The sequence below is a fragment of the Lygodium microphyllum genome, chromosome 5 (genome assembly GCF_053477565.2).
Source record: "Lygodium microphyllum isolate KBCC chromosome 5, Lygodium_microphyllum_v1.1.10, whole genome shotgun sequence".
Lineage (NCBI taxonomy): Eukaryota > Viridiplantae > Streptophyta > Polypodiopsida > Schizaeales > Lygodiaceae > Lygodium > Lygodium microphyllum.
This window is the reverse complement of record NC_141139.1, coordinates 83,734,517-83,806,605: the sequence shown is the minus strand read 5'-3', so window position 1 is coordinate 83,806,605 and position 72,089 is coordinate 83,734,517.

Below are 72,089 nucleotides of genomic sequence, written 5' to 3'. Positions count from 1 at the left end.
CCCCTACCAACTAATCTTATCAGCCTGATGTTGGTTCTCCACACTCTCCATCACCGCCTTCAGCCTTTGAAATGGCTGCCCGGATGAGGAGGTGCAAAACCAATCTTTCTCTCTCCTCCCTCTCTCTCCCCTTAAGGGGTAGTTCATGCCCATGAAGAAGAACGGAGTCCGATTGAAGGATGCTTGAACCGGATTGCTCCAAGATCAAGAGGAGGCTGAGGAAAGGTGTTCAACACTGAAGAAAAAAAAATTACTTCTTGTTGATGTTTGATGGTTGAAATGGATAGAACAAAAAATTGTTTGGATCTTGTTTTTATTAAATTTGAGGGTTGTGCATTAAAAATTTTACAGACTCGTAATGATAAATAGTTGTAATAATTAAATTATGGCTTGAAAAGCGCCTTTTTAGTGTAAAAATGAAGGTTTTATTGGTTTCCGGTGGGAAAAAGAGATGCTCATGGGATAAAATTATGAGACAAAACATCTTTCAGCTATCATAATCAGTCACTTATCATAAATAAGAAAATAATCTATTTTTATGCACAAATAAATAGAGAAAATAGCTAAAAATGAAAAAAAATAGAATTTTCAGGTTTAAAAAATCTAAAAAATTATGATTCATGGTTGTGGTTGTATAACAAAGCTGAGGCATGAAGTTCGGCTTCAGTTTGGCTTTTTTAATGCAACATAACCCAAACGTTAGAGGAAAAGGGTGAGGTTAAGAGATTAAAAAGACTGGGAGGGTTTGAATTTTTTGAAACATTTGATTGTGCATTCCATTTAGAATTGTGATATTCCAGTTTAAGGGGCTAGTAGCATGAGAAATAGGTGCTATTCTCCATACATCGAAGCATACGTTTAGTGAAAATCATGAAAGGGTTGTTTTGTCCACATCACAAAATGTTGATTTTTTTAATATTATTTGTGCACTAGGATCATATGCACTATGCATGACGCATGATATGGTATTAGTCATGGATTGCATAGCAATTGTCTTCCTAGGACATGACTTACACGTTGAATGGAAAGGAGCCTTTGCTGTAGGTTAGTTGTATGCTTTCCTTGGGATTTTTTGGTGAGGATTTATATATTCCTGGATCGTGCAAAACAATAAAAGAGTGGACTTTGAGCATTATGTCTTATATGTTGGAGTGACGCATCTTGGGGCCAATCCCGGAGGTGTAGAAGAGTCGCAGTGGAGCCGCAGCAATCAGCCGAGAGGTGCTTCCTGATGTTTGTGTGATGAGGCACTATGCCTACTTGTTATGGGATCTCCCTCTGAGGAGAAGGGAAGGTAAACTTTGGACTACATATCACCTACAAACACATAGTTAAGTCTATCTAGTGTACATCAGTGTATTACAGATGCTCTTGGCCCACGAGGCCGTGTGGTGGGGTTGTTTGTTTTGTGCATGAGGTCCAGTTAGTGCCATAGCTAGTGCCAGCCCATTTTGAATCCCATCAAAATATGTTTTATGTCTGTGCATATATGGCATGGCTCTAGCATGAGGGATAAGTGTCAGTTCACTTGTGTCTTCATATTAAAGTTTATTTTTTCTTCTTTTTACAAGAAAATCCCACTCTTTACACCTATCAACAATGCACAATCTAAATGGTAGGGGGAAGAGGGGATTTGATATTGATTAGTTGTTAAGAACATTGAAAATTTTGATCTAGTGTTTGTGCATACCATATAGGACATTTATAAGTTAAGTTGAAAGGGGTTAAGCACCATGGGGATGCTTGGGCTGACCCTTAGCAAAGCAACATGACGTATAGGTTGAAATCATTAAAAGAAATGTTTGTTGCACTTCAGAATGCTGATTTATGAACTATAAATTATTTGAGAACCATGGCATTCACAGTTGCATTGAGCATATTACATGATAACTCTTGAATGCATTGCAAGTGGTTTCCTATAATTATGACCCACACTAAGTTGTGAGAAACCTAAGCTATAGGTCTAGACATTAGGGTTCCTTGGGAAATTGTTAAGCGAGGACATATCTTATCTCCTAGATTGTTTTAAAATAAGAGTGGAGTTTGTGACGCTTGTGTTCTTTGTGTTAGCAATGTGCTGTTGGGCCCAAAGAAAGAGGTCGAGGATTCAACACGGATAACAAAAATCAAATGACATGTCATTATTGTGGTAAGACTGGACATATAGCCAGTGAATGTTTCCACCATAAAAGAGCACAATAGATGCAGAATGGTAACCACCAAAATCAATTCATGAATGAAAGAAAAGAAGAAGAAGACTCTTTCGCTAATCAACAACTCTAATAGACTATTTTGAAGAAAATATCTTTCCCATAGTGGATCTTATGTTTTTTCCTTAGTGGATTTGCTTTGTAAAATAAAACCCTTACCAAATATGTAAAGTTTCAAGCTTAAACTTGACTAGGCTGCCTATGAGCTAGTCTCCTAGGCCAAGTTATCATGTAGGGGGAGCAAAAGCCAACAAGTGTAGGAAATCATTTGAGGGGGGTGTTTAGAAATGATAAATGATGTATGCTCTAGGAAGAGATGTCCTGAATCCCATAAGCATAGTGGTGCAGAATGCTACCTACCCAGGTACTATAAAGCATTGTACTTGACTATCACTTTCACATGGAATGAATACAATACGATGATTATTTGTACTTTCAATTAGTGTCTTTGTCATTTTCAGTCTAATACACAAGATTGTCTTTATGATTCCAAGCTTTCATCTTGGAACCTAATTCACTTGTGTAATAATTGGTCTTTCTTTGTCTATGTCAACATGAGTCTTGTTTTCATCTTCCATCCTCCATAGCTCCTACGATGCTCTAGATCCACACTTTTCACAATGCATTTTCCAAGAGCCGCTAATAAGTGGTGGTTTTTGAATCTTGGTCAATTGGGACCAATTCATTAGTGTATGCCAAAAATCAATAAGATAGACTCACAAGACCATCCAAGCTGAGCTTCAACAACAATAAAGAGCTAAATGAGCTAAACGGCAGGCTAAAATAAATAGAAGATATTCTCTGAAAAGGAGTGGCCCAATATCCTTACAAGGATAGGGTCTTGGTAACCCTATCTGAATGCATAGTCCATTAGGGGGGAAAACCCTAGTACTTCCCCCCTTTCAATCAGTCTGTCCACTTCCAATGGAGTGATAGTTCTGATTGTGCAAACTCCTTTAGTAAATCCGGTCATTACCATGGCGGTGTAACCCATTGCAATTCCTATTGGAATAGTGGATTTGTCAATCCTAGGGTTTCCTCTACCCATTTTTAATGGGTTAGAAAAGGAAGATGCAAAACTTCACATCAATGAATTCCAAAAGTTAATGTTTAACTGTCAAATTCAAGATGAGGGACACTTGATGATGTTATTCAACATGACTCTAAAAGGACAAGCTGCAGTGTAGTATCACAACCTAGAGGCTGGAACCATAACTACGATCAATTTATTCTTTGTGACCTTCCAAAGAGAGATTTCCCCTGAAAGGGGAGGTCAGTATTGGCTACATGTCCTTAATGTTACATGTCAAGAACCTCATGAGAATGTTCGTGGGTATGGTAAGAAACTGAAGAAGGTTGAAATTGCAAACCTATTTTCCTATTCCAACTGCTGCTCAATTGCAATACTTTTTGAATGGGCTAGAGATTAACATTCAAGTTTAGTTGAGCAGTGTTGCTCTTGTTGACATTGATATGGCTATTATACGAGCAGAAGAGGTAGAATCATAATTATAAGCGGCTTATGCCTCTAACTCAAACTAGAATCCAAGTTTAGGATTTGGAAATACTTTAGCACTGATGAACAGAGGTCGAGGGATGCCCATGAGCCCTCCTAATGGGAGAGGAAGCATAATTCCAAATCTTCCCATGTTTCCAGCTCCTCCTAGTGTGACCATGTCTATGGCTAGTCAAATGGCTCCACCGGTTGTTGGAAGCCCAATGATAAATCCTACCGTTGTTCCAAGGAATCAAGATCCAATCCCTAATCAAGTGGTTAGGCCAATGGAACGACAAGCAGATGATTGCCGCTATGAGTCAAATGTGTCGAATGTCCTTGATTGACGAAGTTAAGGATTGAAAGGTGAGAAGGATTAAACTTGCTTGGAAGAGCTATGGCAGGAGAGCAAGAGCAAGAAAGAGAGGGATACCAAATGGGAACTCCAATAGTCACAATGTGTGACGATGACTTCCTTTATTCAAACTATCACTAAAAGAATAAAGAATAAAGTGAAAGTGACAGGTGCTTGCTACCTACAATGTGTAGTGGCGGGTACTATTAGTGTAGTAATACTCGAGCGGCTAAGCAGAGACACCTTTACCCCCCAACAACCTCCCACTTAAAGGAAAATCTGCCCCAGTGAGGAGCGAAAATAAAAAGAAAAGACAGTACAATGTATACATGTACAACAGGATGAGGAAACATTTCATCTCGTCCAATGCCCATCAATCTCCGGAGGAAGGCAAAGCACTTAGTAGTGAGGCTTTTGTTTACTGCTACAAATGCTCAGGGATTATGTGACAAGGTGGAAATGAGTTCTGAGTCATATTGTATACTCTATCAACAATTGGATATAGGTTTTAAGCAAGTCTTTAAAATGAAGTGAGTAATGCCTCTGCCAAAACCATTTCATGTGAAGAAGACTTGAAAACAACTAAATGAGAAATTTTTAGAACTAATTAGTGAGCATCTAGAAAATACACGCATATTGAAGTATGGTTCCAAAGAAGTTGTATTTATATTGAATGCATCGAACAACTTTGTATTGGATATATGTAGGGTTCAAATTGCTATGGTCAAGTTCTATAATATGTCTATGGAAGAATGTAGAGGCAAGCTTGTCCTCAAACTTGATGAAAGTGAGATTATTAAGCAGCAAAAACTTGAACATATGAGTATAACACTTATGAATCAAGAATTGGATCCCAACATTGATGAAAATCATCCTTTATACTTTAATGTACAATCAGAGAATGAAATATGGTGGCTTGCAGCATTTGAAGTACCAAAGGAGGACCATGAAGTACTTAAAGGTGTTTTTAACCTCACTAATATACCCACTATTATTCAACAGCAAAATAATGGAGCAATTTTACACATCGAGGGGTTTGGGGACTATCCAGTTGAATGGCATCTTGCAGGTGATTTAAGAACATTGAAGTGTATGTTTGGTTTATCAAATACAGTGAATGAAAAATTTTTCTGCATATGCTGCATACAAACTAAGAAGAAAGGGAAAGATGGAAAGAAAGAACGGCTTGCCAAGGTAGGACAACAAGGTGCTCCAACACGTGATAAAAAAGTCATGAGAAATGGAATGCTAGTTCCAATGGATCCAAACTAGCACCCTATTTTGGAAATACCACTAACAAGGGTTTAGTTTCGTACATTGCATTATTTGGTTAGAATAATTGAGAAGCTAGTATATGAATATATATGCTTTGCATACAAGATGTAGCCTGTGTCAGAAGCTGATGCTACATGCAAGAAGGTCAAATAAGTCCTCTCTGAAGTTGGATTGCAGGGGGGCCAAGTAGAAATAAAAAAGGCGAGAAAAATTTGGGAAAGAGTGGAAATATCCCTTGTAGACCATGCTTTGGCGGACCCAAGGCTAGGAAGTTTATATCTCCACCTCAAGATGAGGAAGGCAATATACTTGTAAAACAACCAGAGAGGTATGAAGCATGGAAAAAGTTGCACCTTGCTGTTCTCCGGATTGGAGCAATGGGGGACGAACGAGGATTGCAAAAGCAGAAGTGTGGATACACCTAGATAGATTAGCAGCTCTCTTACAAAAGTTGAGGTTTAGGGATGGTGATGCCAATACATTTAAAGAGACAGTTGTTGAATTTCATAAGTCCATGGTGGAGGCATATACTACAAATAGCATAAGTCCATGGTGGAGGCATGGACTACAAATAGCATAACACACTACATGGTCAATATTGCTAGCATTACCAAAAAATATCATCATGTCAAATTAGTTTGTGTTTCTAATATCTCTTCTTGTGCAGCATATACTTGAAGCACATGGTTCATACTTTGCAGATCAAGGAAGTTTGGTAGTATGGTCAACTCAAGCCATGGAACGATTTCATTGGCAAGTTCGTTGTGCTTTTCAAGAGGCAACTGATCATGGAGGTGGCATCAATGATTCAAATTCTATGAGGCAATTATTACAATGGTGGTATAGGAGATTAGAGATACAATAAGAGGAAAAAGAAAAGAAGTCCAAAACCTCTGAAGCAAAATTTATAAGCAGGGCAATATATGAAGTGAGAAAAGCAAGATATGAAAACAACACAGTTAGACAATGCCAGGCAGAATGGTTAGCAACCCAAGAGAGTGTAATGAAGCATTCTACCAAGAAAAGAAATCTAACTATAAATTGAAACAAACATATAATAACAAGAGAAATATTGCACCAAGACATCTTGCCATGTATTAATGATGAGAGTTCCAAAAATACATGACAGCCATGGCTGATGCTTCATCTAGCAAGAAGGAAGCTAACATCAAGAAGGAAGCTAACATCAAGAAAGTAAAACAACAAAACTTAGTGAATGAGCCAAAATATCCCTTCTCCTAGCCTATTGCCTTCTTTATCGTAACCCCTCATTTCCAAAGTTAAGGGCACATTTACATAGGCAAGGGCTGAATTTACAAGGCTAGAAATTACTAGGTATGGAATTAGCATGATTCCAAAGTACAAAAGTATCGAAGTATTTTTCCTGTATGACAAACTATCCCGTCCTAAGATGGTTTTGTCCTCAAAACCAAGGATAAATGGACCAAATCCATGCTAAGGATGATAGTAATCATGCCCATGTAGCTCCGATATGATAGGAAAGCACTTTCCATGAAAGAGAGACCTTTATGTATACTAAACTATGAGTATACTGGCTGCTGTCCAAACAGGGCTGATTAACAAAAACTGTCATAACTTTTGATAGAGTGGTCCAAATGACACATATGCAGTATAAATACAATCCCTAGTATCACCCCATAACATCAAAATCAATTTTTTATAAATTCAAGACAGTTTTATTGTCGACAGTAAAATCTCACAGCAAGTTGTCCCTGCACAGTCCATGCACAGTCTATCATGTATCATCCTGTAATAACCAAGGAAAATCATTCACGTAAGTGGATGGTTGCCAAGAAGATTCTTCTATAGGTAGACTCTTCCACTTAATGAGGTACTTAGTAAGAGTACATTTTCTTAGAACTTTTTCTCTCTTTCCAATAATGGTTTTAGGTTCATGTATGACAAGTCCTGCTTCATCCATTGGTGGCAACTCTTCCAATACCTACACATCATGTCCAACATACTTCTTAAGCTGTGAAACATGAAATACATCACGTATTCTAGTGGAGAAAGGTAGTTGGAGCCTATAAGCAATCTCTCCAAAATTTTCCACTATCAAATATGGTCCATAAAATCTATGAGCAAGCTTAGTGTTCCCACCCTTCAATGAAGCATACTGTGTCTTGGGTACTTTAAGAAACACCCAATCTCCAACTTTGAAATCCAAATGTCTTCTCTTCTCATTGGCATAATCTTTAATTACTTCTTGTGCTTTCCTTATGATGTCCTTGCATTGTCTCATGAGCATCTCCATCCTTTCCAACTCTTCCTTTGTTTGGGGGTTAATATCTTCATGAAACAAAATTGATGGAATTTGAACTTTGTACCCATAAAGTGCTTCAAAAGGAGACATACTTATGCTCATGTGATACATTTTGTTAGCAAAATTCAGCAAGGTGGATCCAACGATCCCATAAAGCTTGTATATCATGACAATAATGCCTAAGGTACACTTCCACGAAATGATTGACTCTCTCCATTTGCCCATCGGTTTGGGGGTGATAGGTTGTACTAGGAGTGAGAAAAGTACCCATAGAAGAGAATAGACTTTTCTAAAAATTTCTCATGAATTTTGTATCTCTATCCGATAATATTCTCATTGGCATACCATGTAGCTTGAACACACATTCCATAAATTGCTTAGCCACTTGCCTTGCTGAATATTGTATTTTGGTTGGAATAAAGTGGGCTGATTTAGTCAATCTATCAACAGCCACATAGATACTATTCCATCCATGACTAGTAGTAGGTAATCTCGTTATAGAGTCCATGGAAATGTTGGTCCATTTGCCCATAGGAATAGGTAAAGGCTGAAGGAGTCCGACTAGTAATAAGGTGGAATCCTTATTTTGTTGGCACTCTAAACACTTAGATACATGCTCCTTGACGTCCTTCCATAAACCCTTCTAATTAAAACTTTTATGGACCTTGTCAAAGGTCTTGAAAGGACCCAAATGGCCAATCATTGGTGATGTGTGCATCTCATGGAGCACTTTCAGCTTGAATTTACTATTAGGAACCAAGTACACTTTTCCTTAAACCATAAGAGTCCATTATGCACTTTGAAATTTGGAAATTCTTCATCATGTCCTTACTGTAATTTCTATAAAATCTGGACAGCATGCTCATCCAGCACATATTCTTCTTGGATGTCGTTTATCCAATCCTCATAAATTGTAGACACTATAGATAAACTACATGCCCACATTCTAGACAACACATTAGCCACAATGTTATCCTTTCCAACCATGTATGCTATTTCAAAATCATATGACTGCAAGGTAGCCAACCATCTCTTTTTCTTGGGAGAAAGGTTGGGATATGAGAGAAAATACCTCAACACCCTATGATCACTTTTGACTTTAAAATGTGTTCCATAGAGATAATGATGCCGTTTCTTGATCGCATGTAGAATAGCAAGCATCTTTTGCTCGTACACATGCATTTCCGTCTCTTTATCATCGAATTTTCTGCTCTCAAATGCAATGACACCATGCTCCTGAACCAAAACAACTCCTAAACCTCTACCACTAGCATCCGTGTGGATGGTAAAAGTCTTGGAAAAATCAGGGCAAACTAGAAGGCCTCTTTTTTCAGCCGATCGATAAGAGGAGCTGCAACATGAGCATAATTCTTCATAAACCTATGGTAAAAAGATGATAACCCAAAAAAACCTCTTTAAAAAGTGGCATTAGTTGGAATAGGCCATTCTTTGATGCATTGCACCTTCTTAGGATCCACTTTGATTCCATATTCTCCCACTATATGACCCAAGTATTCAACTTCCTTTGTCATGAATGAACACTTAATTGCCTTGACAAATAGTTTGTCCTTCCCCAATATATTGAAGACCTCTTTTACATGATGTAAATGGTCCTCTTTGTTCTTGCTATAGATCAAAATGTCATCAAAGAACACCAAAACTATCCAAAATAGCAAAGGCTGAAGTATCTTATTCATAAGAGATTGGAATGTGGCTGGAGCATTGGATAAACCAAAAGGTATAACCATGAATTGATAGAGGCCTCTTTCCTTCCTAAAGGTTGTTTTAAACTCATCCCCTTCCTTCATGCATATTTGATGATACCCTAATCTCAAGTCAATCTTAGAAAACACCTTAGCTTCCTTCAATTCATCTAGGAGGTCATCTATTCTAGGTGTTGGATACCTATTCTTGATAGTGACCTTGTTAAGATCGCGGTAGTCAATACACATGCGAAAAGAGCCATATTTCTTCTTTACAAGAAGGACCAGAGAGGCAAAAAGCGATTGGCTTGCCTTGATGAGACCCATTTCTAATAGCTCTTTCACTTGGCACTCTACCTCTTCCCTTTCCACTTTGGAGAGGCGATATGGTGGTTTGTTAATAGGCTTGGTGTTGGGCAACAAGTCTATAGGATGATCCACTTCTCTTTTGGGAGGAAGGAAGTAGGTGGTTGAAAAATATCATCATAATCCTTCAACAACTTGCAAAGACATGGATCTATATCATTGGTAGGAGGAGAGGGCTGATCCTCATCAATCTTTGAAAGAAGAACAGTGAACATGCATGCCTTTGCATTTATCTCTTTTTTTATCTTCTTTGGGGTGATCACCTCCATTTTCTTCTTCTCAACACCATGTAGAGTTACTTGATGTCCACACCATTGAAATTCCATTTTCAACTTGTTAAGATCCATAGTAAATCTACCCAAAGATTTCAGCCAATTGCAACCAAGTATAATGTCAATGGGACCCATTTCTAATGCAATCAAACTCACTGATGTAGTACACAATGGAGATAGAGTAATAGGAACATTTGGGTAGCATTGATTGCTATTTTCAAAGTCTCCATTTGCCACTTGGATTTTGAGGGAAGATGGCATATCATGTGTACTCAATTTCAATCCATTGAGTGATTTGGAATTGATGAAGCTATGTGAGCTTCTCGTATCAATGAGTATGTGAGCGGTCCTTCCCTTGATTTGGCCTTTGAGGTGTAGGGTATTGTCCCCTCTTGAACCACTCCATGCATCATTTGATATGGAACATAGCGAAGGATGTAAATGAATCCAAGAATCGTCCATGTAATGACCGCCCGGATCAAAAGGAAAGCATCCATAGGGTCATAAAACTCATCATGGATACTCTCTTCATTTTCATGCATCTCTTCTCTTGAGTAGTAGAGCCTTCAAGCTGTGCAAGACTCCCCTCAATAGGTTTAGCATGAGAATCATCTTCATAAATCATGCTAACCTTCAAATTCTTAGCCTTGCACTTGGACTTATGGTTGGGTGACCATTTCTCCCCGCACTTGAATCATAGTCCTTTGGCATACATTTCTTTGAGCTTGTCATTAGACACATGCTTGCCTTAGATAGGGGCTAAAATTTTGGCACTAATATCAATCATTTTTCCATCAAACTTATTTTCAGTATTAGATCTAAAATTTCTGCCTTGCTTTGGTCCATAAATAGTGGGGAAAGTTGGTATCTTGTATAGGTATTGCTATGAACTTTTAGTGGCTTCCCACCATGCTGAAAATCAGTCCTTACATGCCCATAATGGCCTGATGTCTTTGGGGACTGTGTAGGCTGAAATAAATGCCCTGTTTTGGCTGGAAACTCTTGTATTTCTGTCCATAATGCTCAACCAATTGAATGGCAGCTTTCAAAGATGTAGGTTTCATGGCTCCAACTTTGGATGATAAGGTAGACTCCAAACCAAATATATACTTGTTCAATTTGGCACTATCTGAGACTCCATGAGCACACATTGAGAGGTTTTAAAGTCGATTTGAATACTCTCTAACCAAGAGACCACATTGCTCGAGGGCATACCATTTATTTTCCAAGCGCTCTTTTTCAATGGGAGAGACGAAAACTTCAATCATAGCATTCTTTAGTGCTTCCCAAGATAAGAAGTCATGCTCGATTCTTGTCATATATCTCCAACAAGTATGTGCGTAGCCTTCTAAATGAAGGGTTGCAAACTTCACTTTGGCATTTTTGGACCTTGGATAAAGGGAAAACTACATCTCCAATTTGTCAAACCACTCCTCCAACTCCGTGGGTGAAGGATTCTCTCCTTTGAAATTTGAAATGACAATTTTCTCTTCATACTCTCTCTCATATTGAGGTGGCTGCCCATTGTAGTGCTGCTGTCCATTATGTGTTGCTGTCCAAAAGAGTTACCAATTGAACCTTGCCTAGGGAATTCATTATTCCAAGTTCCTTGTGCATATGGGGTTTACTTTCCATACTGCATACCATAACCTTGTGGCTAAAAATAATGTCCTTGAGGCTAAAAATAAGTGTTGCCCATATTGGAAGGTTGTCCATGGTACCCTTGATGTTGTCCATGCATAGGAATATTAAATGGTGGTTGCTACCCACTGTTTTGTTGAGGCCAACCATGATTGGATAAGGGACTTGGTCTATTAGGCTGAACTTGAGTATGAGAATTGTGTTGTTGCTATCCATATGAGTTTGGGGCTGAATTCACATACCCTTGTTCATGCCCACCAATATTTTGTTGAGGATAGAATTTTTTATAAAATGGATTGCAACTGTGGATTTCCTCTTCATGCCTAGAGCTTGCTTGAACCCTATCATGTGGATCTTGCCCATGTGGGTGAGAATATGCCCTGGATTGATAGGGCTGAGGCTGAAATGAAGTGGGCTGAATAAAATCTTTAGCCTTTGATGATTCCCCAATCTCAAATTGTCCTACCACCTTTGGAGTAGAGGGTTTGGGTTGCTCTTCAGCCAAAGGAGGATTTGGAACATTAGGACCAGTTGTAGGCAACATCTTTTCACTAAAGATAGCCACTAACTTGTCAATACCTATCCTCATACCATCAAGGCTTGATTTTATGTCTTTAATATCATTTGAGAGTTATTGTAGACTATTAGAGTTCATGGAAGCATGGGACATCTCAACTCCCTTCGTTGGTTGATTCACAGGTGTAACATGTCCACCTATTCCCTTTCAGGACACGTATTAGCAGTCCATCAGAAAGAGAGTCTAGAAAGCTCCACCAGGCACTCCCATGGAATGTTACGGGGTTTGCAATCTAGGACTTCCCGCGCCTGCCACGTAGTGGAAGTATTCCAGCCGTTCCCACTTAGGACTGACCTAAATCAGGGTTTTCCCTAAGGGTCATTTTCCTAAACGACAGCTAGGGTCGAACCCCAAGCAAACTAATTTACGTAGAAACGCCAGGGACGAAGCGGATTCATGCTGCACTTGGTTCAAGGAGAATGGGAAACGAGAGGGATGCAAAACTTGATCTCTCTACCCATAGGGCATAGTCCCATTCCATTACCCTAAAACAGTATAAATCGGGATTATAGTAACCTAAACTCTAGGTCAGCGCCCTTGCTGTTCATTTCTTTTTAGAAGAGCTCCTTGCTGTCCATTTTGATTGAGAAAAGTTCCCGGCCAACCGGGACCACCCATCTGTAAGATGGACCCATGGCCACATCCACCGCACTTTCCTCAGGGTTTCTTTAGTTGTGTAATTACCTACCACATTTAGTTGGGCATGCATCAAGTAGATTCCTTAATTAGCCCGATAGACATTGGTTCCTTCATGTAATCTTAGCACTTGACATTTAAAAAAACTATCTCAAACAAGTTCCTTTTCAACAGGTTATCATATTAATCTTTGGAATACATCCATAAAGTCCAGCCATAATCTACCCAAAGGCTATCGATAATCCATAGGGATTACTAATCCAAGATTCCACCTGTAGACTAGTATGAATCTACCAACCTCTTTCCAAGGAATGGCAAAAATCCTTTCTAATCAAACCACAAGACCATGTGATGTTGCAACTTGTTGCACAAGTGTCGCGTCTATTCCAAGGGATCATTTCACCCATTGAACAATGTTTTCTGGTCAAGGAATTATGATTAGAAAAGAAGCAAGGTTTAGGGTGTCTTCTTACCCAACCTAATCCTAATTGCACTAGGCCGACGGTCCTAGGGATTCCAAACTCAAGCCGAGTTTTAACATTTTGAACGGATGATCCTTAGGGTAGAAACCCTAGATCATTACTTGCATGAGCATCCAATTGACCCAACATTCCACGAATGTGGATAGGACTTTTTGGGTTTGAGGGTTTCGACTTGGCAACCAGTGCAAAACTAGGCCAAATCCTTAACGAGCTAAACCCTAGCTAGCGCTTGGGGTATTTATTGTATCGATTGAACCATTCCTATACGAATCCCTTACGGGTTAGGTGATTTAGAAAATTCAATCTACTTGTCTTGCGACAAGGACGAACCATTCCTAGAGATGTTAACTTGATCTAAAAGGAGAAAGCTAGTTGCAACATGTCACAATTCACGTAAACACGCGATTCATTGCTTCTACATACCACTAAATTCGCAATAACCCTAACTTTTCTTGTTAAAATCAAATCGCATGATAAATTTCAGAATAACTTCCATTAAACCTACTAGGACTTACATTCAAGAATCATGCCCACAATTCTTTTTCTAAGCTTTTAAGATTTCATGCTTTAATAAACCATGCAGCCTTTCCCTAAATACAACTCTTGATGAATGAAAGTTTTTTGCGTACAATGAATGTGCAACATGCAATCCTTTCCTAACTACAATGTAGTGAAATTCATGCCAAATAAAGCTAGAGTTAACCTATTCCAATTTACAAGCACATGCCACACACAAGTTCATAGAATCATTTCCGCGCTCTGCTATTTCCTACGGGGGTTAACGACTTTCCCTAATGAATCATTACAATGAAGATTTGTCTCAAAATGTGACATGCACTTAATCTTTCCATGTCTAGTCAAAGGTGCACTTAATAATTTCAACCTTATAATAATAGGCAACAGGTGTTCTAAGCTCGTCACTTTGAAATGCACGAAAAGGCAACTTACTGATAAGATCGTAAGATGCATAGACAACTTACGTTTTTCGTTCATCATATTGAAAATACCAATGACCAATTTCATATCATGAACTAATTCTAGTAATTGCTCAAATATCAATTTATTTCCAATTGCATTTAGCTAGGTGGATTTGACATGCATAGGTGCTTCCCAGTCCATGAAATTATCGTGCATAATGCATTACTTTTGCGTGGAATCAAAATTAGTAAAAACCTGGACTTGTGGGCTCGAGGAGATGTCCACGTGAATGTTAGGAGATGACCCTCCTACAGGCGCACCTTGTGACTTTTTAGGGGCCATCGTAGGTGTAATTACGGACTTCCGGTTTGCCTTTACCCTTATGCAATCGGTGAAACTCCTCAGCCTTCGTAAGTAGCCTCAAGATCTTGCCCTTGTCCCTTGTACACCGGAGATCCCTTTCGAAGTGCGAATCCTTGAGAATACCGGTCTTGCGGGATTCGGGCTTATGGGAGGCCTTGTGGGATTGGAGCTTGGTTTGTGGAAATGGGACTCTTACGAATGGGGCTTGCAGGAATGGAGGCTTTATGAGCTTCGTTTAAAAAACCCGGGGTGGCTAGGAATGGACTTATGTATGGATGGCTTGTGGGATTTGAAGCTTATTTACAGAAAAGGGCTCTTACGAATGGAGCTGTGGGAAATAAGCTTATGGGAAATGGGCTTTAAGGGAAGGTTTTTAACCCCTGGGATGGAACCTATGTGCACAAGGTCTTAAGCCTTGTTTTTTTTTTATTTAAAATAAGAAACTTTGATAGCATTAGGAAGCTTCTGCTTCCCCAAGAAGCACGTGGATCAACGAGATGATTGAGGGGAGAAGAATATGATGACAGGCGATGGCGGCTTCAGCCCGTGAGGTGGCAGTGGATTCAGTAGGCCACGGCAGCAGTGGTGATCTTGGCACCCTCCATGACGGCGATGGCCCCCACAACAGCACGGCAACTCTTCTTGCATGGCGGCCTCCTGCAGCCTTTTCTCCCCCACGCAGTCTTTTCCCTCCTTTCCCTCCCCCCAAGGCTAAGGGGGGGTTTATATAGGGCTTAAGGGGGTGGGGAGAGAAGCTCCCCACGTGGCCTCTGCATGGCTTCCCCCCCTCCTCATGTATCCCACAACTCCACCAAGCCCATCCCTCCCCACACTCCCTCTCCTCCAACCATGCATCGGCTGGGGGAAAGGGATAAACATAAAAAAATTGCATTATTATTATTCATTTTGCCCCTCCCAAGAGGGTGTTTCCTTGTGGTTATGCGGATTTGAACCCTAGAATCGATTTGCCAATGCGGAGGTCTCGATTTCACACGTGCGGGTTACGCATTAAACTGCCGGCAATTTCCATATGGAAGATAACCTTGCACAGGATTTACGCAGTGTGCGGGAAGTCAACTTGGGTAATATTTTCAAGCGGGAATATTACAACAGGAGAATGAGTGGAGCTTATATCAACCTCTTCATTCTCATAATGCATGTGGTATATAGCTTCTTGAGGGGTTTCATGTTCATGCTCGTGTTGGTATTCTCTCAGCTCTTCATTGATGGTCTCCAAAATAGGATCCCTTTTCTTATTTCTTGCCATGAGTAACTTCTTGTCCTGTATATATAGCAGAAGAAAAACTAAAATATCTTGAGTTCTAGTGCTATGAATAACAAACTCTTTGGCTCTTTTTGAAGCTTGAGAAGTCCCCTTTCTAACGAGCTATCAAGTGTTGAAAGTAGTTGAATACAGTAAATTCTGTAAACAGTTTACTGTAGTTGTCTGGAAATTCTTGCAACATCTGCCAATACTGAAAATAACCCCCAATTAACAAATGCCAACAATAACATTCATAATGCTCAGTAGCATAACTCTATCCACAATTGCCAGTTGCATTGCATTATGTTTCCATACATTTTCTTTTGCATCATGTAATCCCATGCCAAATATACCATGGTGAAGCCTGAATTCTTGTTCCCTTGAGTGGTACCTGCACCTAAACTTAAATGAGTGGGATCCAAGACTTAAGGGGTGTGCAAATTTCCCTCTCAAGCCAGTTTTTTCTCCCCTTTACAGTCCTTGTCAGTAGGGGAGGGTCACCTCTCTTTTGTCCTACCAACTCGCCCGGCATGCACTTTTCCTCATGGGTATATACATGGTAGTTCAATGCTAGGCTCTAAAAATCAGCATGAAATGCATGGAATGAAAAGATTTTGATTGCCATTTTATTATATGTAAGAACTCGAATGAAATGGGCTGAAATTTAAATGGGGATAGGTAAGGGATAACCTCAGTAGTGACTCATTGCTTAACAATTCTTATTCCACTTACCATTGGGTTAAATTTCACTCATGACAATGAAACAAATAGGCAAACAATTCAATATCAGGGTTAGGTAAATGAAATGAGAATTTGAGGCACTTGGAAGTGATTATTTCAGTGAATGAGAGTGATTATGTAATAATCAATCACTAAGATAGCTCTATGGATTTCCCATGAAATGCATTTGATAGAATGGATGGGATTCTTTATCATTTTAATCCCTCTTTTATCAATTGGACTTAGCTCAACAAGAGGATTTAAAGAGATATTAAAAGATGATTAGAGTACCTCTTAAGCTTGTAGGAGAAGAGTGTTGTTGTTGATGAAGGAATCTCCCACAAATAGGACTTGGCTTCAGCAATTAGAGCTTGACTTCAACTTCTATTAATCCAAGAAATCCCCATTTAGCTTTCCAATGCTAATATCTAGCTTTTTTATCAAAATTATTCATAAGGAGTGCTCCCATGAATCATTGGATCCAAAAAATTGATGAAGAAGGCTTCAATAGAGATGCCACTTGAGTTGAGGATGTTGATTAATCTTCATTGTATAAAGTAGGCTTCAAAATTTTGAAAGAAAATCCAATAATTCCCTTCCTTCAAATGACATTGACTGCCCCTTCCATGAATCCTTCAAGAATCCACTCCATTCTTCCACTTCTTCCACAATGATGGGAAATCCATGCAATGTTTGTACTATCCTTTGTGTAGAGGCTTCAGGAAGTGAAATTGATCAAAAGCCCCATGATCTTGATAAGAAATTTGTGAAAATAAACTTGTTGTCCAAAACTATCATACCTAGGGTTTCATGAGAGAGGTGGAAGCTCAAAATGGAGGAGATCTTGTAGAGGCTTGAAACACATGCTAATCATAGTAGTGACCATTGCCATGCTTCAAAGGGCATCATACTTTAGAATCTTCACCATGATGGGGGAGTATGTCAACAGGTGCAAAAGGCATTGATACATACTGGTATACAGCAAAGCCAATAATTAGAAAAGATAGTCATAAGACTACTCTATAAGAGGCTTATGAGGTCAAGAAGCAAGCTATGGTGTCCATTTGCATGATATGAGTCAAGGAGAGAAGATCAAATCAATCTTGGCCATGGATTCATGAGGATAGCTTGAAAGGAGAGAGAGAAAACCCTTGTTTCTTGAAAAGTAACTCCAACTTACCCTTCACTAAGTCTTGTAACCCTCAGTTTGTCCAAGTTACTCCAATTTTTGGTCCAAAACTTGGTCACGACCTGCCAAATTGGTTGGAGCCCACCATTTTCTACAACGTATTGCCAAGAACCTCCATCTTTGAGATCTATTTGTAGTAGATCTTCAAATGTAACCCGGTTTATGAAGAAACTAAGTCCTGTCACTCAAATCTAACTGCAGTTTCCACTCTCTAGTCTATGTAACTTGATCAAGTACAAGAAAATGACTACTGACAAAAGGATCTAACTAGGGCTCTGACACCAATGTAATGAAGCATTCTACCAAGAAAATAAATCTAACTATAAACTTAAACAGACATAAAATAATAAGAGAAATATTGCACCAAGACATCTTGCCATGTATTAATGATGAGAGTTCCAAAAATACATGACAGCCATTGGGCTGATGCTTCATCTTGCAAGAAGGAAGCTAACATCAAGAAAGTAAAACAACAAAACTTAGTGAATGAGCCAAAAGATCCCTTCTCCTAGCCTCTTGCCTTCTTTATCCTAACCCCTTATTTCCAAAGTTAAGGGCACATTTACATAGGCAAGGGCTAAATTTACAAGGCTAGAAATTACTAGGTATGGAATTAGCATGATTCCAAAGTACAAAAATATCAAAGTATTTTTCCTTCATGATAGAGAGAGATTGCAAGAAATGGAGACCTAGATAAAGATAATACTTTTGATGCATTTAGAGTCCATGAGAGAGAATAGGTACTAAGGATATGATGCATCAATACTCCTATAGTTAACATGAGAAGTCTTCTAAATTTTGTTTCAAATTTTGAAGGCTTGTCACTATGTTTTTCAAAGTCGATTTCGAACTATGTTTTTTAATTATGAAAAGCCGATTTCAAAATCTTAATACAAAGATATGAAAATTCCAAACCTTGAAACATTCACTGGCCTAGACAAAGAGGGGCATGAGGGGGGTGGTAGGAGAGAGAGAGGGGCAGGGATGGGGTGGGGTGGAGAAATGAAATGAAATTAAGTTTCATATTAAGTCAAGTCTCTCCTTTCATTTTTTCCCATTACTCTTCACTCTACCCTCTCCCTTTCTATCCTTCATCATCACAACCCTGGCACGTTCCAAGATTCCTATCAAGAAGGCGCCTGCAAGAGCAAGAGCTTAACACTCTTCCAAATCTAGTGAGCATACTGAGTGAAAAAGATCCCCCGGTGCTTGACAACGGTGGCCCCTAATACAACCAATAATTGTTGAGAATAGCAAACGATGCTTAACATGAATGCATGTAGAGGTTGGATGTGTGCCCAAAATAGACTTGCCCCCATGCTCTGGGAAGAGATGTCTAAAATCCCATAAGCATAGAGAGAAAAAGTGGTACTACCCAAAAGCTATATAAGCATGTACTTGACACTCATTTCAATGTAATGGTACAATCATTTTGAGTCACTCAAGATTGTGTTTATGAGTCCAAGCTAATCTATCTTGGAACCTAATTCACTTGAGTTAAAATTTCTCATTCTAATCATGTATAGTTTCATTAGGGCCAAAAAACACTTCCAAAAATGCACTTTTGTTAAACACGGGATTAAGAAATAGGCCAAAGAGAGTTTGCCACGTGTGCAAGAATATGATATTCTTGTCTCCTCTTTTTTAGAGATAGTGGAGTCCATTTCGTGATTCTCTCTTCTTTTTTAGCCAAAATCCCTAAAGTCTAACATGTTTTGGAGTCCCAAAGACGTGATTTACTCATAAATCTGACAAAATACATGACAGAGATGTGATAAAATTAATAATGAGTTTTTTGAAAGTCGGGAGATCTTTCAATATTCTAAACAGCAAATTTACAAAGAACGAAGGTATCCTGCCTAAGTAGAAACTTTTCGGAAGAGGATTTGGACAACACTATAGGGATGCTTTGGAAATCTAGAGAGTGCGACCATAAGGGTGATATCTTGAGGTGCGGTGCATGCCCTCAATCCTTGGATTTGGCTTACAGTATCCCTCACCAAACTCTTGCTTTGAGCTTTGATTACAGGTGATACAAACTAAGATTGGGTATTTGGGTTCCCTTGGATTCCGAAACAGATTGCACACCATATAAACTTGCGGTGCACGTTTTGCCGCATGAAGAAGTAAAGAAGGCGAATGTTACTTCCAATTGGAGTCTGAAATATGCGAGGGATACTTTGGAATTGCTAGACAATACATCCCCTAGATATAAGTTCAAAGTGAATGGCGTAACAATTGGTAAAAGAGCCGAGCGCTCTTTCTCTTGTATGAGTTGTTTATCTCCCACAATTGTGAGTTTTGAGCTTTGAGAATGAAAAATTTGCAGGAATTTATCTTAATTGACTGTCCTTAAGATATTTCTTAGTGGGAACTCATAAGCTATCATGAAGCAAGTTGCCTTTCGAATGTATAGAAATAAATGTACATTACATTCGATTTATAAGTGAAAAAGTTCATTGCATCATGAGGTACAAAAATGTCATATAAATGTACAAAGCCAAAATAATAAGGCTTGTGTATGCTTATGTTTGCTTTTTTGATTCTTTATCTGCTGCCTTCTCCTTTGTTGGCTTTGTGGCTTCTTTAAAGATCTCTTCAAAGATGTTTTTTCTCACAGGTCCTTTTTTTAATTGTTGAAAGAATTTCACCTTTATAGGTACTCTCTTTTCTTGGGGTTTAAGAGGGGATGGATCAAATTTCAGAGGAGAAAGCATTGGCATTCCTTTTCTTTTAGACTCTGCGCATCAGTGGTCTTTGTGGCTGACTTACCATTGCCATTGCCATTGCCATTGCCATTGCCATTGCCATTGCCATTGCCATTGCCATTGCCATTGCCCTTGCCCTTGCCCTTGCCCTTGCCATTGCCCTTACCATTGCCTTTACCCTTTCCCTTGCCCTTTCCCTTGCTTGTGCCCTTGGCCATTGAAGTTTTGGGAGGAAGAGGGGAGTTAGGATCATATGGTGTGATTGCCTTGTCCAAAATCAGCTCAATGCATCTCTCCCTTATCCACCAAACATACGAATCAGGATAGTCTCTACATTGTAAGAATAAATGTTATAAGTTAGTGAAAAGACATCATGATAAGGGTTACACAAAAATCAAATGAAATTAACTTACATTCACTCCTATTTGTAACAACTTTGAATCCACTGTTCTGCAAATATTTGATATAACTCTCCATCCACAAGAATACACATCGCTTTGCAATGGAACTTCTTGTAGAAGAAACATATAAGGCTTTTGAGGATCAGCAAGATCCTCATATGTAGTATCCAAAAATGTAGAAACAAGTCTACTAGCACTACAAAAGGAAGCTTTGTAAGTTCAAAATATTTTTTGTAAATATAATCAAAGCAAGTAATTTTCTTTCAACATACATTTGTGCTTGGCCATGAACACCCCTAAGAGATTTCATAAAGATAATTTCTCTAGTAAGACAGTTAATATAGATAAGACTCCAATGCCCTCTACAAATTCAAAATAGAGGCGAGCAGAAGGGTGAAAGCAAATGAATATAAATTTTTCTCTTCTACAGAAAAGAAAATACCTTTCTACATAAGGGAAAAAGATGTGTAATTTGTCACACTATCAAAAGTACGAAAGAATTGTGCAATATTAGACCCAGATCTTGCAAATAGTTCCACTGAGAGAAGTGGATCAACAACATATATGGCTCTACGGATATCAAGAGTGAGAGAGGATACGAATGCCCTGTTGTCAATAGCAAAAGTTATTTGAATCAATCAAAATCAATAGAAATTACATATAAAATATACTTGAACCTATAAGCCTTACCTTATGCAACAAAAAACAATGGAGTCAGATAGTTGAACATCCCTTTTCTCCAACATGGGCTTGTCCTCGGGAGATATACTAAGGTAATCCTCCTCGGGTTCCGCAGAAACATTCACAACTATTTGCCCATACAGTTTACCCATCCTCTCGTTATTGATGGGAGCAAGTGATGCGGCTTTCCTCTTGTAAACTTCATCTTCAGTTTCCAATACCTCCTGATTTTTTTCACTCAAGATAGACTCTTGCTGAGTGGCACCTCTTGTAGAATAAAGGTGAGTTACATCCTCAACCTTTAGTTTTTTCCCTTTCTTGGACAATTTCGGGGGAATGTTAAAGATTTCAAAGGCTTTTTGATCATTGGAAGACACGGGCCTCAATACTTTATCAAACCTATACCTGATTCTACTGATCATGCTGAAATCTTTATTCATAAGGGTAATTCTATGAGCATGAGCAGCAGCAATGTAAGCATTGTTCATGAAATCAATAAGAAAATCTTCTGTAGCCTCTTATAGAGCAAGAATTGCTGAGAGTTTCCACTTCTTATTTAGACCAGAGACAGTTGCCACTCTAAACAATCTGTCAGAGATTTCTTTAACAACTCTTATGAAAGCAGCCTTTGGAATCATGTGCTCAGTAGCTCTCTGGGCTTTTCTAATCTCATTGAAACACCTTTGCATGTAGAAGAACCGGGACTTCCTCTTTTTCTTTTGTGGCTTGGGAGGCTCATTGGCTCCAGCAGAAGTAGGCTCAGGTGCAATTGGAGGGGATGAATCCTTCACAGGGGAAGTCTCACCCTTTGCTTCTTCAACTTCAGGAGAAGAAACATTCTCTGCACTGAAATGCTTTAACTCCATGGAAGATGCTAGGCCAATACTTGGTGTAGGGGGGATCTCTGTGGCAAAATGCTTTGGGGCCTCTGATGGCCTAGCCTCAGTAATATTTGAAGAGGGTTCCTCCTCAGATTCATCAAATTGTAACTTCCTTCTACCCCCACTGTCCTTCCTATCCACATAAACTTTTCTTGCAGTTTGCTTTGTCCTTGCCATGCAGAGGAGAAAATAAAAGAGTCAGAAAGACAAAAATGATATAGGAATTTTCTCGAAAATCTGACAAGAACGCAACAAGCACGATATGGCACGAGAAGAAATAAATGAACAAGATGTATGGTCACATTCGCGCCGTATCGGAGATGAGAACATCGAGATAAGAAAGCCCGATATGCTGCGAGATGGAAATCAGGTAGACCATCGAAGGACGCCCTCGCTCCGTATCGATCAAGCATGCACAAAAATGCAATGAGTAGCAAGGTAAATGGCCATGAAATGGCACAAAATGAGGAAATCAGGAAAGAGGCAAAAGCACCCTCGCTCTGAATCGGGCGATGGGAACCGATACGACACGAGAGGACAGTTATGCAGTAGACGCAGCAGCACTGGGATCCCTCGGTATCGGGCAAGCAAGGCACGAGAGCTCGAGAGAATGTAAAGTGTACACGTAAGCAAAATGGTCCCTTATATACCCTCGTCAACCATGCCACGTGTCAGACACGTGTCTCGCATTGATTGTGCCACGTGTCCACCTAATGTCCATATGCCACGTGTTGACTAACGATTGGTCCACGTGTTTGCCACGTGTTTGTCGGCCACGTGTCGCCCAATGTCTAGTGCCACATGTCGGTGCCCAATGGCTAGTGTCACCTGGCATTATTGCACACCCTATATAAGGGGGTGTTTGTCATCTGTACGGCTTTTTCAGCTTTCTTTGCCGCCTTCTAATTTTTCTCCTGATACAGTGCGAGAGCGAGTGTTCTTGTTTTGCACTTTTGTCTGCTCACGTTGTTTTGGACTTAGCTATTCTTGTCTTGCTTCGGCGCGGCATTCGTTTCCAGACTCCTAACCCGATACTGCACGAGGGCGTGTGATTGCTGATTTGGGTTTTGCCTTGTCGCGTCGTTTCGGTTGCGGCCCTTTGCTTTGAGTTGTTCTGGTTTGCATTTTCGATATGGCGCAAGTACGAACATCCTTGTCTAGCGTGTGAGTCTCATCGCGCCGTATCAAGCAAAAGTTGGAAACATGTCTGAACCTACAGATTTTCTGGGCTCCAAGGTTCTGCAAACTGGGAAAAGGAGAAGGCTTTCAAGAGGCTCAAGGGCTTCAACATGTGATGAGCCTGTGCATTCTGTTTCTTCCCCATGGTTTGCCACCAGTGTCAGAATGCCAAGCACATCTCCAGGGAAGGAAAAGTCGGCAATGAGAGTTCTTGGAGTATCAGAGCTTACTAATGTCACTCCATCAGAGAGGCTTCTTGACTTTATCCTTCAGAATGGCATGGATCTCTCTTTCTATGGAGTTGTTAAGAATGTCTTTAATCCTGATTCGGACCTTGACAGTGTTTTGCAATATTGTGAAAAATATTTTTTGGAGGACTTCTTGGAGTTTGAAAATCTAGCAGGTCCTTCTATTGAAGTTGGTACAAAGGAATATGTCCATGTTCCCATTGGGTCAACAAGAAATGAAAAGTTAGTGTTTACTAAGAGGTGTGGTGCCCACTCTCTGGACAGGTTCTATGCAAGAGACATATTGTGCTCCACTTATTCCAAGAACTGCAAGATTATGTCAAAGTCTGTTGCTTTTATTGTTTTCACCCTTGTCAAATATCCTCTGAAAGTTGATGAGCAACAGTTGGAAGGAGCAAAGTCTGCTAGCTTTTGTATGTTAGATGACCTGGCAGATGAAAAGGAAACAGAGGAGGTTGTAGATGCAGAGTTTGAGGCTTCTATTGCTGAGAAGTTGGATGTTGCTCACTTCAAAGCTGAGACCATCATTGAGGAGAGCCAAGGAAATGCAAACCTTACAACTGATGAGAGTTCTCACCATATTGTTCCTTCTCTACCATCTATACCTTTCAAGGAGAAGGAGTACATTTTACTGTCAGATATTCAAAAACTTTTCAATCTTAGGGAAGATTATTGTCTAGCCATTATTGCAGAGGCTTCTGATGCTGCAAATGGGATAGTTGACACAGAGAATGAATCAAGGGAAGAGATACTCAAACTTGATAAAGAAACTGTAGACGATAAGTTTATTGATGCTGGTGAGGCCCTCTCTCTTTATTTTGAAAAGGCAAAAGAAGCTGAGAAAGAGTTGAGTATTACTGATGAGGAGCTCGATCGCATGCAAACCCAACTTGTGTTAGAAATGTGGGATCTAGAGCATGGCAAAACCGGAAGCTATGGAGGATGAAGAAATAAGTGTAGACTCATGATGGAAAGGACACTGTTTGTTACACAAGTGAATTAGGTTCCAAGATTGAGACTTGGACTCATAAACACAATCTTGTGTATGTGGACAATGACATTGACACTTTACTGAAATGAAAAGAGTACTATCATTGCATTAAGAAAGGAAGCAAGTACAATGCTTTATAGGAAAGTAGGAAACTGCAGTAGACACCATTGTGCATATGGGATAAGTCACCCTGCATGTCCTTGACCCTGAGACTCCATACAAAGAGGCTGTTTGAGTGTGATTGCTGATTCTCAACACCCCTCCTCAATCACAACTAGGAAAGGCACAAAGTGTATAGAGGCTATAATGAGAACCACCTGCAAAGTGTGGGCATACCACAGACATGGCAATAAACACCAGAGGCTGTCGCAGAAAAAGCTAAGTGTGGGTACCATAAACATGGTGGACATCCAGAGGCTGTAACAGGGGCCTCACAAAGTGTACAGGGACTGTAATGCCAAGTTACATAAGGAGTTTACAAAGCTTATGGCAGGAAGCATTAGGGCAAGGAAAATACAAGGTTATTAAAACAGTCTATCAGAATTATGAGAGTACAAGGACTGATGAGTCTTGTCCTTCCGATCCTCGTGATCTTCATCTTCTTCTTCCTTTGCTTCATTTTCTTCTTCTTCTTTGACTGCGACTAGATAGGCCTTTTGGGATCTCTTTCTTGCGTGGCAGAACTTCTCGTTGTGTCCGGTCCTTTTGCAGAAGTCACAAAAGAGCTGATCTTTCTTGCCTTTGTACCTGTTGCCAACATATAATGCATGCTCATCTCTAGAGGTACTTGGTTCTTCTTTAGTTTTTAGCTTCTTTTCTTCTTCTAACAGTGATGCCTGGATATCAACAAGTTCAGGAGTTGGCATGTTGATTAAAGTTGTTGATACGTTATTATATTCAGGAGGCAAGCTCTTAAGTAGAACACCGATGCAAACATCTTCATCCATTTTAATGTTGATTCCTACAAGTTGGGTTAGGAGTCCTTCCATGTAATTAAGATGTGTGGCAAGTGATGTGCTGGACTTCATTTCAAGCCTGAAGAATTCAATTAGGAGACCATACTTTGATGATTTGGATTGTGCACCGAACAGGGTGTCAAGTCTTTTCCATGTATCCTGTGAGGTCTCACAGTTATCCACGTGATGGATATAACTGTCATCTAGCTCCAATTTGATAATGGCCTGGGCTCTGTCATCATTCTTTTGCCAAGTAGTTGCAAGGTCCGCGTCCCTCGGTTTCTTCTCTTTGCCATTTGTGATGGCCCAGAGACCCTTCTTCATCAGAATGAGCTTGATGCGGGTTTGCCAAGTGTGGAATCCGACTCCTTTGAATCGAGCATTTGGCGAGTCTTTGCCCATGTTAGATTTACGGGAACAGTAGCAAATCAACTTCAGACTTTATTAGATTTGAGCAATAGAAGAATTGATTGAGAGACACAAGTGCTAAAAAGCACTAACTGAGTGTCAATGGATACCAAATCTGCAAAAGTCTTTTTCTCCAAGTGATTGAGTGTCAATGGATACCAAATCTGCAAAAGTCTTTTTCTCCAAGTGATCTTCCCCTTCTTGATTTGATGTTGATGCTTTCAGATCTGAGTTAAATCAGTAAGAGTGTTGTACTCAAGTGTATCAAAGGATACAAGAAAAATAGTGTCAAATAACACTTGATAGGTATCAATAGATACTGTTCTTGATGAGCCTGATGTTGATGCTGGATCTTCTTGAACCTTCTTCTTGTTGATTTTGAATGAGGCACTGAGTAGATCAGAGTTGCAAATTATTGGTTGAGCCCAAAGGAATGAGAAATTGAATAGGCTTATGAGCTTTGGTTCAAGGGCTATGGCTTCCCTTTAGGGTTTGCAGGGTGCAGCCTGGTTTTTCAGCTCGTGCAGTTCGTGGGCGTAACCATTTTACATAAGACTTGATGGGAAGGAAGCTTGGGTAATGAGCTTCAATTGCCCTATGCACACGGACCAGATCACAGCACGCAGAGGCAGCGCGAACTGTACGACCAGAATATGGCGCAGAATGGGCAGCGACTTCCAATTTGTGCAATGCTGAAGCTACGATTTACCAATGTCGGCCTTTGATGTGACGAGGAGCTGCGCTAGGACCATAGGAAAGTTTCTCCAGAAGGAAGCGTGGGGAAATATGGGCTGTAGAAGTAGATCAAGAAGCTCCAAGTGAGCTGGGTACTGTCTGGCTATGGCAGACAAGAGTGAGGATGAAGTATGAAGTTGGAAATAGAGTCATACACCAATCTTGAGCTGTCCAGAGATGAAGAGGAGCTGAAAGTGCAGAGAGGAGACCTGAGACATGCTAAGCCATGCTCAGCTGTGCTCTGATACCATGTTAGAAATGTGGGATCTAGAGCATGGCAAAACCGGAAGCTATGGAGGATGAAGAAATAAGTGTAGACTCATGATGGAAAGGACACTGTTTGTTACACAAGTGAATTAGGTTCCAAGATTGAGACTTGGACTCATAAACACAATCTTGTGTATGTGGACAATGACATTGACACTTTACTGAAATGAAAAGAGTACTATCATTGCATTAAGAAAGGAAGCAAGTACAATGCTTTATAGGAAAGTAGGAAACTGCAGTAGGCACCATTGTGCATATGGGATAAGTCACCCTGCATGTCCTTGACCCTGAGACTCCATACAAAGAGGCTGTTTGAGTGTGATTGCTGATTCTCAACAACTTGGGATTTCCAATTTTGGAAGAGAGGAGTCTGAATACGTTAAAGAATTGATTAACACCAATGAGATTTCCAATTTTGGAAGAGAGGAGTTTGAATATGTTAAAGCGTTGATTAACACCAATGAGACATCATCATCAATAAATTTATGGAATCCAGTTAAATTGGAGTACGATGAAACCCAAGTGGTAAGATAATTTTGAATTTGCTTTTACACATTGGTAGGTTTGAGTTTCACGCTCATTCGATATGGGTTTTATTTGTAGTTGGAGATTGCTGATTCAGATAACTTCTTGGGACGTGGCAAAGGATCGAGAGCTGGTGGTAGTACATTGAAAGACATTTCACTCGGCCACTACTTGGCTAGGATTGACCCTAATTCCTTTTTAGTACTTCATAGTAGTTTCTCAGAGGATGCAGCATGGCCCATACTTTGTATTAAAGCTCTTACAAGGCTTCTAGGTTTCTCAAGATTACAATATAATGCCCACAAAGTAATGTTTTTGGAAAAGACTGTAGCAATTAGGATTTTTGGCTACGGTCCAGGTTACTCTGCTTCTAGAGTAGGATACTTTTTGGCGTTCACATCCTATGCCTTGGCTGAAAACCGAACTGATGTAAAATCTATAGCTGGCTACAAGAGAAGAAAATTTCTATGTTATAGAGGAAAGATTCCTGAGGAGGAAGAGAATGTGAGAGTTTTGGAAAGCTAGCTTTGTATATATTCTTTCTTATATATAAAAGTGCGACTGCTCATGTGTCATTGCCATCTTTTATTTGCATTCTTTGAAGTTATCGTTGAAAAAACCAATTGAATAGCTCCTCCAAAGCATTACTTTTTGTAGCTCCTCCCCTATGCCTTGTGCTTCGAAAATAACTTGTGTGTGCTTGATAGTGGGATTTTTCCATGCCTTGGCTACTATAAGTTGCTAAGGGGCCATGCTCCTCCACAAAGTAAGGCCCATGAATATGAAGAATATGTTGCAATACAAAGTAACACTTATTTTATACCAATTGAAAAACCTGTCAAAATAAACCCATATTAAATAATGGTTACTTTACCAGATAAAAAGTGATATCTTTTTCTCCCCATGCCTCTTTTATCGCCTAAACAAGATTTGTGATTGATCTTTTGAACTCTTCCGCATATGTATATGTTGTCTTATGTTGCCTGAGGAGTTTCAGAAAAACATCAAGGTCTATCCAAACCTCCATTCTAAGAAACGCAAGCCTTGGCATGCTTGCAACATTTGTTGTGATCTCACATAGCTCTCTCCAACACTCCCAAGCTGCATTTACCTACTTTCCTGAATGGTTTCCTAAGAATCGTCTAGCTTTTGAGCCTCCCATAGAGACATCGGCCAAGATATCTCTTGTTTTTCCTAAAAGTATTGGATCCTTTATCAAGTGAACTTGGCCTCCATGAAATCCCATTTTTGATAGTAATGCCTTGCATTTATCAATACGCTCTCTGATAAAGATAATGGCTTAATGGAATATGCGTAGTCAAGATGCAACCTGATAAGCTTATCGATTATTCTAATCTGTGCATGCAAAGTACAAATATGAACATTCTTAAGAGAGATTGAAAGAATGGGATCCCAAATGTCTTCTATGTTTTTTAAATTTACTCAAATCTATAGAGTCTCTATTTTTGGGGCTCTTCTTTACTGGTCGCAAACTACTCCAATCTTTGGATCCAATACTTTCCATGCAATAAATGCAAGGGTATTTTGCATTTGCACCATTACATATTCCAAGCATACATTTGATAGTTTTTAAATCAGCACTCATATGCCATTCCACATTAAAATTACCAACCCCATCAACTACCAACATTTCGCCTTCACTTTGAGACTTAATGATATTTGGAATACCTGTATGGTTGAACAACCATTTCAACGTTTGATGATTTTCAATTGGTACCTGGGCTGCACCAATCCACCAAATCTCCATCTCACATTGGATCTTATGCAATGGAGCTTGGCCCTGACCATTGCTATGGTCCAATGCCATGTTCATGAGGCAAATGCTAATTCTTTCCATCTTCTGTCCCTTTTGAATCTATGCTTCATCCAACTTCAAGGCAAACTTTAGAACACCATAACTTTCTTCTACTGTGATTTTATACATGTGAACCATTGCAATTTGCACCTTTTTTAGATCAACCCATATATTTTTAAATGCATTGTAATAAAAAATTGCATTTTTTTTGTTTTTCATAGGACGTAGACATTACGATGTGAATGTAATATCCAAAAACATGTGGAATCTTGCGATTCATGGCAATTCTTGCAATCGAAACTGCAAGGGCTCGGGGCAATCCAAATATAGTTACCCTATTGCGTCTAAGATTTTTAAACCATAATCCAGAGATAATCCAGAGATAGCACGATAACCTTTCCGACTTATACCCACAGTATCACACATCTCTACAATTTCATTTGCTTTCACCGTGCCTTTTAAGCCCTTCACTAACTCTTTGAGAGTTTGACCTCTCAAATCCACATTTTCAGGTGACTTAAGAATCCTCAAAATATCTTTCTTATTCATGGTTTCCTTCAAAAGTTCGATTCTTTCCTCATTCTCTCAGATATTGATGCCTAGTATGTTAGATACATATTTCTTTGTAAGATTTAGTCTCCTTTTCTTTGCTCTCTCACACAAGTTGGTTATATTTTTAATGGTCTCTTCCTCTCTCTAAATCCTAGTGGAGTTTCTCTCAAGCATGTTAGCTTATCCTACAATGACTTGTTAACATTTTTCAAAACATCAATCTAGCTTGTCAACTCTAAAATATTTGTTTGTGTAGTTTCTAGTGCTTTTTTCATTTCGTGCATTTGAGCTATATAAGTGTAAGATGCAGAGTATAACCTCATACAGTAGCCAAGCATCCCATTGTAACCTTCTCCAACATATCTTATATAGTCATGGATATTGAAAAAAGGAGGTGGTTTACCTGTAGAAGGATCCCTGGGATAAATATTTCCGTCCACCCACAAATCTATATGCTTCATTCCTTGTGTTCGCAACCTATTGGCTTCAATCTCATCTATCAATACTCGATGATGTATACTTCTCCAAGATGTGTAAATCGGATCTAGCTGAACAGTTAGCTTGTATTTATGTGTGCTTGCGCATGTGTTATTTGAAGAGGTATTGCTAGACATTTTAGCAAATGAACCAAGCAAGAATCTCACAGTTGATAGGAAGCAAGTGCAACAAAAAGAATGTCAAAAGAGAATAGTGTGTACAAAGAAAACAGGAGCAAACAAATGCGAATTTCATGCAAAAATCTTGAAAATACAAAATCTCTTGAGTTCCAAGACAAAAACGGTCGAAAAGGTGACCCCTGACCTAGATTAAAAGATGAGGGTAATTAATGGCCGACCTCTTCAATGAACCAAACATTCTCTCATTAATCACATCTGGACAACCAAATTTAGAGGTTTTATTCTTTCTAAACCTCAACTAATTAGCAACTTAATCACTTTCTTACAAGTGTCATTTTTGAAGCATTTTTGGCCCTAATGGTTTGATCTGCATCCACCATAGCTCATCTGGTTCTAGGTCCATGATTCTCAACATGGTATCAAAGCCATGGTTGAGCTAGGTAGCTAGTGGTGTGATTGGAGAAGCACAACAAAGAAAGAGAAAGAGAGAGAACAAGGACCAGGGACAGTAATAGGACCAATGACAACAACCTACTAGGGAAATTCAAGTTCTTGGGCATCCCTCCTGCTCCTCATGGCGTGCTTCAAATCATTGTTTTCTTCGACATTGATGCCAATGGCATTCTGAATGTCTTTGCCAAGGATAAAATGATGGGGCAGAAGAATAAGATCACGATCACCAATGATAAGGGGAGGTTTTTTACTACTCCTTTTGATGGCATAAATTCTATTGACTGCTTCTTCAGAACACGCATCCATAGCTAAGCCGTAGAGGGTGTCAGTCGTCAGTACGGCAATGACAGCCACTTCTTAGAGCGGCTACAGCTTCCTCAACATGGTCCAAAGAAGTGGATAAAACGACTCCAGTCTCACACATCAATGCCAAAGTTTGTTGGCCAGCCTCTCCTCCTTTCTGCATCTCTACTCAGACAAGGGCTTTGTCGCCTGCGAAGAGAGTCATCCGCGTGACCTTTGTGAGAAGTAGCACCTATGAATCCCTGTAGCAGCACGTGTCCACAAAGGAGAGAGAGGTGCACAGATCAAACCGAGAGGAGGAGACGGAAAAAAACGGTGCACAGATCAAACTGAGAGGAGCAGACAAAAAAAACGGCACTTCATGACTGCATTATCTTTTCCTTTTAAATTAAAATCCTATTTACTAAGGTTAAAACTCTCCTCTCTTTTCAACCCTTTTTTCTTTTTACGCTTACTTATTTCCAAAATCTATGTGTTATAAGCCCTATTCACACTCGTAGTGTTTGAATTCATTGGTGTAATCACTCTAATAGACAATTCACACTCATTCACAAAAGAGTCATTATATGCAGATGCTCTATTGATCAAATCACTACTAGCATCTTCTTGTGAAACCACATTGGGATTAGATACAGCCACTGAGCTGAAAGCCAATTGGTAAGACCTTCCCACACTTGAAATGGTTTGCCTACATCACTCTAAAATGTCCAATGTCAATGTACTCCAAACCCCAATGCTATCCAAAGAAATATGTATCCATCATGTATGCACAAGCCATTGCACTACTTAGAAATTTCTAAAATGTATGTATCCGAAGATCTATGCCATGTATGTCAAAGAGAGCTTGTCGATACAAGACCATGTACCCATCAATGAAAGCATGTACCACACATCAACAAAAGAGATAAAGAGCATGACAAGAAGAGGAAGAATATCATGAAGACTAGAAAAGAAAGAAAACTAGAGCACAAGTCAAAGAGCATTATGAAAACCAAGAAGATCGAGGACATCACCAAAGGATGCCAAAGAAGAAAAAGGAAAATGAATAAGATACCTTCTGCTCTGCTGAAAAATTTCCCATAGTGGACCTTGTTTCCCATAGTGGACATTGTAAAAAACCCTGCCAAAGATGTAAAGTTTCAAGCTTTAACTTGACTAGGCTGCCTATGAGCTAGTCTCCCGGGCCATGTCATCATGAAGGGGGGCAAAAGCCAACAAGTGTAGGAACTCATCATTTGAGGGGAGTGTTGAGAATAGCAAATGATGCTTAACATGAATGCTTGTAGAGGCTAGATGTGTGCCCAAAAGAGGCTTGCCCCCATAAGTGGCTTTGTATGAGAGAGAGACAATGATGTATGCTCTAGGAAGAGATGTCTAAAATCCCATAAGCACATAGAGAAAAAGTGGTACTACCCAAAAGCTATATAAGCATGTACTTGACACTCATTTCAATGTAATGGTACAATCATTTCGAGTCACTCAAGATTGTGTTTATGAGTCCAAGCTAATCTATCTTGGAACCTAATTCACTTGAGTTATAATTTCTCATTCTAATCATGTATGGTTTGTTTGATTTGCATCCACCATAGCTCATCTAGTTCTAGGTCCATGATTCTCAACAATAATGGTGGCACTACTATGTCCAACAATGGTGGCCCTAGTGTGGTCAATAATGATGGTTCACCATTGTCTAGAAATGGTGGTCCACATGCTCTAGTTTCTCCACCTCCCACTACTACTCCAGCTGGTTATACACATCCTCCAACACATAAGAAGCGAAGATGGAGACCAGGCATAGCTACGCTACGTGAGATAAGGAAATTCCAGAAGAGTTCCAACTTGATTATTCCTAAGGCACCATTCTCTAGGTTGGTGTGAGAAATACTGCAAGATCTACAGTTAGGGCATCATCACAAGTTCTTGAAGGAACCAGGCAAGGAATGTGGGGTGATGGTCATGCCAATCCTTGCTTGCTCTCCAAGAAATAGCTAAAAGCTACTTGATTGATCTGATGAGTGATTGTCAACTTTTAGCCATTTGTACCCAACGTACCACTATTAAGCCCATAGATATGGTTCTTGTTCGTAGGATCCGCAACAATAAGGATGCATTTAATCTTAATGTCAACAGTATGCATTGAGAAGCTACCTTGTAATTGGATCTATGTTTTTATCTCACGTTTGGTTGTAGATTGTAAGGAGCTTAGTTTTGGGTTATCTTTTTAGTAGACCTTCAAGTATTTGATAGTAGTGGCATGCATAATGGAGGTAAATTTTGCCTAGCTCTAGTTGTACTTGGTGCGATGCACTATTTACCATGTATTTCATGGTTTCATAATGCCAAATCTAATATTTGATATTCTATTTTGCAATGATTTGCATTGTGCGTATTTTCAAGTTTCTAATTTTCAAATTAGTTTCATTGAGGATAAATTCAATGCACAATCATGTACGCACTCGGGGAAGTTACTATATGTATATCGTCTACATCATGTGCATTCAAGGCCTATTTATAAATATCCTTATCTAGGAATTTTTCTTGAATAAAGCATAACCCTTTTCTATTCAATCTGTACATAATCCTTCTGTATTACACGTTTCTATATGTAAAAAATGTATAAAAAATGTATTTTAAAAATACCTTATTTTGAACCCATGTGATGTACACATATATTCATGAGTAACTTACCCGAGCGCACACATCAATGATCAATTATACATGGGCCGATGTACTATATCTTTACTATATTTAGCAGTTTAACAACACTATTATACATGGGCCGATGTACTATATCTTTACTGTATTAGCAGTTTAGCAACACTATATCCTATATGCAATATTCCATTTGACCCATGACTTATTTTTTGTCAATTTTTAAGTTTCCAATATTTCACGTAGTTTGGTTGACAACACATTTAATATGCAATTGCATACACTCTGTGGTGAGTTTTTCTATTATCAATGAAGTATAATCCAATTAATGCATTTTCAAAAAATGATTGAACCATCAATTTTTTGAATCAAAATTTGGTGAAACTTCATCCACATGCCGAGCATCATAAAAACTCATGGATATTTAAAAATTAGCCCCATCAGAAGCCTCTAGGACACCTATCCAGGCCCCAGATGCTAGCTTCCAGACAGGTTTCCCAGAGGCTTCTGATGGGGTCAATTGTTTTTTGTAGTTGATGTGTGATAGAGGAGTCCATAGGTAAAATTTCACATCAATTGAATCACTAGTCATATTTTTCCAAAGCCCGGATACATTAATGCGGGAGATTATGAATGGCATACTTATAGTTTAAAAATTTTCAAATTAGTTTCATTGAGGATAAATTCCAAAAGCGAGTACGGGAGATTATGAATGGCATACTGATTAAGAACAATAGGAGACACTTCCTAAATGGATCATGCTTGCAACAAGCCAATCGATGGACTGCCAAAGCCGTCCTTGCACTACAGGAAGCTACCGAAGCTTACCTCATCGACTTGTTCGGAGACTCGGTGTATGCAGTAATGCATGCAAGGAGAGTCATCGTCACCGATAGGGATTTGCAAATAGTGAGGTTCTTTTGATGATGGAAGGATACTCCTCACAGAGATCAACAACGATAGGGGTGTACTACTAAAACATATACGGAATGTAGCTTCCAAAGAGATTTTGTAAAACCCTAGTTGTAATGGATCCCATGTAAAATGTTATGAATATGAATACATATTTTTTGGCACATCTTATTTTTGTTTATTTACTTGTTATTTGTTTTATTTGTATCTTTGAGTTATCGTTACATGCGTTTGAATGAATACATGTTGCGCACGAACTCGATAAGGCACTACATATTAAATTTAGGATACGAATCATGTTGTGTATAAATTTGATAAATAAACGTAACATTTAAGTAAAAAATAATAATAAATGATGTGTATGACAAACTATACTGCATGAAAATCCAACAAATATTGGTTTTCATTACTTCAAGAGAAGATTACAAAGTGCAATACATTGGTGATGAGATATCATTTGGCAATAAGTACATCTACTTTCTCCTAGGATTCTTCGAGCTACACTCCCCATGGTCAGAGCTATTCTTGATCATAGGCAACAACACATTTTTCCCTAGTAGTTCTTGCCTAATGACATTGGGGTCTTGAACACCAGCAATGATGCATCAGGCCACCATGGAAAAAAGTGGCCTTGATCTAGTACTAGAGAATAAGTAGAGGAGCTTCGAACATTGAAGAAACACTACTTTCTCCAAGTTAGAGTTTGTTGGGATGGTCTTGAAGGGCCCAGCCTTTGTTAGTGCCTCGAGGGGTTCACTATAGATATATTCTCTATATAACATGAATTCATGGCCTATTTATAAATATCCTAATCTATGAATTTTTCTTGAATTAAAAACAACCATTTTCTATTCAATCTGTAAGTAATCCCTTTATATGACACCCTTCTGTATGTAAATTTTTTATAAAAACGGTGTTTTAAAAACTCCTTTATATACATATATTCATGAGTGACCCCCCCCCCCCCCCCGCCCCCCCCCGAGGTTAGTGCCCTCAACTTCAGAAAGTTCTTAGCAAAAGCTAGAGAGCATGTCTTATGAAATACAATAATGTCACTCACAAGCTAGCCAATATACTCCTTTAATGCCGAGTCCTGCACCCTTCCTTGGCTACTAGATCGGCCATCTTGTCTAGATGAAAATTCATCTATATAGACAATGTCTTGCATCACATGAGTTCAGTGTCAAACTCACTATATCAGACTCACTATGCATGGAGTGTGCTAAAGATATATATATCGGATTCATGCACAAATTTACCAGTAAGGGACTTTAGGGCATCGGGACCATTGGGATCAATTTTTGTAGATTCAAGCCCCCAGACCACAAGCCTCTGGCCATGGCTTCTCTGAGGGCCCGATCTTGGTAAAAATTGATCCCAATGGTCCCGATGCTCTAGAGGCCCTACTAGTACATTTGTGTGCAAATCTGATAACATTACTTTCTTTGCATCATCTATCTATATCTATAATGGAGCATCTAAGTCTGCTCTTACAACTGGGCCACCCTCGTCTCTCTCTTAGGAAGGTATTGTGTAGTTGGTCAAGGTCCAAATATGCTTTCTTGCAACCACTCGAACTCCTCATATGAGATATCCTACTATGGCACCACATCCTCAATCTGCTCTTGGATGCTCATAATGGCAGAGATGTCATCGACACTCGTGCCATCATATCGAGCCACCTCATCAACATGTGCTAGGGCATCTTATATATCAAAATCTATAAAATCATTAGGTGCATCATGCACCATGATACAATATAGTTCTTCTTCTCTTAGCTTTAAGATTTCTAGTACATCCTACATGAGTAGATATTCCATGCCCTCGATGATGATAGCATGGAGAGAAGTGAGGGATGTCTCATTGCTTGTCAGCATCTCATCAAGGCAACGAGGTGGGTGCACAATGGCTAAGCTTTGTGCTACCTCTACGCTCAGATCAAGTGTGATTTCTTCGAGTTTCCTCTCAAAATACTCTAGCTGTGGCCGAGAGGGTGCATCGATCTCTTTGTCACTATCCTCTTGCATCTCAGTGCACAAAACATATATGGCAAATGTTGCATCGCACTCGATGAGATCCATTGTGGCGTGTTTGTAGGATAAGGTGGGCATTACTCTAGTGCGGAGATACTGTCCCATATGCATAAGGGCTCAATTAACACCTTTGCATGGCTTGATTCAACATGTAAACTATATAAGAAATCTATAGGGACCCATTTGAGAGTAGAGTCATGAATAGAGCAGGTGAGAGGGTTTGTCACATCACAAAACGATGCCACTATACTAGAGCTAGGGTCTATGGTGAAAAGTGAGCTCTCTAGACTCAAGGTCATGTGAAACCTAGGGTATATCTGGTCTCCTATGGGTGCGTAGTGTGTGGAGCTAATCCATGCGACGAAGGCGGGAGTGAAAGCCATGGCACACAAAGAGAGAAGAAAGGAGAGCACAAGTGTATGGAAGTAGAAAACGAAAGTGAAAATGAGTTTGGAGTTATAGCTTTTATATATCTAGGGTTTTAAATAAAGGTTTTTTTAAAACCCTAAAGTTTCAAATTAAAACTCTTACCTTAGTTTCTTTATTTCAATACTTTAAAGTCACCGTTAAAATTACTCATATAAACAAATGCTTCGTTCTACATTATTATATCCTTAAATATACTTCGATCACTAAGTATATTCAAGTTTAACTAGAGAAAATATGGAAATGAGTAGAAGAGATGAGCCACAATATATCATAATGCAAAGACAATATTTCATAGATTATAGAACTCTAGCATGCAATTTAATTATGTTTTTAAACATCACGATTGACTAATTACAGTATGTATTATCTCACACTTGAATCATAGTAAACTAAGATTATCTAAATTAAAAGTACTCAAAAGTTTAAAAAAATTATATTCATTCTTTATAAAAATAAAATACAAGGATTCCATTATCTCAAGGATATGTGGAGAAACACATTGTTTACATGTCATGGATTGCTCACTACGAATTGTGACTTTTCTATTATCTAACTTGAAATAGAAGTTGTAGAGGGGCTCATTGGACATTAATTGGATTTCTTGTCTCTCAGAAAAAAAATGGGACAATGGTTCTTTGCGCTGACCAAAAAAGGATTATGACCATTCCATAAGATAACCACATTTATGAGACTTGTATGTGTCTCATCTCGGGTATCTTGATCCAAGCTGATCCACCCCCCTCACAAAAGTCATCATCTTCTATATCAAAAGCAAATGCACATAGTTTGTCTAGCAATGAAGTACCTATAATAAAAACAAAAATAATGGTAAGTAAATGCAACTAACACAACAATTCATCTAAGCAAGATCTATGTCAATTAAATCAAGGCATTCAAAGTAGTAAAAAAGATTTACCTGAATGTGAGATCAGATTGATTGACCCTGCACTCAATTGTCTCATCAAAATGCATTCTTTTGACTTGCCAAGACTCACTCAATAGCTGACTCATCCATTCCTTGGTGTTTACTATGTTTACCACAGCACAGAGGAGCGGGAAAATGGAGTAGAGGAGCGGGAAAATGGAAAAAAGGAAATAGCAAAAAAGGCACAGGATAAAAGAAGGAAAAGGCACCTTGACCAGTAACTAGACCCTGAAAAATTTAAATGTTCGAGCACGACCCCCAGAAAGTCTTAGTGTCGCCCCAAGAAAGAAAAAGAGTAAAAAGCCCACCATTAAATGTGGAAGCACTCCCGAATCCTTGTAAAAGAGTGCCAGGCTCGCTCCTGTGCAAATTGTATGAATTAGTTGGGAATAGGATAAATTAGAATGGTGGGAAATGAGAAATGGGCTTAGGCCAATGGCCGGCCATGTAAAAAAGGGGATGACCACCCAAAGAAGGGAGGGCATGTATATAAAGTTCAAAAGTGAATGAGAAGCTCATTCTTGTGTGTGGCTAAAGCTTCTTCTTCTTCTTCTCTTGTTTCTTGCCTTCTTGCTTGTGCTTGAGAAAGTGAGTGAGGGAGTGTGAGAGGGTGAGGGTGAGTGTGTGAGAGTGAGGGATCGTGGAGAAGAAGCTCTCCATCTCCTCTCTCCATCTTCTTCTCTTCTCTTCTCTTCCCTTGTCTCGCACGTGGCTATGGAGGATGGAGCTCATGGGAGAGGGATTGAGGTTGCTTGAGCTTTCCACAAGGATCGTGGAGCTACCGATGTGCAAGAGAGAGGAGGGTCGTGAAGCTCATGGGAGAGGGATTGAGGTTGCTTGAGCTTTCCACAAGGATCGATGAGCTCGAATGGCTGAGTACGAGGGCCCCCTCCGAATTCTAGGATTCGAACCTTGCCATTCGGGCCAATTTTGGCCAAATGCATTTTTGACATTATTTTAATAATTTAAGCCCAGACCCGCATTGCCGACACTAGTGCGACCCTGCAAGTGCGAGAAAATCATAGAAAACTTGGCCGTGTGGCTAGAAAACCTAGCAGAGTGTGTTGTCGCAGCCTAGTCGCAACAGCAGACCAGACATCAAACCCCCACATATCTGAGAGACACAGTAGAGACCCAGATTTTAACCAGGCATCTATGTGTTGACCTCATACCCAGTGGCCAAGACCTGAAGGTAGCATTGACATCGCACTTGAGTGCCATAATCCCGCACACATAGTAGGCCACATTGGTTGTGCACTGAAAGAGCAGAAAGCTTGATTTCGCACCAAATGCACAGACACCACACTGAGTGTACCTAATTTGATGATTGGTTGTAATAACAAGGAATACACTCGAACATAATCATTCAAGGAACCCACCAATAGGAGTGAACCCCAAGACTTAGCAGACAAATAGGGTTAGGACCCAGGAGGATATTAAGTGGACGCGAGGATCTAGAAGACGACAACATAGAGGATCGGGTGCTGCTAGAACTACTCGAACTGATTGACGGCCTTGTGGAATTGGAGGCAATAACAATGTTAGGATCAAGAGGCGACTGAGGAGAGGATCGGCTAGACCTGGGAGAATTCTCAGTCTTAGTACAGGAACTAGTCCATGACTATGATTTACTTACTAGGACCGTGATCCAGGGAAGACCTGTAGAAGAAGTGGTAGCCAGCCTCGAAGAAGAGAGAAGAGCAATTAGGAGAGTGCTAGAAGGCATAATTTCTTACAACCACGAGCAAAGGGCTAGAAAGCTATAGCAAGATGTAGATATGTACGAGGCTAGAAGGGTGCTAGACCTAGCTGGGGTAGCCAAATCTGGATCGAATGAAGAGAGGGAACGGGCAACAAGGCTGACATGACATTGAGCGAACTTGTAGCCAAGCGTCTCATGGACAATACGTCCGTTGAGAAGAGTGCTACAGCCCTAGCCACCGCACTACTCTCAGGATTGGAAGTCATGCAAGGGGCTAAAGGGTAGGCTAGAATCCATATCGTAGCAAAACAGCTACGCAAAGTATGAGCCTAGCAGTGACCCATACAGCTTCATGGAGCAGTTCGAGCAAGTATACGAAGCAAACGGTCTTACTGACCTTGTATAACACTCTCAAGCTTTTGGCCTATGCTTAGGCGATAAGGGGAGAATCTAGTATTCTAGCCTTGATGATGCAGAACGTACAAACTTTGCTCACCTTAAGGGCCTCTTCATCAAGAGATTCTTGGAGGCAGGGTATTCTGACAACCTCATTGTCCGGTTTATGAATATCAACCAAAGGGAGAAGGAAAACTTCATGGACTACGTCACTCATGTGCGTAGCCTCTTCAAAAGGATCCCTCCCAATGAACGACCTACTGAGAGGGCAGTGGCTATAGTATTCATGAACGGAATTCGGAGTAAGGAGCTCTATAAGGCTTTGACCAGTAACTCTACCTTGCAATGAGACGTGCTAGCTAGAGTTTTCGAAGAGGCAATACGTGTAGATGATTAGCTTAGGGAACGAAGCATGAGGACTACTAGCCGAGAAAGTGCAAATCAGAGGGATCTAGAGAGATCAACTATTTCGGGAGAAAAAGCAACCTCTAGTGTATAGGAGAAGGGAAAGAGTATGGACCAAGGCCAGGAGATGGCTGAGATGAGAATGGAGATTGCACGACTGTAGGAACTAATAAGGAAGCCTGCGCGATTGCATGTACAATGTATATACTGTGGCGGCAATCACCTCCCAGCTGAATGCCAAGATCCTAGATCTAGGCCATGCTCAAATTGTGGTAGATTCGGGCATGATGCATTGCATTGCAGGATGCCAAGGAGATTCCCATATGCACAGTAGTACAATTCTCCGTACTTAGGTAATAGACCACCCAATTTCTTTGGGAGGGGAGCCCAATTGGCACTCCCTGCACCAAATGACTCAAGAACTGCTGTACCTAGGCTGGAGATGAACCGAACAGGTATACCAAGACCACCAGGGCCTTTTGTAACCCACCCACTGAGCGATGCTCTAGTTCACTATGTGGAAGAGCCTAGTGAAGAGGAGACATATGGCAACCCATACATATCCTATGACGAGGAGGGCAACCCAGTCCTGATGGACTATCGGCCCCCGGTGCCAGTGATGGCATTAGGCAGAGGAAGAGGCAGAGGCTTTGGAGGGCCAAGCCAAGATCCGATCACATGCTAGACCTGCGGCCATCCAGGCCACATTTCATTACATTGCCCAGAGAAGGAACAGGCTAACAAGGACAAAGCGGATCTCCGATGCACAAAATGTGGGATCACTCACATGTTTCCTGATTGTCCTAGGCGGAAACCATCAGCTAGCTCTGCCAACGTATCGTCAATACCTCTGGGGCTGTTTGGAGTGGAAACCTTTGATAGTGAGGACACACCTATCCCACTACAGGTTATGATGCGAGCTCAAACAAGGTAGGCAGGTATCTCCTTGCCTGGACCAAGTAACCTCGACGCAGCCTCAATAGGAAAGAAAAGCCAAAGGAGAAGGAAAAAGAGAACAGACGCAAAGATAACCCTTAAAACCGAGGAAGCCATGACGTTAGTGATAGGAAAAAAAGTCACAGATGCAGAGGCAGAGACCTCAGCCCCGAAGACAGCTGAGCTAGGGAGTGCCAAGGTAAGGGAATATCCCCATCCCAAACAGAAACTCGAAGCTATAGCCAAAGTCAAGAAGTGGGTCAAGGATGCCTAGGAGCACCTCAAAGATGCTGAACCCATACTAAAAGATCCAATGGACGATTTTTCCAGCGTGAGCACACCAATCTCACCCACAAAACCACAAACTAAAAGTGTATCCTTGCCACAGGGGGCAACTCAACAACAAGGCCAAAGGGAGACTTACCAGGGCAGACAGAATGCATGGCCCATGAGTGCTAGCCTTAGGGGAAGACAAGAGCCCAACAGTCTCCTTGCAACCTTGCTGTCCACCCCAGTAACTCTAAGCGTAGAAGACCTGCTTAGGTAGAATCCTTCTTTATGGTAGGAGTTAAAAGATTTGGTGGAGGGACACATTGGACTTACGGGTGCTGATCAGCAAGATCATGATGCAGTTACGCAAATCCCAAGTCTAACTCTACACTCAACTCCTAAGTCATTGCACATCAATGCTTTTGGGGAAGGCACTGAAATGCATGCAGTCCTACCTGTTCTAGCCTTAAGAGATATGACCCAAAAAGGAATTGTAGACATAGGCACCGGTGTTAGCGTATTGAGCCATGCAATTTTAGAGGCATGGGGAAACCCTCCTGTAGAGACTGCCAGGTTCAATGTCACGTTAGCAAATGGAATGAAGGTAAGGCCATTCGGAGTCTTAAAGAATTGGCCAGTAAAGATTGCAGGTGTGCAGTTTTCCATGAACTTCATTGTCACTACGACATACTGCTAGGCCGACCTTGGATGAGAAACGCTTGAGTCATTGAAGATTGGGGGAATGGTTTGATCTTCCTAGGGAGCAGAACTGAAGCAGTAAGGGTAGAGATGGACACTTGGAAAATGACCCCCGTTGACCTAAATGCCATCTCAGCCATGCTGAAAGGCGATACTCAAACGACCAAACCCTATGGATCACTCACTAAATATATTCCCTGCCCTGAGGATGAACGGGATTGGATGCACGTCTTGGCAACCATTGACCTACCATTCTCAGATGAGGAAGAACTATATCGGCAGGCTGCTAAAGCTGCAACCATGCCAATAGAGGAGCCAACTGTGCCACTCTGCATGATGGCAGGAAGCTCACTCAACCCAAGGAAACGTGTCTCGTTCCATATCCCCAGCAATAAGCTAGAGCTTCAGGAAATTATAGAGTATCTGACAGACGCACTAAAGAGCAACTTGGTTGCCAACCTAAAGCCTCTACGTGATCTGTTGGCTAAGCCAGAATGGAAATGGACCAAAGTCCACGATCTGAATTTGTTATACAATTGGTCTTTAGTTACTGTCAACAAGGAGACTGAAGAGGAAATCTTAGGCGATGAGATGAATGGTCTGAAGAGCAAGACTCTGACGACAAGGAACATGAGGAATGCCGCTCTACAGGAGATGAAAGTGAGGAAGAGATAGATACAGTAGAGTATGACACAGAAGAGAGAACAATAGAACAAATCAAGGCAGACTCTAGACCCAAGAAGGAAAAGATGAATTGGAGTGAAAAAGGAGTCATGCGGATGGATTGCGATAGATCCTGGCTAGAACACATAGGAGCTGTGGATTACGAGCAAGCTGGAGTAGCACGAGCATGGGTGATCCCAGTGCTCAAGACGGATGCACCTACTAAACTATGACCCCCTAGGGAAACTCCTTCCTCGAGCAAGGGATGCGAGTTTAACTCGGAGTCGGAAGTCAGCACTGAGAGTGATCCCGAGATACCCCAACCCTCTAAGGTCAAACGTACAAAAGGGGACTTGCCAGTCCACCTAAGGCGCAGGAGATTAAAGGAGGAGGCCAGGACGCGAGCGAAGGACTCAGACGTGGAGAGGCAAAAGAAACCACAGGATCTACCCAAACGGTTTACAAAATTTAAAAAGGGTGATAGAGTAGTGATTCTGCTAGGTGTGAAGAGGCAGGGCCAAACTAGTGAACCGATCGAAGGACCCGCCAAAGTCAAGGAAGTCAACTTGGCTGGGCAGGATGAAAAGCCAAGACCTGTATTCATTGCAGACCATCTGACCGAGGATGAGAAGGCCAAACTTGTTGCAGTCTTGCAAGAGTATATTGATGTATTTGCCTGGACATTGGAAGAGCTTAAAGGGGTCGACCCTAGGGTTGTGACTCATAATATCCCAATGGTCCCTGCTGCAGTGCCAACAAAGCAACGACCTTACCCCATGAATCCCAAACACACCCATGCAATAAAAGAGGAGATTGATAAGCTCATGAAGGTGGGATTCATATATGAGATTGAGCACATGGACTGGGTATCACTGATTCTGATCGTGATGAAGAAGAATGGAAAAATCTGAGTGTGCGTTAATTACAAGAAAGTTAATGCCCCTACAAAGAGGGATAACTACCCTTTACCATACATCGAGCACATGCTTGAGAGGGTAGCAAGTAAAGAGGCCTACAGTTTTCTTGACGGCTTCTCAGGCTACAATCAAGTGCAAGTGCACCACGATGACAGGCACAAGACTGCCTTCGCCCCCACGGAATGGGGTGTATTTGCCTACATTGTCATGCCCTTTGGGCTGATGAATGCGCCTGCGACTTTCCAACGCTTAATGTGCACTATCTTCAAAGATATGCTTAGGCGCGAACTAGAGGTGTTTGTAGACGACTTATGCGTACACTCTAGTTGGGCCGAACACTTAGAGAAATTGAGAGCTGTCTTTGAACGATGTCAGTTATACAACCTCTCATTGAACCCCTTGAAGTGCCAGTTCTGAGTGAAACACGGATGTATCCTAGAGCACGTGGTATCAAAGAACGGCATCGCCACCATGGATTTTTCAAAAGTCAGAGTCATTGTCGACCTTCTGCCACCCAATAACTACAAGGGAGTTCTGTGTTTCTTAGGACATACTGTATACTATTGCCGCTTTGTACTAAATTATGCACTGATTGCTAGACCATTGTACAAGCTGTTGATCATGTTCGAGTCGACTGAGGAATGCCAGCGCACATATGAAGAGTTGAAGAAGTCTCTTACCACTACACCAATCTTACGAGCCCCAGACTGGAACATAACGTTTCATGTGCACATAGACGCCTCTAAGTTTGCTATTGGGGCCGTGCTATGCCAGCCTGGTGAACATAACTTAGACTATCCGGTGAGTTTTTCCAATAGGCAGCTCACAGAGACCGAGATGAATTATTCCACCACAGAAAGGGAGGGGTTGGCCATTGTATTTGCTGTAAAAAAATTTAGACATTATCTATTGGCCACTCCCTTTGTCTTCTTTGTTGACCATCAAGCCTTGCTCTATCTTGTAAACAAGCCTTGCGCTATAGGACGCATAGCTAGATGGTTACTTCTCCTATTGGAATTTGACTTCTCTGTGGTTGTACGCAAAGGAAAGCAGCATTACATGGCTGATCATATGTCCCGCATACCCACTCGAGAAGCCGCTGGATAAGGCATACCTGATGATTTACCGGATGCTCATCTCTTTAACCTGTCTAATGAGAGAGAATTGTTTAAAGTTGATCTGACGCCATATTGGGCCGATGATGTAGTTCAGGTGTGCTGGAGAACGGATTACCTGAGAGACCAATTGAGAAGGCCAGGCTAAGGAGACTTATTTTGAAAATCCAACCATACCAATTGATAGTCGGCCAACTCTATAGGTTAGGACAAGATGGTTTGTTGTGCAGATGCGTGTGTGAGCACGAGATGCATGATGCATTGAAAGAAGCACATGGCGGAATCGCTGGAGGACACTTTAGCGGGGATACAATAGCCCGAAAGGTGTTGCAATCCCAACTATGGTGGCCCACCCTATTCCGTGATGCTGCTAAATTTGTGAAGCACTACGATGAATGCCAAAGAACCAAGGTGCCCGTGCGCAAAGATAAAATGGAGTTGACCCCTGTCATAACCCGACAACCCTTTGAAAAATAGGGCATCGACTTCATTGGACCTATCAGTCCCGTGGTACAGTACTCTCAGGCTCACTACATCATAGTGCCAACTGATTACCTAACAAAGTGGGCAGAGGCAAGAGCTACAAGGAAGAATGACGCTAGAACCACTGCAAAGTTCTTGTGGGAGCAGGTCATTTCACGGTTTGGGTGTCCAATAGAATTAGTCAGTGATCAGGGCACACACTTCATTAATGAGGTGATATCACATCTGCTCTCTACTTTTCTAATCATTCACAGAAAATCCTCGCCCTATTACCCTCAGGCTAACGGACAAGCAGAATCCACCAATAAAATCCTAGTAAATGTACTCACAAAAGTGGTATCTACATCTCGGAGTGACTGGGACAACAAGTTAATGGCGGCCTTGTGGGCCTATCGTACGGCTTATAAAACGGCTATAGGCCAGATATCCTTTAGGCTGACTTATGGAACGGAGGCCATTCTACCCTTAGAATTATTTGTTCCTAGCCTGAGAGTAGCCCTTCAAGAATGATGGGAAGGGAAGGAGGCATGGATACAGCGCTTGGTCGAGCTTGAATGCCTATCAAAGACCCACCTTCTAGCCACCCATGCACTTATATGTGAGAAAGCCCGTCGCAAGAGTTTGTTTGACAAGCATGTCAAGCAGCACGACTTTGAACAGGGCGACTTACTGCTCCTCTACTCCATTAAGGGACATAAACAGAAAATGAAATTTCGAGGCCTTGGACCCTTCAAAGTTTGTGCGATCAGCCGCACAAGCAATGTCGAACTCGAAACCTTAGACGATGAGGGAATAGGCTTCTTCAATGGCAGTCATGTCAAGAAGTACTACTCGCCCACCCATCCTTTGCATGAGCCCCCGATGTTAGAACCGCCTGCGAGTGGCCACAATCACTGAGATGGATGACGAGGATGACGAAGCCGTAGAGCCCGCATACCTCCATATAACGGTCACTGCAAAACAAACCTACGCTTTCAACGTTCTGATCGATGAGGGAGCAGACTTCAATGTCCTAACTCACGATCATTGGATCAAACTTGGCAGCCCACCACTTGAGCCCATGAATGCTATATTAAGCCCCTATGGGGCCCATTCCTATGCCCTCCTCGGCAAGTGCAAAGTAGCCGTTTCTATCGAGTCTAAGACTGTCGCAATGATTTTTTACGTGTTGCCAAATGCTAAAGATGTAGGCACGGAGTTGCTGCTAGGGCGAACTTTCAAAAAGCAGACTCACTGCAATGTCAATTATGAGTCGCAGCGCATCCACCTCGCAATAGGCAACGTTCGCATTGTCACAGCTTTCAGCAAGGGCTATGCAACTTTATCGCCGTCCACAAAGCCACCGATAGAATTCTCCATGACCAAATCTATGGAGGGGGGTAGGGCACGGCTACCACCTCCCAAAATTCAGGAATCACAGCCCACAGTAGCAAAGCATCAAGCTCAACAGCCTAGATTTCAATGGAAACCCAAACAGCCGCAACCGCCGCCTAGGAGTCGACACTCCTATCCTCGTAAGACCAAAAACTCTAACCCTAGGAGGCCAAGATGCAGTCACAGAAAGCGCTGCATGACCACGCCGCGATGGATCCCCAAAGATCACTTGCGAGTGCAAGGCTACTATGAAGGCAACCCCTGGATTTGGGTGCCTAAGAATGGCAAGTCTAAAGGCTCATCTCCAAGCAACCTCACTCCAGTGAGAGAGGCTTGCAAACATATCGCCCATGCCGTAGTTAGCAAACCATTGCTGGCTGTGACTAATAAGGCCCAGCTAATTTATCAACCAAAGCAATCACTAAAAGCCTCAAGCTTACCTCACTCAAAAGAGTTGAATACTTTCGTGACTCTGCACTTAGAACCCAGTACAACTTCCATGCCACCAGAGCTTCCTACAACACTTCAAAGTGCTTCAGAGTGCAAAACCACACCCGTGACACCAGCAATGGAGTCACTGCTGTCCAACTCAATTGCACCATCACGATCAGCAGGTCGTAGGCCTTACTATGTGGTACGATCTTTCCTTTCCTTGGCTAAAGACCTTGTTGAGACTTCGGGAGATGACCTTGTGACCTACATTAAGGTGTTAGACCACACTTTCACCACATTTACTAGGAGTTATGAGGAGTTGGACCTAGGTCTTCTTGATGAACCACTTGCTTCCGATGTTCGTGCATTACCATGCACTTGGGAGGAATACGAGTTTATGACCGTCAAATTCCCTAAGATTGCTGCTGAACTAATAGCAAATGAAGAAATCTCAAAGGATCAAGCTGTTCTCAGGCGACTAATCACCTCATACCATAAGCCTCCTCGTTCTGCTCCCGAACAAGAATTACATGAGCTCACGCAACTTGCAAACTCAACTTCCTCATTCTTACAGCACTGGTTCACTTTGCGGACCCAATGGGAAAGAAAGGCTGTCGTATCATGACAAATGCTGAACAAAGGAGGGCAATCAAGACCATTGAGTACGATCCTAATTATGTGGCACCTCTTTCATTTAGAGTTTTGGCCATTACCCAGAACCAACACTTAGATTACCAGGTCCTAGCCCATCCTTACATTGACCAATTCCTTACGGAAGAAGAACTGCACATTGCAAGCCGCCTTAATACCAGAGATATTTTTCACGATGTCTTGGCCTATATCTCCCAAGTCTCTGTACAACCCTGTGAACTCAATTGTCATGCTCAACTTGAGTACAACCCTGCATTTTATGAGTGGCTGTTGGCCGGAACACCCCATCAGAATCACCTTTGATATCCTCACCACTTCGTTCAATCCTAGGAAGGATTTTCATCTTTCCGAGGGGGAGGAATAAGGCTAAGAAGGCATAAATAATTGTTGAAAGGTTGAACTCAGTGATGAAAAAATAATAATTAAAAAATAAAAATAAAAATTAGTTAGCAAAATTTTTCAAGTTCTTTGCATTCCTGTTTTGTGTATTTTTCTTGTTTAGCTTCATTTAGCCATGTTTTCCTTTTCCACTTGTGATTAATGAAAAGTATTTTTGCTGGGCAGGAACCCAAGATGGCTCATCAAGATTGCGCTCATAAGCTTCCCTTCACGGAAGAAGAAAAGAAAAAATATATGCTGAGTCTGGAAATTCAAGCTTATGGATGGCTGAATTTCTGAACTATCCACAACCTATCCAGGGTCGTGGAAATGGAGGAAGTAGCTAAGCAGGTCATAGAAAAGTGCAATATGACCAAGTATGTGGAGAAGGTGGAGCAAAATGTGGATCTTGCAAGCTGTGTTGAGTTCTTATGAACTTTTGACTCTGCCTCCAAGAGTGCCATGGTGAGTGTGGGAAGGGGGGATGCTGCCAAGCAAGTCAGGGTACCCTTAAGTAAGGAACTAGTAGAAAAGGCACTGGGCTTGGAATCAAGGGCCATAAAGAGACCAAAAAGGGATGTCTTCGCCATGCTAAAAATGGACAGGGGCCAGGTGCGGTCCAACGACGGAGTCAATATCCAGGACATCCCTGATGACGAAATCCGCATGCATGCTAAAGTCATGCACAGCTCTTCTCCAGCCATCGATACACTACCTATATGGGTAGAATACATGTGCCTGTGCTCAATAGCCTTGCGGCCAATGCACCAGAAGAGATCGACTAGAATGATTATGTAAGACAAACAATCGAGAAGGCTGCCGTAGTGCTTGATCTGGGAAGCCAAACCTGTTGGAGGTGAATCCCCAGCAGCAAAAGACAGGAAGAAGGCCGCCTCCAAAGCATCATTCATTAGATATGGAGGTGTACTAACTGCCCTAATTGAAGAAGCAGTAAATGAGGCAGGAGCAGCAGAGGAGGAGCAGGAGAGACCGCCACCCTCACCACACAACGAAGAATCCTTTGGCTCTGACGAGGAAATAGAAACTGATGAGAGTAGTGATGAAGAAGAAAAGCAAGAAGAACAACACCAGCAACAGCAAAGAGAGCAGCACATTAATCGCTTCCAACAACAAAAGGAAGAAGAAAGAAGGAAGAAAGAGAAAGAAGAACTGCAAAAAGCGCAAAGAGTGTCAAGAGCCCAGGAAACAGAGAGGAAAAGGAAAGAAAAAGAGGATGCACAAAGAGTGGAAGAGGAGTCTAGAAAGGCAGAAGAGGAGAGGAAAAGAAGGGCTGAGGAGGAGGAAGAAGCCTTGAGGAAGAAGGAACAAGAAGATATAGAACTTGCAATTCGCCTGTCTCTGGAACAACATCAACGACAAAGAAAGCAAACCCCACCCCAGGAGGATGAGAACCCGGACACGAGCTTGAATGTGCCAGATCCCATCCCGCCGTCGGTCACAGAGGGCAAGGGCAAGGAGGCCATCATGCCTGTCCCTACCAGTTTTGTGCCAACTAGCCCTACTGCTTCCGTAATAACCATCCCCGCCCCAGGAACTTCACCAAAGGTCGATGAGAGCAATATGGTCACATGGCTGCAATTCCTGGTGGAAAGGGAGTTAGCAAGAGAAGCTGGCATAGCCACCCCAGTGTCAGGAGTGAAGAGGGCAGCCACAACTGATGTGGAGCTAAGCCCAAAGCTTAAAAGACAAAAAACAGAAGCTACTACCACCGCCGCCAACATGTCCCATCCCCCACCTCCAGCAGGCCAATACGATGAGTACGTTAAAGAGCTTCTCTCATAGCTAGAAATAGCCAAGGAAGGAAAGAGAACTTCCATGGAAGAGTTGGCAACAGAGCAAGAATCAAGAGCCAGTCTCCAGCTGGAGAAAACTAAACAGATAGCAGAGTACCAAAAGGAGATTGTTGTGCTAAAGGAGGAAGCCAGCAATAGAGATGCAGAAGAAGCAAAAACCCTAAAGGAACATGATGCTGCCTAGGAGGGAAGAAGAAAAATCTTAATGGATCGCCTCAACGGAGAGAGGGAGACCACTGCTCACTTGCGGTGCAAGAACGATAGCTCACTGCAGTCAACCAGGAGGCACAAAACCAGCTTGAGAAGATCAAACAGGAGACTGCAGAGCTAGAAAAGCTAAGAGAAGAGCAGGTGCAAAGAATGCAGGTGCAGCTGGATCAGCTCAGTGCGCAGATCGCCAATGAAGACCAGGATCAGTCCCGCCTACATCACGAGCTCAAAGACCAAGAGCAACGACTCATGGCTATGACCCTCCATCAGGGGGAGAGCTTGGAAGATATGGAGAAGAGAGAGAAGGAACTGGTTGACCACAACGAAAGGAGGGTACGAGACCTGGCACGCCGATTGGCCAAAGTAGAAGGAGATAGAGTGTTGGCTGAAAATCAGGCAGAGGCTGCCCAGCTCTCTATGATGGCCCAGCAACACACTTTCCTCAACACGCTGCTTCACTCAACCAAAACAGAAGAAAACGAGGCCAATGATCAGCTTGCAGAAGAAGCTAGCCATTGCACGCAGAGCCCTAACAACAGGCCTGCATGTACCACTGCAACTAGGAGGCCCGCCGCAGATCCTGGAGGAGCAAAGAAAATACCTTATACAGGTAGGCTTGATGGTGCAAGAAATTGACGAACTTGGTTTCAGAAAAGAGAAGGTGCAAGAAGAAGTGCAAGCAGAAGGGGGTGATCTGGGACCTCAGGAGGAGGACTACGTCCCACCACCCTCTCCTCTACGACAAGATGAAGTGCAACCCATTGACACATCCGCTGAGAGAAAAGTAGCCCTGGCTAAACGCAGAAGAGAAATGGTGGAGAAGGCAAGGAAGAAGTTGAATATTATACCTGTCCCAAGGCAATCTGCTCCTCTCCCACTGCGCCCTAAGGATCTCCCCGCTAGATTCCATGCAAAGCTAATCATCTGGGAATAGTAAGAATGTGCCCGCAACCCCTTCGACTTGAGCTTCGAGCTTCCCACTAAACTAAATAGAGTAATGCCCATTGAAGTTGTAAACGATGTAATTGCTATGGGTGTAAGGCTCAAGGACAAGTGGCTAGCGGAGCGAGAGGCCAACCCAACTACCTGGGGAACCGAGGACCTCAAATTTTGGCATGATAAAGTCTTCCAAGTGCCTAGATCGGTGGAGGGCTACAATTGCCAACCCGCCTGGAGAAGACACATTTTTTATGTCAACCTTAATGCTTGGATGGCGTTTTGTAACACCCTTCCTTTTGAGAGAAGCGATCCCACATTCATGCCGTATCCTCGAAGGGTAGGCGTGGATTTTAATCCATCCATCCACGCCAGGTTTGAATTCCCTATCATCTATAACACCAATAGCACCTCCTATAAATATGCCCTTGTATTTACCCTCCCTAATTTGTACAGTTCCATAGATAGATTCCTTAGTGAGTTCACATCTTGTCCTGACCCCGCCTTCATAACAACCTGTAATTATCTTAGACTAATTAGGGTCCTAATCTACCAAGAGCCTGCACCTCAAGAACGCCACCTTCCACCCCTTTACTTCGACCCCAATGCCATAGATAGCAGCACCATGATTCGCCTCATGATGCGCACTACTCTTTTGCCATCGTTCTGTATTGCATTGCTTGAGGATATGAGCGATAGTAAATTCACACAGTGCAACCATCCTTTCCTTTCCACCACCACTCTCAGACCTGCCTCAATCTCAAGGGCTACATGCTGAGCCACAGATTCCTTAACAAAGCCCCTCGCCCTCCACCATCCCCTACTTGCCATTCGGATGACGAGGATTAAACTCCCATCATGCCCTTGTATCAAATGCATCTATGTATAACCTCTTTTTTAAAAAAAAGCCACAAGGCAACAAAAGAAAAGGTGAACTAGAAAGAAGAGACAACAACAAAGAATAGCAAAGCCAAGGAATGAATCTACTACTAAGCAAAAATAAGAGAGAGAAGACTTCACATGATGAGCTTGCAACTTCCCTTCGCCTTGTTGTGCACCACAGTCACTGCAACTAGGGTTCTCGCTAGCCCCTTCCCCACTTCACACTTAGGGCACATCAAGGGCAGGACTTTCAGACCTGTCACCCTAAGATTTGCACCACACCTCCAACGACACACGAACTAGGTCCTCAAGTGTGGGACATTACCAAGGGCTTGCCCAAGGTTAGACCCATCTCCCAGTTCCACTGCCACGGGCACCATGCACTACATGGTGAGGCAGACACACCCCTTAGGGAGTGCACAAATTTTCTTGTAGGTTATGTTCGTGTTTCAAAAACTGGCTACTCAGCTAAAGAATATCATCCACATCATCCTTTAACGACCAAAACTTTTTCCATGTGTCGAATATGACACCATTGCTGTTGTTTCAGGAGCTTTTCTGCATTGGATTGGACGAACCAACATGTTTCATGTCACCAACCATCTGCCTGCTGATGGCTACCATGACTGAACCAAATCAAGCAAAAGGAGTACTCAGTAATAGATCTACCATTGGCATAGATTTTGGAACCTCATCTTCCAAAGATGCATGCCTAATTCCTCAAGATCTACGGATCGCTTATTGATTCCACAAGCTTGAAGATTTTCAATGCAAGGTTGAAGATCTTCAACGCGACACTGAAGATCTTGAAATCATAGACAAAGATCTTCAAATAAAAGACAAAGATCTTCAAATCAAAGACACAGATCTTCAATGCAGGGACAAAGCATATCTTTGTCAAGGCAGAGTTCGGGGGGGCTCCTCCAAGATAAATCTCTCCAACACCATCCTCCTAAGGGATTGCTTATTGATCAAGCGTTTCTGATGCTCAAGGGATGACCGGCTACATATTTTTCACCAACCAACTGGAACCCCTATCAATCGTCTCACAGAATGGAAGCCACAACTCTGTGAGAAATGCCGAGCATCTTCATGAAGCCTAAAGCATGCCGGAATCTCTTCTAGTCATCATTATTAAACTCCATCACCTCTCATTCACACCCTCACCTTTGAATCAGTGTCATCTACCCACCAGTTCCGCTTAGCAGCACATCCAACTATCCCACTACTTCCCACCGCAGTGCCACGGGACTGGCACTTGGCTAGGAGGGGGTAATGTTTACCGTGTTTACCACAACACAGAGGAGCGGGAAAATGGAGCAGAGGAGCGGGAAAATGGAAAAAAGGAAATAGCAAAAAAGGCGCAGGATAAAAGAAGGAAAAGGCGCCTTAACTAGTAATCAGACCCTGAAAAATTAAAATGTTCGGGCACAATCCCCAGAAAGTCTCAGTGTCGCCCCGAGAAAGCAAAAGAGTAAAAAGCGCACCATTAAATGTGGAAGCGCTCCCGAATCCTTGTAAAAGAGTGCTAGGCTCGCTCCTATGCAAATTGTATGCATTAGTTGGAAGTATGATAAATTAGAATGGTGGGAAATGAGAAATGGGCTTAGGCCAATGGCCGGCCATGTAAAAAAGGGGATGATCGCCCAAAGAAGGGAGGGCATGTATATAAAGTTCAAAAGTGAATGAGAAGCTCATTCTTGTGTGTGGCTAAAGCTTCTTCTTCTTCTTCTCTTGTTTCTTGCCTTCTTGCTTGTACTTGAGAAAGGGAGTGAGGGAGTGTGAGAGGGTGAGGGAGTGAGTGTGTGAGAGTGAGGGATCGTGGAGAAGAAGCTCTCCATCTCCTCTCTCCATCTTCTTCTCTTCTCTTCTCTTCCCTTGTCTCGCACGTGGCTATGGAGGATGGAGCTCATGGAAGAGGGATTGAGGTTGCTTGAGCTTTCCACAAGGATCGTGGAGCTACCGGTGTGCAAGAGAGAGGAGGGTACTCGATCGAGCATCAAAGTAAGCTCACTACACTCGTAAGGTAGGCATGGCACGTCGGCTATGTGAGAGGTAGCCATGGTCGCTCGGCTTGAAACGCTTGATCAATAAGCGGTCCGTAGGTCTCGGGGTAGAGCTTGTAGCTCCCCTTCACTTAGATGGACACTTGCATTGATAAGTAATATTTGTTTTCTTTAGAACATCACATGAACCAAACAAATGTGCAAACAATAAGAATGGAATAAACCAACTAAGATGCACATCTTTGGAGGCTGTGGTGGGTTTCATAGCACTATTTCATAGCCCTATTGATGTCAGATTTTATCTTGGACTTACATGCTCTTGATAACTCCAAGCTACCAATCAACCATTTATCACCACTAGACAATGGCGTCAATGGGACATGCTGCGATCTCTAGCTTTCTACCACATACAATGAATTATAAAAGAAGATATTTTGAGTTACAAGTTGACTTGCAAAGTTATTATTATAGATCAAAGAACATATGTCTTAACGCCAAATATGTATCTTGCCGCTCAAACATTCCACATTCTCCCATTCATGAAAAGTTGATGGATATAGAGTTGTTAGTAAAACAAGATTGAATTAGAACATTGCAAAGATTTTTAAAAACAAGTGTGATGCAAAAGAATAAAAAATGATAAAATTTAAAAACTTACTATTTTTTTTATAATTTATAATGTAGTTCTTGTCATGTACAGAGATTTGTTTGTGCGTATAAACATGTTAAATCAATACTTCTGTTACTGTACTTGTTCTATTAAACACTTTTCTGAACTCTAAAATCCTACCTTTTCAATGTTTGCTAGGGTTTGCAACATCCTTACACTTGACCTTGAAACTCCCTCAAGTACCTAGGTGTATCAAAATCCAATCCAACCTATGGTACTTATCACAAATCTAATTATTGCCACTATCTTTCCTATTACAGACCTCCACTATAAGTATGTTACTAATGTTTTTCCTCTGTGAAGACATCTATAATAACCAAATAGAAAAGTTACCTATCAGCATGTGTATGATTTGCAAATGTTCTCTCCAATTTAAATGAAATTTGAATGGAGTAATTTTAAAAAAACGTTGTACCTGTAATTATTTTGACAAAGAATCCCAGAGATGTTGAACAAGAAGTTGACTTATAACAAGACCATTGTTCCTTCACTGACAAATTTCTGGAGTACAAAAACAAAAGAAATCGGATCAAAGCATACATATAAATTACATAGGCTTTGTCCAAATGATTTGAAACTTAACCATGGAGCAACAGAAAAAAGTAACAATATACTTCTGGCTCTCTTTGCAAAGAAGCCCAAAGATGTTAAAGAAGTTAAGTTTTTAAAAAATCATTGTTCTCCACCCTCAAAGACTCTTGGAGTTGTTTAAAAAAAAGGAAAGCTCAATATGCATATAGCTTGCATATATTTTGTCCAAGCGAGATAAAATTTAACTATGGAGCAACAAAAAAACAAGACAACATACCTGTAACTTTGTTTACAAAGAAATCGTAATATGTTGAAGAAGAAGTTGAGTATTCTAAAGATCATTGTTCTAAAGAAGTTGAGTACCAAAACAAAAGAATTACATATCAAAGAATACACATAGCTTGCACAAGTTTTTTGTCCAAATGAGATAAAACTTTACCATAGAACATCCATGGAAGAGAACAATATACTTGTAAAGTTTTGTGAATAAAATCTTAGGGCTTTGGTAGAACAAGCTCTTCTCTCATAAAACGTGTGAAACTCACTCTGTGTTTGTGTAGAGGAAATGAAATTTCATAGGGTTATAGATAGGGCAATCAACAATGAGTCTGTATGTAAGACTTCATTAGGAAAGAAGAAGTAGGGAAATAGATATGATAAACTTTGAGTTCCTCCTAAGAAAGAGGGGGAAATCGAAAAGGGAAAAAATGAAAAATCAAACATTTAAAAAATAAGAAAATGAAAATTCGAGTCACAAACTTCTAGGAAGTGCCAGCATTGTATTCCCCACATTTTTCCTTATTTTATTGTTGAGGGAAGATTTTGGCCAAGATATGGCTAGAAGATTCATGTTACATGAATCTAGAATCCTATCTCTCTCATTGGTTAGGGCTATATTTGTTTATTTAGTCCTTAGGGGGAAAAAAAGAGAGTCCATATTTCTCCTAATGTCTTGCTAGTTATCAATGAATTTGATCTAGCGAGTTCTCTTTGTGAAGTTAAGCCACATGTAAATCTTTTACAGTTGATTAAGTTGTCTCGAGGAGTGCGCAAGGAATTTAAGAAGATTCTATGTACTAGGTATACCATTGAGCCCTTGGGAATAGTGCGAGTAGAAGATGATTGGTTTAAGCATGCTGAAAAGCATTGTCTGAGGGTAGCAGCATATGTTGATGGAATATTAGTGGACCATGCTATTGTGGACACTAGATCCTATGTCAACATTATGAGTTTTGAATTGATGGAGAGACTAGGATTAGAAATAAAAAAAGATGCCACCATGATCCTCTGAATGGCTAATGACAATTAAGACAACCCGAAGGTTGCATTACTAAAGTCCATGTGATCGTTGCCAATGTAGAATGCATTCTGGACTTTAGGGTCATTAGGTTTGCAGGGACGACCTAGCTATCAAGTATTGCTAGGCAGGCCATGGATCTTACAAGCAGACTATGAGGTTGATATACCCATTGGTCGATTGATTTTTGGTCGAGGTGCTAGACGTGTAGTAGTAGATGCTTATCGTGAATCTTCTCAAAGTGAGAGAGTTACTTTATCATCATCAGAGTTTGATATGCTAGATGCTCCATCTACTAGTGAGATGTCATCAAGTGATGAATCTAATGAGGGGTCCACTACAGAAGGATATCTACCAACAAGTAACTTTGAATGAGCCAATTAGAGGCTCAGGAGAGGATAAGGGATGTAGATGTAATTGAGCTTGAACTTGGTATGATGAATGATTCACGGCCAATTAAATTAGGTTCCATGCTCAGTTTGAAAGAAAGGAAGGATTGTGTCCTTAAATTAGGTTCAAAAGAAAGGAAGGATTGTGTCCTTGATTCAAGAATTCCGCGATATTTTTTCTTGGAGTTATGCTGAGCTGAGAGGCATCTCTCCTAGCGCCTAGTTGTTCATACAATTCATTTGAAGCAAGGAAGCCACCCTATGCGATAAAAATTAAGGCGTATGCCTTTCGAATTAAGAGATGGGCTATTCAAACAATTGACAAAGCTACAAAAGGCTGGCATGATATTTCCGGTTCAACACACGAAATGGTGTTCACCATTCAGGAATAAGAAGAACAATAAGATTTGGCTTTGCATAGATTTCAAAGAGCTCAATAAGCAAATGGTTGAGGATTACTACCCGTTCCCATTCATTGACCAAGTTTTGGATCACTTTAGCAAGTAGGAAAATCTATTTTTTAATGAATTTCTTTACTCGATATAACTAGATGGCTATTGCAAAGGAGGAAGACTAATTGAAAACAACATTTATTATGGTAGTCGGTACCTTTGTATATCATGTGATGGCCTTTGGTCTATGCCATGCGCCTGGATCTAGGCAACAAACAGCTAATAAGACCTTTATTGATATCTCCCCAGAGGATTTAAAAGTCTTTATTGACGATCTGGGGGAAGACACCACAAGGGAGCGACAATTAATTATTCTGAGGAAATTTTTTGAACGTTGTAGAGAGTTTTGCATTTCTCTTAACCCTAGAAAGTGTGTATTTGGAGTTCCCTATGGGTTGTTACTCAGCCATGTGGTTAGTTCAGGTGGTATCTAACCCTGAAAAGATAAAGGTTACAGTCTCTATGAGCCCGCCACGTATTCCAAAAGAGGTGCACATCTTTCTATCATCATCGATGGGATATTATCGAATATTTATCAATGCACTAGCAGAAAGAGTGTTGTCATTGACGAACCTCCTACCTTTTAACTGAGTGGAATGAAGCCTATCAAGTATCTTTTGAGGATGTGAAGTAGGAATTAGGAAAAGTGCCAATCTTAAAAGCACCTAGAAGAGGTGAAGTTTTCTATATATTTTTAGCATCACAATGCATAGTATCAACTATTGTTTGACTCAAATTTGGGAGGAGAAATGGTATCATCCAAGTGCCTTTGCTAGTAAGAAATTGGGAATATCTGAATTTAATTATACTTACATGGAGAAATTGTGCCTTGGAATGGTATTTGCAATGAAGAAATTTAGGCATTATATTCTCTATGAGAAGATAGTACTACTTATGAAGGAAAAAGAACCCAGATTGTTGCTAAACAAGTTGCAGTTGCCTGACCATTTAGCAAAGTAGTTAATCAATTTGCAGGAGTTTGATTATGAGATTAGGAGCAAGCCCCTAAAATTGCAGGGTATTGTAGAATGTCTTGTGGAATTCGGGGAGCCAAAAGAAATTTTGGCTGAGGGAAGTGATATTGAAGGTCTATTTAAACTCAATACAGCTTCCATTCCTTCCTAGGATATGGCTATAACACATTATTTTTCCACATGAGGATTTGGGGTTGCTTTATCAAAGTCTAAAAAGAGAAAGATCAAGCAACAAGCATTATGCTTTTCTATTATAGCGGGTGTCTTGTATTGGAAAGGAGTAAAAGATATCTATTGTCGTTGTGTAGTACTCAATGAGGTACCATTTATTCTTGAAGAGTGCCATGATTCAGCATTTGGGGGACATTTTGATTGCTAGCTTACTGCAGAAAAAGCTGTCCATGTTGGATATTGGTGGCCATCGATTTTTCAAGATGCTTTCAATTATGTTAAGCATTGTGATGTATGTCAAAGACACGATGTGAGGGAAAATTGTAGGCAACCTTGAAATCAAATTTTGGTTATGTTGCCCTTTGAAAAATGGGGTATTGATTTTGTGGGACCAATGTAAGCTTCATCGACTTTGCAAAAGTGGTATATTATTGTAGAAACAGACCACTTTACAAAGTGGTTTGAAAGCTCAAGCAACAATGAAGGATAATGCTAAGGCGACAACAAGTTTCATTATGGAGAAAATTGTTTGCCCTTTCAGTCCAGCAAAGGAGATTATGTATGATCAAGGGACACACTTCTTGAGTAATGTTATAGTGGCTCTGACTGAAGCTTTTAATATTAAGAAAAACAAGACTACCTCATATAATCCTCAAGTGAACAACTAGGTTGAGAGTATAAATAAACAACTCGACAGAATCTTATCCAAGACCGTATTGAAAAGAAAGAGCGACTAGGTAAGAAATTACATGTGGCAGTCTCAGCTTATGACACGACATTCAAGAGATCCACAGGCCACGCCCCGTTCAAGCTAGTGTATGGGGAGGAGTGCGTTTTTTCCCCCGTTAGAAATAGAGGTCCCCACTATGCATTTTTCCCTTAATCATGCCATTGGAAGAGGAAGAATTGTTATAAGAACGGTATACTTCTCTGGCACATCTTTGTAATGTGCCCGCCCCTCAAATCGCGGGACACGTCTTAGCAGCCCATCGAGAGATCAATCTAGAAGATGCTCCACGACACTCCCAAGGAATGACACGTGGTTTGCCAAATAGGGTCTCTCAAGTCTGCCTCGCAACAGAACTCATCCAGCCATTCCTACTAGAATTGACCTAAAGTCTGGGTTCCTAGCACCCGAGTCTTCCTAACAGCCTTCTAGCATCGGTCTACAGTCACTCCACTTTGCGTAGATACAACTAGACCCAAGCAGACTCATACCGCACTTAGTTCAAAGAGAATGGGAAACGAGAGGGATGCATCGCTCGACCTCTCTGCCCGTAGGGCATAGTCCCATTCCGGTCCCCTAAAACGGTATGAATCAAGATTCTAACCAACATTGTCTAAGGTCATCGTCCGTCCTTCCCTAACATTCCTCGTTAACATTTCCTTTTGAGGAAAGCTCTCGGCTAACCGATACCACCCTTCCGTAGGATAGACCCATTGTTCACATCCACCACGCTTCCCTCGGGAACACCATATTGGGGAATATGGGAATTTCCCATAAGTTTGGGGCACGTGGTCAAATCTTTGGATTTGTCATAACTTGAACACTATAACTCCAAATCAAGTGCTCTATAGCTCAATAGATTCCATTTTTCAAGAACTTTTGAATGATAGGTCGCATCATATGGTTTTAAGAAACTTATGGGCATGTTATCTGGGGGGTTGTTTTAGTTATCTAATTATCTACCATGTTATGTTTGACACATAAAAGCAGCTTCCTTAATTAACCTGTTAGTCACAGGTTCCTTTACGTAATTTAGGACACTGACTTGAAGACAAGATAAAACAAGATCAAACACTTCCTTAACTTATCTTAAGATTAATGTTTGCCTCTTGCCCATACAGGAGACTTAAGTGTTCCTTTCTGCCTCCGTAGAAAAATCCTTCCGTCTCCCGATAATAAAACCCGAAGGTTTATCCTCCCAAGATTCTGCCTTGTAACTAGTATCAAGGCCTCGAGATCCCATCTCGAGTCATGTAGAACGCTTGTGTAGGGCCTGGAGGCATTGAGATTTATGACCAGAGCCCCCACTAGCACCCAAGTATCCTCCTATGCTAAGTAATTTCAACGAAGAGACCTCTCGCAATGGGTTCGGTCCACATTCCTGACGCAGAATCACAACCCCCTTGGTTAGGGTTTGGCGGTTCGCCGGGGGGGGTAGCTAGCGCCATCTTTCCTTAATTATTCCTTTAGGGAATCAATCACAGCTGAAGCACCCAGCTTACAAACAATTACTAAGGAAACATCGCTTTCATTTTCAATCAAGAAAATATCATTTTCTACGTCAAGCAATCTCTTTGCTTATAAACCACTTGCCTTTAGTAGGATCTCCTCTTACCAAGGCAACCAGTCAATTCATTTAGAAATATCCTTTTCAAAAAAACCAAGCATAAGCCTTGATCAACATTCCATTTAGAGTCAGCTTACTAGCCTAGCTTAAACCTGGAGGATATCCACTTCCAATAATCTAAGACAAGATCCTTAAAAACAACTCACAAGCACATGTGTTTAATCACTCAACTTCTTTTGAATCCCTCTTCCCCGTGGGCTTTACCCTAGGGTTCCAAGAGAGATCAATCTAGAAGATGCCGCCTGACACTCCCAAGGATGACACGCACAAATTGCGAAAATTTCTGAGGTACTTCAAACTAAGAACTAAATTTTGAGAGGATAGTCCTTTTGGTGAAGCTGGAATCGAACTCACAAATCCATGCTTGATGTGACATTTCCCCTCCCCCCCCCCTGTGACCCCCCCGTGGCTCCCCATAGGAACTCACCCCCCTTTAATTTTTGACAATTTTTTCTATCTCTCCCTCCTGCAATGTGCATGGCGGGGAGAGAGAGAGAGTGTGTGTGTGTGTGATGTGTGGAAGATGGGGGGGCATGTAGCCCCCTAGGTGGCGGGTGGTACCTCCTTGCCACCTCCCCCCCCCTCCACTTATATAACGCAGCATCCCCCCCCCATGTGGCAGCACAGAGCGGCCCCCTCCTCCCTCACTTTCACAAGCGTCCCCCCCCCATGCTGGTATGCAGTCATACCCCCCCTCTTCTGCATCTACGACAGTAGCAGGCTCTCGTCCGTAGGCAACAAGCTCCCCCCCCCCCCCCTCGTCGTCAGAATCCCCCCCCAGGTTATCAGTAGGCACCACCCCTTGCCCCTCATGATGTCAGCACCCCCCCTATTTTCGTCGACTGCAACGAAACCCCCCTGTGACCAGTGTGAAGGATAGAAGGGAGGAAGAGAGGGAGCGGGAGATAGAAGAGAAGAAGAAGGAGAAGAGGAGGGAGAGGAAGAAGGAGAAAAGAGAGAGAGAGAGTAGAGAGATAAGAGGGAAGGAAAAGAGGGACAAGGAGAGAGAGTAGTGAAATAAGAGAGAAGGAAAAGAAGAGAAGGAGAGAGAGAGAGTAGAGGAAAGGAGAAGAAGAGAAGGAGAGGGAGAGAGAATAGGGAAGTAGGAGAAGAAGAAGAAGAGAGTAGGAGGGAAGAAGAAGAAGAGAGAGAGAAAGAAAGAAGGAGAGGAGAAAAAGAAGAAGAAGAGAGAGAAAGAGAGTAATCGCCACGTCACCCAACAAACCCCGTCCAGCGGTCTTTCCCAACCAAACATATCTACCCGAAACTCGGAACTGCCCAATCTCCGCGGGGCGAATGGCTCCCAAGAAGAAAGTCACAGGAAGCGCAGGCGTCCAAGCCATCGATAGGTTTACACACATGAAATGATAGGTTTTTTCCAATATTTCACATAAAATAATAGGCTTCCACCCAAACTAGTACATGAACAGTTATCTAGGATTCATGGTTTGCGCCCGTGATTACAATAAACACATGAAATGATAGCTCCCGTTTGCAAATGCACAAATGCATGGAAATTTAGGCTTCATGTACTTAAGCCACACAAATATGTGCATATTAAGATTAAAAAAGTCATCGACTAAATGTGAAGGGAGTTAAGGATCGTAGATTGTGTCAGTTTATTAAACGACCCTTGTGCGCGGAAGATGAGTTTGATGGCGAAATTCTGCATAGCATCGCAATAAGAGAGGATGGAAAGAATGTATGACAAGTCTTGCAATATATTTAATGTGTTTTAAAGATTACCAAGTATGTTACAAGACGTGTCTCGCGATTTGAGGGGCGGGCACGTTACAGTTGGTATCAGAGCAAAACTTCTTAATGATGCATGATTGATTAATGTTCAAATCATAGACATAACCTAAATAACCTAAGTGGTATGGCTAGACTGTCAAGCAACTTTTGCACCTACGAATGCTGACATGCAAGACAAGAAGTTCCTTCTCAAGAAAATTAGGCCGCCCGAGTTTGATGGCAAGGGAAGGACTGTTCAAGCGGATGCCGAGATCTGGATTGAGTCCATGGAGGACTATTTTGAGGCAGCAGGAACTGCACCTGCTAACCAAGCCATGCTTGCCAAACTTAAACTTACAGGCAAAGTGAGACTTTGGTGGAAACAGTGGTGCAGAGACCAAGCAATCTCGGAGGGGACAGTCACTTGGAACAAGCTTAAGGAAGCTGTGTGAGGGAGGTATCTGCCACCCGCCTACCGCACACAAAAGATGAATGAATTCTACGACTTGAAGCAGTTAGGATTATCCCTTGAAGCATATTATTCAAAGTTTGTTTCACTCCTAAAGTATGCACCCCCAATGGATATGACACAACAGGTGTCAAAGTTTTGTGCTGGGTTGAATCCACCCATAAACACTCAATTGGAATCAATGCGCCCAAAAAACTTGCAAGACGCATTACTTCGAGTGAATCTAATTGTCCAAGAGCTTAAATCAGACAACTATGATGTAGATGACTCACGGGATCAATACAAGATGTGCCACAAGTGCGGTGGGATAGGACACATCCGTAAGAGATATCCCAACTGCCGATGTTTCCACTGCAATGAACTAGGACACATCCAAACAAATTGTCCTGAGTTGAACCTTGAGGATGAGGAACATGCGGTCAAACGAAGCTGTCTAAATTCTGCTTTTGGTGCACATTATAAACCACATGATGATAAAGGATTGGAGCATGTTGTAACCTTTGAGGATGACTAGATATCCTAAGAAGATCCTCTTGAGGTAATAATTCTTGTACTTGGAATAAATCCTATTGAACCCTATGAGTTGTCACAAGTTGTTATTTTAATAATTTGAGTAATCAGAGTAGCGCAGTGGAAGCGTGATGGGCCCTAACCCACAGACTCTAAGGCCCAGTAGTGCTTGTCTCCCCCAAGTCTTTTCGAGATGAGGACATCTCGATTCCTCTAAGGGGGAGAGGATGTGACATTTCTCCTCCCCCCCCCTCCCCCCGTGACCGCCCCCGTGGCCCCCCATAGGAACTCACCCCCCTTTAATTTTTGATAATTTTTTTAATCTCTCCCTCTCTCTCCCTCCTGTCGTGTGCATGGTGGGGGGAGAGAGAGAGTGTGTGTGTGTGTGATGTGTGGAAGATGGGGGGCATGCAGCCCCCCAGGTGGCGGGTGGCACCTCCTTGCCACCTCCCCCCCCTCCACTTATGTAATGTTGTGTCCCCCCCCGTGGCAGCACAGAGTGGCCCCCTCCTCCCTCACATTGACAAGTGTCCCCCCTGTGCTGGTATGCAGTCGTACCCCCCTCTACGTCTACGACATCAGCAGGCTCTCGTCCGCAGGCAATAAGCTTCCCCCCCCCATCGTCACAATTCCCCCCCCCCCCCACCGGGTTATCAGCAGGCGCCACCCCCTACCCCCCGTGACATTAGCACCCTCCCTTTTTTTGTCGACTGCAATGAAACCCCCCCCCCCCCCCCCTCCGTGAGCAGTGTGAAGGATAGAAGGGAGGAAGAGAGGGAGAGGGAGAGAGAAGAGAAGAAGAAGGAGAAGAGGAGGGAGAGGAAGAAGGAGAAAAGAGAGAGGAGAGAGGAGAGAAGAAGAAAGAGAAGAAGAAGAAGAAGAGGAGGAGGAGGAGGAGGAGGAAGAAGGAGAAAAGAGAGAAGAGAGAGGAGAGAAGAAGAAAGAGAAGGAGAAGAAGAAAAAGAAGAAGCAGAAGGAGAAGAAGAAGAAGAGGAAGAAGGAGAAATAGTGAAATAAGAGAGAAGGAAAAAAAGAGGAGAGAGAGAGAGTAGAGGAAAGGAGAAGAAGAGAATGACATGGAGAGAGAATAGGGGAGTAGGAGAAGAAGAAGAAGAAGAGAGAGAGAAAGAAAGAAGGAGAGGAGAAAAAGAAGAAGAAGAGAGAGAAAGAGAGTAACTGCCACAAGTCACCCAACGAACCCTGTCCAATGGTCTTTCCCAACCAAACATATCTACCCGAAGGACTGCCCAATCTGCGCGAGGCGAATGGCTCCCAAGAAGAAAGTCACGGGAAGTGTAGGCATCCAAGCCATCGGTAATGCTGGAGGGACGAGCCGAATTTGGATCCACACAATTTATTTCACTTGGTTGAAATGCAAATGCCTTCCCATGTCTAGCCAACATCTGCATAAAATAGTTTCTCTCAGTAGGCAAAAGGAACCCTTCTGCACCAACTTTCAATTCCTGTAATGTTTCATATGTAAACTGATGACCTATATCTTTAGGATCCCGTAAGCTTGGCTGCCTTGAAACTTTTTCATACATACCCTCACTCTCTGGTGGAAGTGGCAAAGCAATTGGTTTCACCTTTTTGTCAATTGTCTTATACTTTGTCTCCACAAGTGCTTCAGCCCATTGTAATCCTTCCTGCTGAGCAAACAATGCTATAACATCATACATATCCAAAGAGCATAGTAACAACACTCTGTTTCAGCCTCATTTTTTGCATGTATAGTTGCTAAAATTTTAGCCATAGTGTCAGTAATATTCAGCCCATAAAATATGCCTGAAATGCCATCATTTTCAGCTAACAGCCCCAATGCTCTTAGTTTCTTAATAGCCTGTTTCATAGATATGCGTTTAGCCCTACACATAGCTTCCATAGGCTTAAACCAACATGAACTATTTGCTGTAAACTGAGAATTACCAATAGTAAATACATGCTTCATTTCATCAAGAGGCGAGTACACCCTCTGAACAGCTCTACTATAGCCCCGCATTACAGTAGTGCTTAATGAAAATCTAGGTCTTTGAATTCCCTTGCATTTGGAACCAAAGGAGACTCTCGAAGCCTATCATAATTTCTAGGATGATTAATACAAACAGTAAGAAATTGGATTGCTTTTCTCCCATCTTTACTTCTGACTCTTGCATAAGCAGAACCATCATCAAGTACCTTTTTTTCCATACGCACTCCTGTAAGATAGGGCTGTCCCAAAATCACTGCATATGAGGAATTATCTTGCACAAAGAAGTCTTGCTCTTCCTGTACATTACCAATTATCACTTTTACATTAGGACATGCAGCATAGAGCTCCCCTGAAGAATTATTTGCAGCCCTCATACGCCAACCATGATCAGTGTCCACAGGCCATGCACCATTTGTAAAATATTACACGGCGCAGCGAACAGAATCTGAGAAAGAGATAGAGAGTACACAACAGATAAGAGGAGAATCAGTAAAATTCTTTAACTCCAAACAACTGATACAAAGATGGCTCTGTCCACCCGTGCGCTTCCACTGTGTCAAGCTTAGATGGCGATCTAGACAGAAGATAGGTGAAGAGCTTAAGGCTAGCTGGAACAACAACTCTGACTGGGTGAAAGATGAGTGTGAGATGGCTGCGAAGGGGTTTAGCTTTTATAGCTCGCGAAGGTCGTTAGGTCGGCCTGCTGACCGACCTACCATATGAGCCTCCACTAGTCGGCCAGGGAATATTCCAGGGAATATTCCCTTTACCATCGGGCCGGGGGCGCTGCCCCCGGACCCCCGCCAGGGGGGCCGCTGGCCCCCCTGGGACCCCCCAGCCAGGGGCCGCTTCCGCGGCCCCCAGACCCCACAATAGGGGCCCCTTTTAACTCCCTTACCACGCAACTCAATGCAATGTGCCTCGAGTTGCTACCAGCTTAACCACTCCGTCTAACCCAAAGATTAGACCCACAATGGTCACCTTTTTGCCATCCGGTCACATAGACCTCATCTGATATACAAGTCAGGACTCCACCAATGTCCGGGCTCACACTTGGCTTCTCCTCATAATGGGGGCCTTACAACTTTGAGCACCATGGATCATTGGTAGTACCTAATGAGGGTGGGGCATTGATCATATCTAACACCATTTTCATACAATCCCCGCTCAATGACATTTATCTCAGACCCATGGTCAAGTAAAGCAACACAAGGAGTTTCACGCTCCCCTATTAGGTACTGATTCTCTGGGGGCTTGTTTCAGCCCATACAATGCCTTCTTCAGTTTACACAATTTGTTCTCAGAATGGGGGGCCTCAAACCCTGGTGGCTGAGCCACGTACACCTCCTCCTTGAGGTCACCATTTAAGAACGCTGACTTAACATCCATTTGGTACACTGGCCACTTCTTGTGGGCAGCCACTGCAAGTACCGTGCGAATAGTGGTCATTCTGGCAGTTGGGGCAAATGACTCTTGAAAATCAAACCCTTCAACTTGTGAAAATCCTTGGGCAACCAGTCTAGCTTTGTACTTTTCTAAGGTACCATCAGCCTTGTACTTTACCTTCCAGATCCACTTGGTGCCAATAATCTTCCGCTTTGCTGGCCGATCCACTAGCTCCCAAGTGTCATTCTTCATTATGTTGTCATACTCCGCCTGCATAGCAGCCTTCCATGATGGATCTGCAAGTGCTTCTTCTAAGTCAGTTGGCTCCTTTACTTCTCTCATAATCTCAACCATCAAGGCCATGTTGACTATGTGAGCAGAAGCCCTCCTTTGCTCCTCTATTCTCTGAGACCTCCTTGGTCCGTCTGCCTTCTCCTCAACAGATGCAGGCATAGGATTATTGTGGTCATAGAGCTGCTTCACCCAGCGCGGCAATGGCTTTTCCGGTGGGGTGATGTCAGGTTGGTGAACTTTTTCCTCATCATCTGAAGATGATGCTTCCTCCTCCTTAAGGATAGGGATAGCTCTCGGGACAGGTTCATAGTGGACTACTTCTTCGCTTGATGATAAAGTGGAAGACCTTGCCTTCTCCTCCTCCACTGTATGCGGCTCCTCCTTGAACACCACATCACGGCTCGCGATGATCTTCTTTGCCTCTTGGTCATATAACTTGTAAGCCTTTTGCTCATCATTATAACCCAAGAAGATACATTTTCTGCTTTTTGGTTGTAACTTGTTTCTCTTCTCATCTTGAACATGTGCATAACATTCACATCCAAAAATTCTGAAATGTGAAACAGATGGTTTCTTACCAGTGTAAGCCTCATGAGGTGTTTTTCCCTTGAGAGCCTTTGTGTAGCTCCGATTTAGAATGTAGACTGCAGTATTAACAGCTTCAGCCCAAAAATGGTTAGGCAATCCCTTGCCCTTTAGCATGCATCTTGCCATCTCCACAATGGTACGATTCCTGCGTTCCACAACACCATTCTGCTGAGGTGTGTGAGGCGTCGTCAATTGACGCTTGATCCCTTTGCTCTTGCAAAAGCCTTCAAACTCCTTTGAGTTGAACTCACCACCACCATCTGTTCTAAATTTCTTCACACTTTTCCCTGTTTCATTCTCAACAAGTATTAGCCATTCTTTAAACTTACCAAAAGCTTGAGCCTTATCACGAAGGAAGTACACCCACATCTTCCTACTGTAGTCGTCGACAATCAACATAAAATAAGAAGATCCCCCCAAGGCCTGTGTAGGCATCTTACCACACAAGTCAGCATGCACCAACTCTAGAGGAGCATGTGCTCTATTCTTGCTTTCTTGTGGAAATGCCTTTCTCTGTTGCTTGCCCATCATACAAGCTTCACATGGTTCCTTCAATTCAGTTATTGTAGGTAGGTGAGCAACCATACCTTGCTTTTGCATCTCCTTCAATACTGCAAATCCGATGTGTCCAAACCTTTCATGCCAAAGCTTACTTGTGCCCACTCCAGCGGTGGCTGTAAGAGCACTTAGCTCATACAGGTTGTTCCTCCTTTCTCCTTTGCCAACAATTGTGCCAGCACTATCAATAATTTCTGCACCTGTCTTCTTGAACCTTACTTCATGACCAAGATCAGTTATGGCAGCAACTGATAAGAGATTTCTTCTGATTTCGGGAACATACAACACATTTGAAAGCTTTTTGACTTCACCATTTGCAGCAACAAAAGAAATAGTACCTGTGCCCGCAGCAGGGCATTTAGCATCATTTCCAACCGTCACAGTGATGGATTCTTGTAGAGGCTGCATAGAACTGTATAGACCTTTCTTGTTGGTCATGTGACGGGAGGCCCCACTATCCAACACCCAAGAGTCAGTGGTAGATTCTTCTTGCGCCGAGGAGCACACTTCCTCAATGGTCGCCATGAATAATTCCAACTCTGCTTCAGCCGTATTGGCTGTCTCTTTCCCTTTAGTTTTAAGGGTACCATTCTTTTCATCTGCCTTCTTGACACGACAATCTGCAATTGCATGTCCTTTCTTCTTACAGTAGAAGCACTCTCCTTGAAACTTCTTCTTGCCGCCCTTTTTCTTTTTGTCACCATCATTTTTGGTGGAGGAAACACCTTTGCCTTTTGCATTGGCAGAGAATGCAGCATCTCCATTGTTGCTTCCTTCTCGGGCTTTCAGCCTCAACTCCTCCTCCATTAATAATGCACAAAACTCCTCAAAAGTCAAAGCTTGAGGTCTCACCTGAGTATTAAGGGCAGTTACTAGTCCATCAAACTTTTGTGGACAAATCCGAAGACACCTCCGAGCTAGCTCTTCGCTAGTCTTTTGTATCCCAGCGCCAGCCATCTGGTCGCGCAGATTCTTAATCCGAGTGATGAATGCTTCAACCGTCTCTCCTTCAGCAAACTTCTCCGCTGCTAGTTGATTCTCCAAGTTTTGAATCCTTGTTTGGTTTCGTGTTTCATACTGACTCCTTAGTACATTCCAAGCCTCTGACGCTTTGGTTGTATGCTGAATCAGAGTCAAAACACTGTCAGAACAGCTTGTAACTAAGGCACACAATGCATCTGCATTCCTTCGTTTCCAAGCTCGTAGGAGATCTGCATTCGGAGGAATCATCACACTAGGATTTGATGGGTCGGGGGTAGGCTGTGGTTCTGCGTCAGTCCCCAGCACAGTCTCCAGAAGCTCATAAGAATCAAGGATAGTAGTAATTTTGAACTTCCACAAGGTGTAGTTTGTACCATCTAACTTGCCTTCGCTGAAGGTTGGTGGACGAATCCTCAGTGTTTGAATAGCCGGTACAGCAGCACCACCTCCTGCACCGCTTCCTGATGCGCCAGAACTGCTTCCCGGAGTCGACATCATTTCTCTTTGCTGTTGAAGCCTTTGCCTCTTGCACTCTCTCCGATCTCTAGAGCCCCCTGGGCTCTGATACCATGTAAAATATTACACGGCGCAGCGAACAGAATCTGAGAAAGAGATAGAGAGTACACAACAGATAAGAGGAGAATCAGTAAAATTCTTTAACTCCAAACAACTGATACAAAGATGGCTTTGTCCATCTGTACGTGGCTCAGCCACCAGGGTTTGAGGCCCCCCATTCTGAGAACAAAGTGTGTAAACTGAAGAAGGCATTGTATGGGCTGAAACAAGCCCCCAGAGCATGGTACCAGCGGATAGATAGGTTCTTTTTAAACCTAAACTTCAAAAGATGTGCCTCAGATGCTAACTTGTATGTTTACAGGGATGGTAAAAAGTCTGTAGTGATTGTCCTATATGTGGACGACCTTCTTATTACAGGTGACTATGAAGATATGATCAACCAAACTCGAAAGGCTTTGAGTTTTGAGTTTGAAATGACAGACTTGGGCTTGCTGCACTATTGTTTGGGGATTGAAGTCTGGCAAGAGCCAGGAAAGATCTTCATCTCTCAGAAGAAGTATGCATGGGAGATCTTGAAGGCATTTGGTATGACCGAGTGCAAGGAGATAGCTACACCTATGGAGGTGAATGTAAAGTTATCCGTTGAGGATACATCAGCACTAGCAGACATTGGGAGGTATAGGAGGTTGGTCGGCAGTCTAATCTACTTGTGTAACACCAGACCAGATATCAGTTTTGCTGTTGGTGTTTTGAGCAGGTTCTCAAACAAACCTCATGAGAGTCATTGGAAGGCTGGGATGCGGGTGCTCAGATACTTGAAGAAAACTCTTGACTATGGTATCACATACAGTTTCGGAACTTCTCTTGTGGGGAACTGTGACTCAGATTGGGCAGGAGACATTGATTCCAGGAAGTCAGTTTCTGGTTATTGTTTCTCTTTGGGTTCAGGAATTTTCTCTTGGATTAGTAAGAAGCAACCAACAGTGGCATTGTCTTCTACCGAAGCAGAGTACAAGGCAGCTTGTTTTGCTGCATGTGAGGCCGTATGGTTGAGAAGGATTCTATGGCATATGGGAGTGCAGGATGAAGAACCAACTGTGCTGAGATGTGACAATCAGAGTTGCATCGCCATTGCCAAAAATCCAGTGTTTCATGCACGCACCAAACATATAGAGATCCAGTATCACTATGTGCGTGATTTGATGGAGGATGGGATAGTGGAATTGGTCTACTGTCCAACAGAGGAGAATGGAGCAGATATCTTCACCAAAGCACTTACGAAGGATCGGCTTCAAGTTCATCTTCAGAGACTCGGCATTGGGCCGAGGAGATAGTTCACCTATGGGTGGACATTGAGGGGGGGTGTTAGATATGATCAATGCCCCACCCTCATTAGGTACTACCAATGATCCATGGTGCTCAAAGTTGTAAGGCCCCCATTATGAGGAGAAGCCAAGTGTGAGCCCGGACATTGGTGGAGTCCTGACTTGTATATCAGATGAGGTCTATGTGACCGGATGGCAAAAAGGTGACCATTGTGGGTCTAATCTTTGGG